The sequence below is a fragment of the Bombina bombina genome, chromosome 5 (genome assembly GCF_027579735.1).
Source record: "Bombina bombina isolate aBomBom1 chromosome 5, aBomBom1.pri, whole genome shotgun sequence".
NCBI classification, from domain to species: Eukaryota; Metazoa; Chordata; class Amphibia; order Anura; family Bombinatoridae; genus Bombina; species Bombina bombina.
This window is the reverse complement of record NC_069503.1, coordinates 771,886,540-771,958,628: the sequence shown is the minus strand read 5'-3', so window position 1 is coordinate 771,958,628 and position 72,089 is coordinate 771,886,540.

The window sequence follows — 72,089 nt, the reverse complement described above, 5'->3', positions numbered from 1 at the left end:
CACAGCTCAATCGCTGATCATGTTCCTCCAATGTAGACCCATACACTAAGATGTCATCCATGACGACTGCCATGCCCACGTGGTCTCTTAGGAGAGAACTCATTTCTCTTTGGAAGATTTCAGGAGCAAAGGATATCCCGAAGGGGAGTCTGCAAAAGCAAAACTGACCTACTGGTGTAATGAAGGTAGTCAGTTTGCGGCACTTTGGATCTAGAGGTATCTGCCAGAAGCCGTTAGAAGCATCCAATGTAGAGAAGAACTTCGCCCCAGCCAATTTCGGAGCTATGTCTTCAAGTGTCGGCAGCACATATCTCTCTCTCTTCACCGCCTCATTCAGCCGTTTCAAGTCTACGCAGATGCGTAATTTCCGTTTTTTCTTTGCAACGGGCACAATGGGGGCACACCAGTCAGTTGCTTCAACAACCTCTTCAATAACCCCCATATTCTTCATACACAGAAGCTCCTTCTCCACTTGAGGCATGAGCAGGAACGGAATTCTACAGGGAGTGGTAATGCTGCATGGGACTGCGTCACCTTTAAATGATATACGGACTGGGTTGCAATTCAGTAGGTCCAATTCACCAAACATATCTTCTGAGATTTCATTCACTATGGCTACTAGGCCCAAACCACAGGCTGCTTTTCTGCTCAATAAATTGTTAACACACTGACCTCTAATCACATGCACCCACATGGTGAATTTCCTTTGCTTGTACTCGCAGCTGGCAAGAAATTTCCCCGCACAATCAATGCGGCCACCAGGACTATGGACTTTTGTAACTTTCGCCAGCTGGGGCTGTCGAGGCAGTTTTATGAATGCTGCAAGAGACATTACAGTGATGTCTGCTCCTGTGTCAATCTTAAAGGCAACTTTGGCTCCCATTACAGTAAGAGTAACCCTCCAATCATCTTCTGAACCCGGCCGTTCAACAACAGACCCCACAAAGGACACTTCTTGAGCCTCCTGGTCGCTATCCACCTGCATCTCCTTAATATATTCAGTCTTACACACCACTTCAAAATGGCCCATCCTGTTACATTTTCTACATCTTTTAGCAGGTTGCACCGTGTGCATCGGGCATGCTGCGCCCATCTACTTCTAGGCCTATCTGTTATCTTAGGTCTACCGCTCGCACTGTGCCTTTCACTAGCAGCTCTCCTGAACTGTTGCACTTCATCCACAATACTCTCAGACCTCAGATCAGCACTTTGCTTTTTCACCAGTTCACTCTGGCGGGCCATCCTAATAGCTCCATCTAATGTTAAATCAGACTCTAACTGTAGCTTCAGTGAGACTTCAGCATCTGCAATTCCAATAACTATTCTGCCTCTGATTTGCTCTTCTTTAGCAACACCAAACTCACAGAATTCAGCTAGTTCATACAGGCTCCGCACAAATGACTCCACAGATTCTCCCACACGCTGAGCACGTTTGTGAAAACAAGCCCTCTCATGAATCACATTTCTTCTGGGCACAAAGTGGGCACTGAGTTTATTCATAACTATTTCAAAGTCAAATTCTTCCCCTTTTTGGAAAGTAAAAGTATTGAACACTGCCTCCACATCTTTCCCCATAGAGTATAAAAGAGAATTAACTTGTACTTTACCACTCTCCTTGTCCAGCTTGGAAGCAATCCGGAAGCGCTGAAACTGCTGACGCCATGTGGGCCAAGCTGCAGGCTGAGAGAAATCAAAAGGCTCAGGTGGGGTAAACTTTGACATCGTCATCAATCAGGAAACAGAAGCGCAGGCAAGAACCTCTGACACCATGTCATGAGATGCAGGACACAGCAAAGATGGTACAACTCTATTTTATTGTAGAGCAAGGAAATATACATCTGGTAGCATTGATCTCACTAACTAACTGCAACACAGACAAACTGACCTAAGCCCTGCCCCCAATCTGGTGACGTCACTTCCTACTCTAATCATAGGTCATTTTTGAGCAGCATCTGCAGACTCCAGCTTTTATAGCACGAGCCACGCACATGCATATGGCCCATAGTAAGTATAGCATGGCTCTGATCAGACTTTATGACCTGACACCAAACAAATGGTCGCTGTTTCTTAATTTGCAGCAAGCAGGCTCTCATCAGCAAATCTGCCCTGCTAGAGTTCCAAAGCACCTTCCGCTGCTTGATAACTGGAGCTCATTGAATGTTTGCCTAAAGGGACATTTCAACCAAAACTGGAATCCACATTTATACATTTCAGTTTTGAATAGAAGCATTTTTGTAATTTTGTAAACTTAAACGGTAGATGAGTATATAACGTTTATGATGACATTACAGAACAATTACAGTGCTGAATGTGCCAACTGGACATCTCAGAAAAAGTTAGTAAACCCTGAAATTAACTAAACTAAATATGTTCAATAGTTTTTATTTTAATTCATTTTTTTTGGGCTAGATTACAAGTGGAGTGCAAAATATAACTTTTGCAAAAGTGATATTTGCGCTCCACTTAGTAATACCAGCACACGCAAATGAGCGCTTGTATTACAAGTTAGGTGAAATACGAATGCGACCTCGCGTTTGCATTGTATGGAAGCTTTGCGCTCATGAGAGTGCACTTCCATAGGCTCCAATGTGAGCCTTATTCTCATGCCGTGAGACACCGCATGAGAACCTAGCGCAGCGAAGGGGGTAAGTCATGCAGCGATGGGCAGAAATTTTAAATATATATGTATGTGAATATATACATATATATTTATGTGTTAGTATATACACATATAAGCACATAAATATATATGTATATGAGCATATACATATATATTTATAGCGAACACACAGTTGCTTATAGACACAATGTAAAGGCACCCCACATCTGCTACATTTAACCGTTAAAAACTGCTTATTACAGTTATTTTCTTAAAAAATAAAAATGCTATTTATTCTATTTTTAAAAGACACAGTAGACTAAACTTTGGGGGCAATTGGGGCACTTTTGGAAAATTAAACAGAGATCTCATATCTGGTTAACTTTCAGAGAATTTACCCGTTTATGGGCTTGCGATAAATTAGCACTTCACTTGTAATCTAGCCCTAAATGTGAGAAAATATATTTTTTAACTGTTATTAGAAGATATCACATTTTTTGTCATGCTGCTAAAAAGATACTGAACAGATTTACTGTTGGATATGCCCCATTGAAATGATCATCTTTTATTTTGCATGGGAAAAATTATTATTTTATTTATTTATTGTATACAAAATGCTTTTATCATCAATGTAAACATTTCTAAATGTTTAATATCAATTTTATTTTTTTATTGTTGATATATAAACTTAGAAAAAAGGGGAAAAAAGAGAGTTTTTGATAAGGAATATTAATCTACTAAAGAGGGGCATTGTGGTTTGGTTGAACAACTTTATATTGCATACACTGAGATTTTTATTTAGATGAGTATATTTGTATATCAAAATTAGGGTTATGTTTATGTTAGTGTGCATGTACAGTTATTTTCTACTTTTTTATTGGATATAAAATACATATAGGTTTACTTTCCCTTTAATACTGAATCTTTGCTTATATGAAGATCTGCAAAAATAAAAATAAAAATCTAGATTCTAGATTCTCCTGTGATATCATGCATGTAATTTAAATAGTTTTATTATAAGAAAGAAATTAAAATTGCCCAAGCTCCCATACAATGTTTTCACATGAGAATTTTGTTGACTAGGATTGTTGGCCAAGAAAAAATAATGTCCTAGATTTGTAGACATCTGTGAGGTTGCTCAGATTCCTTCTTGTAATGATAAAATCATGTTAAAAAAACATTAAACCTCGATTCACCTATATTTTCCAGAGTTTGGTTAGTGGTCATTCATGGCATTAACTATATATAGTTGTGTGAGGTTCCCAATATCTTACACATCAATCATAAACCGGTAGCAACGTGAAAAAGCAATAATTACAACTGCAACACGTAGGAAAAACGCCTGCAAAACAAATCTTTGGGATTGTAAAATATTTGCATGTCTATTTTATTATGGTAAAGTAGTATCACTGGATAGAACAGAAGAAGTCTTCAAAGTTGACCGTATCAGATTGTTCTTGAACTGTGGTCAGAATTTTTCATGTGCACTTAGGCCAAGCGTGTGGAATTCATATAGGTAGACTGTATTACCCCTGTTTCTTGTCTCACGGTCGTATCTTGTTATTTCAAAGCTGACGAGGTTGCCCAATCTTTTTTTATTTCTAACTAGTGCAAAAGCCCGGGTACATGGGCCATTTTCTGTAGTGCAATGGTCCCACACGCCCACGCTCCCAACTATGCTCCCGCCCAGTCACGCCCCCGCCACGTCCATTCATGCCTAGTTATGCACCGACCACTGCCGCTCCTGCCCTGCGCCACCTGTTCACGAGCTAACACACCGCCGCCAAGCCCGCTCCTGTCCACCCCATCCACTACCACTGGTCACGCCCCCCGCCACACACGCTCCCGTCCACCCTCTCTGCTGTCTGATCTACAGCCCCAAATGGCTTAGGGACAGTGTGCGAGTGAGAGGTGTGGCTTGCGGCAAGTGAGGAGAGGCATGGCTTGGTGACACGGGCCTTTGGCTGTATTCTTTTGGCTGTGCACGCAACAGACAACAGCGACGGACGCATTACAAATGCATTTATAGTATAGATGAACTGTTTTCAAGTTTTCTTTTTTTGTATATGTTAGAGTGAACTGTTTTATAGAGGGTTTTTTTAACTAGTTTGTTCTGTAAAAATGTTAAAGGTGTTTCTGTGATTCTTGTGTTATTCAAAGTGAAAGTTCTATGGGCCAAAATGGGAGTGATTCTAAAAAGAAATGCTCCTCTACTGATTTTATGGCATGAATGGGTTTTATTTAATCTAGGCCAATGTCTCAGTGAAAGAAACAAGTTTTCAGAGGTCACCTTACACTACTACTACTTTTATGGTAAAGTAGTATCACTGGATAGAACAGAAAAACTCCTCGAAGCTGACCGTATCAGATTGTTCTTGAACTCTGGTTAGAATTTTTCATGTGCACTTAGGCCAAGCATGTGGAATTTATATATGTAGAATGTATTACCCCTGTTTCTTGTCTCACGGTAATATCTTGTTATTTCAAAGCTGACGAGGTTGCCCAATTTTTTTTTATTTCTAACTAGTGCAAAAGCCCGGGTACACGGGCCATTTTCTGTAGTGCAATGGTCCCACACGCCCACGCTCCCAACCATGCTCCCGCCCAGTCACGCCCCCAGCCACGTCCGTTCATGCTTGGTTACGCCCCAGCCACGCCCGCTCCTGCCTGGCTACACCTGCTCACAAGCTAACGCACCCCCGCCACCTTACACGCAACCTAGGAATATGTCTCAGTACAAATTAATAGCTGTATCTGGTAAATTATTAAATTAAAAGCTTTAAAATTCACCATAAATAGTTAAAGGGGCATTTTTTTTATTTTTTTATTTGTTTAATCTAAAAGAAGGTATTTCAAAATGTATTATAGCGTTTTGTTCCTATCCTGAATAAAACACGTTTTTAGGAAGAACTAAACCAATACCACAGTATTCATTTCAAATTAAATTTGAACAACTTTTACTTTTTTTCAGGCAAGAAACTAAAATATTTTATACATGTGTAAATGCTTCTTATTCATATAACTAGGCGATAAGCCTACCCAGAGGGCAGTCTATGTTTAAAAACTACAACCCTTACAGAAAAAAAACGAAACAAAGCTATCCAAAATAAAAAAATGAAACCAAAACTAATACCCCTATTAAAATAAAAAATCCTCCCCAAAATAAAAACACCCCCTAATCTAATACTAAACTACCAATAGCCCTTAATAGGGTCTTTTGTAGGGCATTGCCCTAAGTTAAACAGCTCTTTTACCTCTGAAAAATACTAAATCCCCCTAACAGCAAAACCCCCCACCCACCAAACCCCCCAAAATAAAAAAAACTAACAATAAAAAAATACTAAACTACCCATTGCCCCTTAAGGGGCATTTGTATGGACATTGCACTTAAAAGGGCATTTAGCTCTTTTACTGCCCTTAAAAGGGCAATCAGCCCTTTTTAAATTGTCTAAATCCCTAATCTTAAAAATAAAAAAACCTCAAAAAATAAATAAATAAATAACACTAAGCTCCAAATAAGTACTAATGGTTCCTGAAGTCCGGCGGAGAAGGTCTTCTTCCAGACGGATCCATCATCTTCTATCTTCATCCGGAGTAAAGGCGGCGCATAGCGGAGGTGCAGAGCTGTGTTCCTGATGCCTGGATCCTCAGCTGCGGTCCTCAACGGCGGCAGTCCTTGGCGGCGATCATCTGCGGAGGCATTCCTCAGCGGCATGGAGGCTCCACTTCATCCGATGTCTGTCGTAGACTGAAGAATGAATGCAAGGTACCGCAATCAATTTGGGGTACCTTGCATTCCTATTGGCTGAAATTTTGAAATCAGCCAATAGGATTAGAGCAACTGAAATCCTATTGGCTGTTCAAATCAGCCAATAAGATTTCATTAGCTCTCATCCTATTGGCTGATTTTAAAATATCAGCCAATAGGAATGCAAGATACACCAATAAATGTGGGGTACCTTGCATTCAATCTTCAGTGTGAGGTAGACGATCACTTGAAGAGGAGCCTCCACGCCGCCATAGAGCGCCGCCGCTGAGGACCGTCTGCCGAGGATCGCCACTTCTGGGAAGACCACATCACACCTCCGCTCCGTGCCACCTTCACTGTGGATGAAGATAGAAGATGATAGACCCACCTGGAAGAAGACCTCTGCCGGACTTCAGGAACCATGAGTACATATTTGGGGCTTAGTGTTAAGGTTATTTTTTGGGGTTATTTTTTATTTTTAAGATTGAAAAAGAGCTGAATGCCCTTTTAAGGGCAGTAAAATAGCTGAAGTCCCTTTTAAGGGCAATGCCCATACAAATGCCCCTTTAGGGGCAATGGGTAGTTTAGTTTTTTTAGTGTTAGGTTTTTTTATTTTGTAGGTTTGGTGGTTGGGGGGTTTTACTGTTAGGGGGGATTTGGTTTATTTGTAATGTAAAAGACCCGATTTATTTTAAGGGCTATTGTAGTTTAGTCTTAGATTAGGGAGTGTTTTTATTTTGGGGGAGCATTTTTTATTTTCATAGGGATTAGGTTTAATTTTTTTTATTTTGGATAATGTGGTTTATTATTTTGTGTAATGTTAGCTTTTTTTAATTTCTGTAATGTTAGACTTTTTTTATTTTCTGTTATTTTAGATTAGTTTAAATTTAGTTTTCTTTATTTTTAAAGTAATGTTAGTTTTTTTTATTTTAATTGTAATGTAGGATTATTTTAATTTATGTAATGGGGTTAATTTAGGGGGTGTTAGGTTAGAGGGCTTAGTGATTAGTTATTTGCGTTGTGGGATTTGGCGGTTTAGGGGTTAATAGATTTATTAGGTTAATTTAGCGATGTGGGTTAATGGCGGTTTAGGGGTTAATAGATGTATTAGGTAGTTTGCGATGCTGGGGTTGGAGGATTTAGGGGTTAATAATTTTATAAGGTAGTTGTTTTGTTTTTTTACTACTTATTGCGGGCGGTTAGTTTTTTTTAAAATACTTATTACGGGCGGTTAGGTTTTATTTTTAACACTTATTGTGGGCAGTTAGTTTTTTTTTTTTTGTAATGCTCTGTTTGCCTTCGCTGCATTCCGGTGGATTCCGAAAATGGCAGGGTTGTGAATGCTTCGCTGCATCCAGGGGAATTCTTTTGGCTGTGCACGCAGCCAACATTCTTTTGGCTGCCTCGCAATGCCAACATTCCTTTGAGGATGCGCGAACAACTGGCGACACCGACGGACGCGTTACAAACGCAATTATAGTATAGATGAGTAATTAATTTAAACATTAATCCTTTGGAAAATTTTTTTACCTTGAGTTAAAAATTAATGAAATTTTTTATTTGTCCATTATTATTCAGAAACATAATTTATAAAAAACAAAAACAAAACTTAAAAACAACAATGGGGGAGGGGGTATATTTACATATGAATTTTGAGATATTACCGAAAAAAAACAACTTTTCCTTTAATGGTCTTTTAATTTTTAGGTTTATTTGTCTTTAAACTTATAACTTGCAACAGACTTTGTCACAATAAAAAAAGAACACAATAAAATATACGTATTTACAAACTGTATGTAATGAGGCTTTTACAAATCACTAAAGTATTACATAAACATATGCACAGGGCAAAGGTTCAATAGCTTTATACAGAGTTGTACAAAAACACATTAACCTTAGGAGCCTTTTTTTATTTGGTTGTAACTTAAGGGATTAGAATATTTTAAAACAGTAAATGAAAGGCATGTAAAAGAAGGTGTACACATTTGAAAGTATCACAGTATACTTATGACCTGGCAGTATTAATCATAGCACAGTTGTAAGGACTGTCCTGTAATGAGATTGCTGCCACAAGCGTTCTCTAATAAGGATATAGTACTGTAGTTTATAGGTGTAGTAAATTAAAAACTGAGCTGTAGATCTATTAATGATAAGGTTGCCATACTTCCCCTTGAAAAGACATTTATGAGAAATGTTGAAGCCAGGAATTGTCTGTTGTTCATAAGTGCCATGTTGTAAAACCAAAACTGTGAATCCATTAGTATGTAATAAAAGTTAAATAAAGACAACAGAATAGGACCTTTTTCTGCATTGGAATGTTTTTGGGTGTCATAGTATCTCCCAAGCTTTTTGTGAAGGCTCATTATTGACTGGCCAGCTAGCATACAGTAGAATATTGAGTGCATGCAATTGTACTCTTGTTTTTTTTTTTTAAGGGATCATGGGGGAATGTGTGCTGCCCTCAAAGAAGAAGATCCCACTATGTATGCAGAGATTTAGACTCAGGACTGTCCCAATTTGAGTCCATTGTCTCTTTGAACTGTCCAAACTCTAAAGCCTTACAAATTAAATACAAATTAGATAAAAAATTATCTGGTGCGTTCCACTCACTCTTGATTTTTTAAGTATGCTTTTGGGCACATATATATTTTATACTCTTACTTTAGATTGTTTTTAGCTTTATGAGGGTGAATCTTATTAAAATGTCAAATTTAGGTTCGTGAGAAATGTCAGACTGCTGTGTCTATGGGTAATGCATACTAAAATATCCAAAAATAATACAGTGAATTATGCATAATTCAATATATATGGTGCATTTCAGTATTTCAATCCTTCGAAAGAGATACTGGACTTACTCTATTCTAATGATTTGTTTTGCAGACAATTCAACAGTGTTATTCCAAAACTTTTTTGTAAGTAATAATAAATAAACGCCTAAAATGGTGCAAAAAAGAAGGAATTGTGAACCAATTTTTAATACAAAGCTAAAACTATATTGCATATTTAGGTTGCTTTCTAATATTTATTTTTAAAAGGAATAATTATACAAGGAAGAAAAACACTCTTTAGACGGACCAATAAATGATTTACAAAGTCCAGTCACTTGTTGCCTCTCCATCAATAACCTGGGGCCATAATTTTTAAGGGACGTTGATAAAATCCCACTGACACATAGTGTACTTCGCTATTTTTTGCAGGATTTTTTAACTCTTGGAAACGAGTTTCTTTTATCTTGGTTTCTCAAGTTTTTCTTATATGGTGTTTTGCACATGCTCAGTTCACCTATTCACATATCTCCTTCCTTTTATTATTTTTCATACCTACACACCAAAAAATAAAAAATACATTTTGAAATGGTTGACTTTAGGAATGAGTGATGTGGAAATATGAACAGGTTTCTGATAAGCTGACAACGTCTCCCTGATGAATGACTTTGAACCAATAGTTCAGGCTATCAGAGCTCAGATTGGTCATAATATTAAACCTGTACGGGAGTATATGGAGATTGGAGAGTACTTGAATCTTGACTTGACTTATTCTTGACATTAACTCAGTAGAGAAACATTGATTATTATTATAATTTTTCAAATTATTTTCTTTCTTTGTCACATCTGTCTGTCATTCCCTCTTTTCCCTTATACTGTATAAATTCATATGTATGTGAAGTGTGTGTAAAATAAATAAACTAAAATTTAAAAAATAAACTGTAAACTCAAATGCTAACAATTTTCCATATCACTACTACCTGTCCCTTTTAATGGATTTTGGAGCTATGCAGCTAAAAGTAATATCATTAACATGGGCATATTTGGTATAACAATGTATCTATTTTTTGATAATGTAGTTGTCTCCTATTGGCTATTTCTTGAAGATCTGCATCTGCAATAACGAGAAGAAGCAGTAAAGGTAATTGTGAAGCATATGTTAAAGGGACAGTCTAGTTAAAAAAAAAAAGTTTCATGATTCAGGTAGAGCATACAATTGTAAACAACTTTCTAATTTACTTTTATCATCAAATTTGCTTTGTTCTGCTGGTATTCTTTGTTGAAAGCCTGACCTAGGTAGACTCATATGCTAATTTCTAAGCCTTTGAAGGCCGCCTCATATTTTCAGTTTTTCATAGCTACACAGCTCTATTTCATATGTGCCATATAGATAACAATGTGCTCACTCCTGTAGAGTTATTTATGAGTCAGCACTGATTGACTAAAATGCAAGTCTGTCAAAAGAACTGAAATAAAAGGGCAGTCTGCAGAGGCATAGATACAAGGTAATCACAGAGGTAAAAAGTGTATTAATAAAACGATTATCTATCTTTTTAAACCTTATAATTTATGGACTAGACTGTTCCATTGATGGAATTAATGCATGCATAATGTGTTTAATCAATCACAAGCAAAAACCAGTTAACGACCTGACAATATTGTATACATAAGTAAGGTGGTTTTACTTATTGAAATGGTGACTATTAAAATAGACTGTCCTGGCATAGAAAACAAAGCCAATATTCACTCAAGCTGTATATGTTTTGCATGGCAAACACAAATGGATTGGAACAGAGGCTTATATGTACATTTAACTGCCAATGTGTCATGAAAATGTTTTATTTAATTGAACACTGAAAGATGTAATTTGCATGATATTCTTTTAAATATGTCTGAATGAGTATAAAAGGTTATATAAGGCTGTAATTACATATAACACCAGATAGTAATTAGTGACATTGTAACAAGAATTAATTTTAGAATTTACTGATCTTTATTTCTTGGAAATCAAGACTGCAAGACAAATTTCTTACAGGATAGGACTTATAAAAATGTAACTAAAACAAAACAAAAATTACACATTTACTCATCAGATAGCATGAGCCATACAGAACACAAAGGAAATTTTGTACAAAGGAAAATGTTTTAATGTACTAAACATTGGAAAAAAAAACATATGTGCATTATTTAATGTTTAAGTATATTTTATTTATATTACTTAGATGTAGAAAATATTTCAGAGCAGATGTTTCTAAACAGAATTGACCTTCATGTCCTTGGTTTCTTTGGGAAGAAACATCACCTCTGACAGCTAGCAAATTTCATTATTCAGTATCACAGATACAAAACGTTCCTTAACTTAGATGTCTGTGAGCAGACTAGAAGATAAGTATGCCACCTACACAGAATTCTGGTCCATAGTGGTAGTAGTTGCTTCAAGGGTTAATTTTGCTGGCTGAATCCTTGTTTGCTGCAACTGTAAGGGGAAGATGAAGCAGCCACAATAGGTACAGGTCAATGTGGAGCGCCCAGAGCTGTTTTGTAGTTAAAGATCATAAACCAACTACCACCAAACAAAGGGCAAAAAACTTCTGCACACACATAGGTCTAGATTACAAGTACTGTGTTAAAAAAAGAAACGTTGAACTTAACACAAAAGAAATACATTCAAAATTACAGTTAAACTCATATAAACACTATCTGATAAAAATGAATCATTTAAATATTAAAAAAGTTATAGTGGTTAAAAAGGTATATGACAAGGTGTTTGACTGCAAAGGGCTATATTGTATATATACATACAAATGCATTGTAACAGTATAACCCTGATATCGAGGGTTAATACCAGATGAAAGATGCCCTTGAATAGCAACACACGAACCCAGTTAATACACTGAACAGGGAAAATACACAAAATCCTTCTCTCCTGGAACAGGCAAAAGAACAATCCAAAGTAGCAATTCCCCCCTAACATGAGACCAAGCTCCATCTTGAGGGTAAAACAGGAATCAGCCAGAGCTGTGTGTTTATTGTTCTTAAATACACATTTTTACACATTAGTACCACCCACAGGGTTTTGTAAAACAACCAATAAACACATACAATACTCTCAGACACTCCCACACAAAATCCTCCCCTCTGCCTGTGATACAATTACCTTACACAATGGGTGATGCAATTACCTTACACAATGGTTGATCCAGTTACCTTACACAATGGTTGATGCAGTTACCTTAAACAATGGTTGATACAATTACCTTACACAATGGTTGATGCAGTTACCTTACACAATGGTTGATGCAGTTACCTTACACAATGGTTGATACAATTACCTTACACAATGGTTGATGTAATTATCACAGACAGAGAAATACAGTTCAATTGCCATGGAGCCAAAGTCTTTCATTATACAAATGGGCTACATGGCATAGCTATCTGGGGTATCACTGTCCAAATAGGGCAAGTACTGAATGACCCGGCTTTCGTGTCTTTGCAGGGGAAAAGCAAGCATTTCAACATGTGGTCATAGTCTAAAGGCAGCAGGCGGACAACCAGGCTGCACAGTGGCGAGATTGGTCTCGTCACATCTCTCCCCTTTTCCAAACAGACTAACAGGGTATCTGACCTCCTGCCGGTCAGTGCCCTGGTTAGTCCAGAAACCCACCCACAAAACACAATAAGCAGTACAGCCCACCCACAATAAATGGTCACTACACCTGAGTAGAGGAGAAACTTGTCCATGTCCAGGTGCCTCACCATGGCTGTGTGGGGGACTGGTATGGTGAACTGGTTGGTTGTGAGGTGGGCAGAGACCAGCTGTACTCTGCCCTGGTGCCAGAACTACCACAGAAGTAGCCTGGTGGGAGCCTGGTTGCTGGAGGGGGAGACCGACTGTCTCCCCTTTGGATACATAGCTGTGCTGCTGGAGGGGAAGACCGATCATCTCCCCTTTGGACAAAGCACCAGGCTACTGTGGGGGGAGAACGACTGTCTCCCCTTTGGCTAAACAGCCCTGTTGCTGGGGGACAGGACCGACTATCCCTACCCCCTGTTCTGTAAGTGCAGAGACCACGGTCCCATCTGCACAGTTGTGGGGCTTACTGTCTCCCCCTGGTGCGTTAAGCTGCCGCTGGGGAGAGGGGGTAACAAGCTCCTCTCCCATACATACTTACAGCCGCTGGGGAATGGAGACTGGGCTCCCAATCCCCTGCATCTCACTCTGCTGATGGGGGGCAGAACCAACTGTCTCTGCCCCCTGTAACTCAGCCTGCCACTGGGGAATGGAGACTGGGCTCCCGATTCCCTGCATATTCCTCTGCTGCTGGGGGACAGGACCAACTGTCTCTGCCCCCTGTAACTCAGCCTGCCGCTGGGGAATGGAGTCTGGGCTCCCAATTCCCTGCAGGACCGGTGGAGAGACCTCAGTCCCGTCCCTACCGGCCACCTGGGGTCCTTCCCAGTAAAACTCCACAATATCTTCCCAGCTGAATGGGTCTGGATCTGGGTCTTTCACCTTGCTGTCTTGCTGAGCCTTCCCAATGGAGTGGAAGAGATCTTGGTAGTCCTGCTCCAGTTCCCACTCCAGGGCTGCTAAGTCAGCCAGGTCTGGCTCTATCTCATGGGGGTCAGCCCAGTCATGCCTAGCCTCCCTCTCGTAGAAAATGTCCTGAAGTCTGGTCTGCGCAGGGCTCCCAAAGTCAGGCTCTGCAAAGGAATCCCATAACAAGCCAGGACCATCAAACTCCTCTCCCTCTGGTTTGTCATGCTCGGCTGTCCAGGGTATATACTGTGCCATATACCACCAGAGCGCCTGGTAGGCATCCTCTAGCCATAGCTCCTGCCATACCCGGTGCTCTAGTTCCTTCACCCATTACTCCAGGGGCTGCTCTCCCAGGAAGGGCATCCGCAGGGTCACTTGCTTCTGCAACCACTGCTCTTCACTGGGGAGACTCTCACCCCGCTGGTATTGTACATTATCCAGGGCCTGGTACCAGATGCCTTTCCTTAATGCATCCCGGACATCCAGGTCCTCCTCCTCGTATAACACTGCTGGTTCCATTCTGTTGCTTTTAGGGTCGCTGTACTGGGTAATGTGTTGCCCCCAACTTTTAAATCCCTGGATGTGTAGTTTCTCTTCTGGGCAATGAGGACAATCCCGTAACAGTATAACCCTGATATTGAGGGTTAATACCAGATGAAAGATGCTCTTAATACGGGAATATCAACACACAAACCCAGTTAATACACTGAACAGGGAAAATACACAAAATCCTTCTCTCCTGGAACAGGCAAAAGAACAATCCAAAGTAGCAATTCCCTCCAAACATGAGACCAAGCTCCATCTTCAGGGTGAAACAGGAATCAACCAGAGCTGTGTGTTTATTGTTCTTAAATACACATTTTTACACATTAGTACCACCCACAGGGTTTTTTAAAACAACCAATAAACACATACAATACTCTCAGACACTCCCACACAAAATCCTCCCATCTGCCTGTGATACAATTACCTTACACAATGGGTGATGCAATTACCTTACACAATGGTTGATGCAGTTACCTTACACAATGGTTGATACAATTACCTTACACAATGGTTGATGCAATTACCTTACACAATGGTTGATGCAATTACCTTACACAATGGTTGATACAATTACCTTACACAATGGTTGATGTAATTATCACAGACAGAGAAATACAGTTCAATTGCCATGGAGCCAAAGTCTTTCGTTATACAAATGGGCTACATGGCATAGCTATCTGGGGTATCACTGTCCAAATAGGGCAAGTACTGAATGACCCGGCTTTCGTGTCTTTGCAGGGGAAAAGCAAGCATTTCAACATGGGGCCATAGTCTAAAGGCAGCAGGCGGGCAACCAGGCTCCTCCAATGCACAGTGGCTAGATTGGTCTCGTCACATGCGTGTTTAAATATGTGTATGTATGTATATTCATATGTATATATGTTTGTACATATGTATTTAAGTATTTATAGGCTAGATTACAAGTCTTGCGTTAGCCTTAAAAAGCAGCGTTGAGGGGTCCCAACGCTGCTTTTTAACGGCCGCTGGTATTAGGAGTCTGGCAGTAGAGGGTCTACCGCTCACCTTTTTTTCCGCGATTTTAGCTTACCGCTAATCCCCTTACGTCTATTGCGTATCTTAGCTTTTTAATGGGATTTTATCAGCCAATAGGAATTGAAGGGACGCCATCTTGGATGACGTCACTTAAAGGAACCTTCATTCTTCAGTCGCCGTCGGATGGAAGAGGATGCTCCGCGTCAGATGTCTTCAAAAAGGCCCTTTTAAGGGCTATTTGTAATTTAGTATAGGGTAGGGAATTTTTTTATTTTATTAGGGGGATTAGATTAGGTGTAATTAGTTTTAAAAAATTGTAATTCTTTTTTTTATTTTCTGTAATTTAGTGTTTGTTTTTTTGTACTTTAGTTTATGTTATTTAATTGTAGTTAATTGTAGGTAATTTATGTAATTAATTTAATTATAGTGTAGTGTTAGGTGTAATTGTAATTTAGGTTAGGATTTATTTTACAGGTAAATTTGTACTTATTTTAACTAGGAAGTTATTAAATAGTTAACTATTAAAAACTATTCTACCTAGTTAAAATAAATACAAAGTTGTCTGTAAAATAAATATAAATCCTTTAGCTAGATACAATGTAACTATTAGTTATAGAGTAGCTAGCTTAGGGTTTATTTTATCAGTAAGTATTTAGTTTTAAATAGGATTAATTTAGTTAATTATATAAATTTTATTAGGTTTATTTAAATTATATTTAAATTTAGGGGTTAATAAATTTCTTATAGTGGCAGCGACGTTGGCGGCGGAAGATTAGGAGTTAATAAATTTACAATAGTTGCGGTGACGTTGGGGGGAAGATTAGGGGTTAATAAATATAATGTAGGGTTTGGCGATGTTGGGGGCAGTAGATTAGGGGTTCATAGGGATAATGTAGGTGGCGGTGGTGTCCGGAGCGGCAGATTAGGGGTTATTAATATAATGTAGGTGGCGACGATGTTGGGGGCGGCAGATTAGGTTTCAATAAGTGTAATGTTAGGGGTGTTTAGACTCGGGGTTCATGTTAGGGTGTTGGGTGCCGTCATAAAATTAATTTCCCCATAGGAAACAATGGGGCTGAGTTAGGAGCTGAACGCTGCTTTTTTGCAGGTGTTAGTTTTTTTTTAAGCCAGCTCAGCCCCATTGTTTCTTATGGGGAAATCGTGCACGAGCACGTTTTTCCAGCTTACCGCTACCGTAAGCAGCGCTGGTATTACAGTGAGATATGGAGCTAAATTTTGCTCAACGCTCACTTTTCTGAGGCTAACGCCGGCTTGAAGAAAACTTGTAATACCAGCGTTGGCTTAAGTGAGCGGTAAGAAAAAAGGCTCGTTAGCACCGCACAGCCTTACCGACAAAAACTCATAATCTAGCAGTATGTGTTTTATTGTATATTTACTGTACATATTTAACATTCCAATGTTCACTTACAGGATAATTTATTTATTTTTTCTATATATATCTGAAATTAGGGGGAGGTAAAAAGTGGGTTTAAAATCCTCCACTACGCATAAAATATAGAGAAAATAATTCATTGTGTTGTTCATTACCAATCTAGACATGCCAGAAGGCTTGTTTTTCCCTCAGAAAACCTCTTTTCTAATGCAGCAAAGGATTCTGGGTTAATATATGCAAATGAGGCTAACAACAAACACACTTTTTTACTTCAAGCCTGCTTTTGAGCAGACCTGAAGTAAAAAAGTGTGTCATTCTGAACCTCTGAATTTAAGGAAATCAAATCTAAGGAAAAAGAAATATGTTTAATCGCCCCTACAAATCTAACCCGCCTAAAAAAAAATGAACCTGACACATCAAAACCCCTATATCCACCATCCCCCACATCGCAACTACTAATAAAATGTATTTACATCTAAACCACCATCCCCCACAACACAATCTACATATTTAAACTATTAACCCCTAACTCGCCAATCCCTGCATCGAAGTACCTATTAAATGTATTAAACCCTAATCCGCCATCCCCCCACATCGCAAACTACCTAATAAATGTATTAACCCCTAATCCGTCAACCCCCCCACAACGCAAAGTACCTATCAACACTATTAACCCCTAAACCGACATCCCTCACAATACAAACTACCTATTAAAACTATTAACATCAATCCGCCAACCCCCCACAATGCAATCTACCTCATTAACCTATTAAGCCCTAAACCGCCATCCCCCCACACTGCAAAGTATTAATCTAATCACTAAGCCCCCTAACCTAACACCCCCTAAGTTAACCCCAATTACATAAAATAAAAAAAGACTAACAGCATAAAAATAATGTGGAAGCATGTTGAGGTGATGGCATTGATTAGTCGGTCCATGGAGAGTGAAGAGTCCAGGATGAAGCCTAGATTTGGTGCATGGTCGGTTGGGGTTGGAGGGTGACCGAGGGCTGTGGGCCACCAGGAATCGTCCCATGCAGATTTATTGGGTCAGAGGAGGAGGACTTCGATTTTGTCTGTGTTCAGTTTGGGCCGGTTGTCATTCATCCAGGCAGCGACTGCTGTCAGGCCTTCGTGGATGTTCTTTTTGGCTGTGCTGGGATCTCGGGTAAATGAGATGATTAACTGGGTATCGTTGGCATAGGAGACAATGTTGAGATTGTGGCATCAGACGATGGTGGCGAGAGGGGCCATGTAGATGTTGAAGAGGGTGGGGCTCAGCGAAGAGCCTTGCGGTATATCGCAGTTGACTAGTGTGGGTTTGGAGGAGAAGGGCGGCAGTCTGACTTTCTGGGTCCTGCCCATGTGGAAGGAGGTGATCCATTCCAGGGCTTTGCTGCAGATGCCCAGCGTCGTGTAGGCGGGTGCGGAAGGTGTTGTGGTCGACAGTGTGAAATGCTGCTGAGAGGTCTAGGAGGATGAGGGTGGCAGTTTTTCCTCGGTTGAGCATGGCGCGGATGTCATCTGTGGCGGCAAGGAGGGTGGTTTTGGTGCTGTGGTTGCTTCTGAAACCAGAATGTGAGTGGGCCAGGGTGTGGTTAGCCTCAATGTGGTCAATAAGTTGCAAGTTGATGGACTTCTCTATGACTTTGACCAGGAAGGGAAGTAGAGAGATGGGGAGGTAGTTAATCGGGTCCGTGGGTTCTGCCGATGGTTTCTTCAGCAGTGGTTTAAGTTCTGCATGCTTCTAGACATCCAGGAAGGTGCCAGTTTTCATGGAGCAGTTGATGGTGCCGCAGAGTTCAGGGGCGATGGTGTAGCTTTGCTTTGTTGAATATGTGATTAGATAAAACTTACAAAATACATTATGAATTAAATTGATAATGTTCAGTGTATAACAACCCGTATTACAGTCAATTAACCCTAGTCAATAGGTTATACACATTCCAATTAAAAAAAATTTTGAGCCGTATAATTTTTTAAGCTGTATATCTACTATAATATAATGGAATGGGTTATAAGTTTTCCCCAACCCAATCCCTTTTAATACTCCCTATCCTTATGTCTCTAAATAAAAATCTTCACGTTCTCCACCGTATTCAATAACTTTATCTCATACATATCTCTAAAAAATTTTTTATCATGGTAATACATAATCTTAAACTATACATATTCTATACACTTGATATTTAATGTTAGTATACTTCAGGTTTTTATTTTTATTTTTATCTTTATATTTATTTTTGTTCATTCTCCATTCATTTATCTAACTTGAAATAAAGATAGAATATAGATGAACATCTCACACACATAACAGTATAAATGTATACTCCTCCAAAATACCTTTAAGACAATATACATCTTTAAGGAAATATACATCTGTATAATTCCACCTTTAGACTAAAGAACCATATATCTCTGCATTCCACCTTTAATTAATCAAACTGGGTAACCAATCAGAAGGGTTGTTAGCTTTTGAATATCTTTTCAGGTGACACAGATAAACATGTCTTGATAAAGCCTAAGGGCGAAGTGCGTTGACCTTGACACTGTTGTCACCTTGTAATTTTAAAATTTGTACTACTTATTTGTACTGATTGTACTCAAAAGAAATAAGAAGCCAAGAAAGTTACAACAGGACTTTGTTGTTGTATTGCCACCTTTAACACCCTTGCTGGGTTTTTAAACATCCTGTTTCTGCTGCTATTCAACCTTATTTCATCTAGTCGCATTGGCGACCGCCAAGTTTATTTTCACTGTGAGCCAAAGTTCATATCACTGTGAATTCAGTCACTGCTAGTGACCGCAAAGACTACACCTTTAAATTTGGAGCTGATGTTGTGTTCTTTACCTAATCAGTATATTCCCTTAGTTGCTACTAGCAACCACCAAGTCTACAGCATACAAGAGTCCAAGTCGCAATCTGTGACCGCAAAGATTTCAAGTCACTATCCGTGACCGCAAAGAGTCCAAGTACCCATCTGTGACCGCAAAGATTTCAAGTCACTATCCGTGACCGCAAAGACCACATCTCTAACTTCCCCCAGGACTCGACACGGAACAGGGGATTAAAGAATACAAAGATATAACTTCTTCAAAGATACCATCTACATCAAGTTGCAAATTTGTAACACATCAGGCTCATGATAAAATATATTCAAGATCATTTGCTACATTATAGCATAACTCCGGTTGCTAGGATCGCAACCGTGACGTAGGAGGGGATACCTGAAAAATCCGCCTCCCACTAACGGACCGGTAACGCTGATTCGCGACATGAGCGGTGAGGTCGGTCCTCTTGTTACCGGACATACAATACAAATTTGTAAGGTACCATTGCTATATTGTTGGCTAAATTGATAACCTTTTAGTACTTCTTGAATGCATCAGTACTAGTGTTTATTCTATGTTACAAGGGAGACGTCCCTTTTTTATGTATTATTTTAGAGCTTTTTATTAAATTTTGCTTAAACTAAGAAGTGTCTTTTGGTATACATATATATACACATAAAAATTGCTTTTATTATCATCAAATGTTTTTTGGCACGTATTAAAAACATGGGAATTTTAACCCTTACTTCATAACCAGATACTGTGTACTAACTATATTATTAACATTATAGTTCCCAGGTAATTAACATTTTTATGGTGAAAATATTTTTATTCATAAATTTTTTCAAATACAAAAAACAGTAAACAGTGGTCATAAGTTCCAGCATTCTCAAGTCGCTCGGTACAAATCACATACTTTACAAAGAAAAGCACTTTGACATATGAATACAAATGTGTCTTCACTCTCCTAGGATGTTTTGTGGTTCTATTTTATATATGTTTTGCTTGGCCTAGTCCATTCCTGCCCCCCCCCTCCTCCTCGAGGCTTCATAGTAATGTATGAAGGGTTCCCATTGCTGAAGAAATGTTTTTTTATCGTCTAGATATTCTGCTGTGGCGCTCGCCATATCAAAGTGATATGTCATCTTTTGTTTGATCATATCAAAACTAGGGGGGGTTCCCTTCCAAAATTGGGCTATGCTCAGTCTGACAATAGTACAGATCCATCTTGCTAACTTATTATTATGTTTGGAAATTCCTGGGATCGGGAAGTGGAGGAGAGCCTGCTCCATTGTCAGCGTTATTGGTTTTTGGAGAATCTCACTCACCAGGGAGGAGGTCTGATTCCAAACTTCCTTGACTAGTCTACAGTCCCACCACATGTGGGCGTATGTCCCAGTTCCGCCGCACCCTCTATAGCAAAGTTTGGTGAGAGGGTCTCCCCCTCCCCCCGACCTAGTTGGGAATAAATACCATCTGAAGGCTACCTTAACGAAGTTTTCCTTAAGAGCCGCATTTTGTGAGAAAGATAACCCACTGGCTAAATTCTCCTTCCATGTCTCTATAGACCAGGTTTTCCCTGTGTCATTTTCCCATTTTAGTATTATTGGTGGCTTGCTATCTTGTGGAGTGCTGTTGAGTAGTGTATATAGGGTAGAGATCCCACCTTTAACGTTCTGATCAGAAAGGCAAAGCCTCTCTAGTGTGGTACTTATAGGAACCTTCTCCCCCCCCATAATTTGTTGTGCTCTTGATTTTAATTGGAGGTAATGATACCAAATATTTCTATCTTCGCTATCTAAGGCTTGATACTGTTCGTATGATATTAACTTGGCGTCTTTGTATATGTCTGCTATTCTGTAAAGCCCTTTATTATGCCATTTCTGTTGTGTAATCTTATCAAGTGGGGTGTTTTTGGGTGTCAAGGGAGTGATCATTGATCTCCTATTGAGGAGGGGGAATTTGGAATTCACAGTTTTCCAAATGTGTAGGGTATGTTGAATTGCAATAAATTCACATTTTTTATGAGTGATATCATTATTGGGGGTCCATAAGAGATTGGATAATGGCGAGGTGTTCATAATGTTAGATTTGATTTTTATCCATTGCGAGTTATCATGAGGTTTAAACCAATGCAAGGTCTGGGCCATACGGGCTGAGTAATAGTATGGGACAAGGTTTGGAAGACCCACCCCCCCTTCTCTTTTTGGAGTACACATGATATTTTTATTGATTCTTGCTCTTTTACCCTGCCATACAAACTTCGAGATATCTTTTTGGAGTTTATGTAGGTCTGACAGGGGGAGGGATATTGGCAGGGAGCGGAATAAATATAGCAATTTGGGTAGCAGGGACATCTTGGTAGAGATAATTCGTCCATATAGAGAGATTTTGAGTTTCGTCCATTTTAGTAATAAGGCTCTAATTTTTTTAAACATGGGGAGGTAATTTAATTGATATAGGGAGTGTATATTATTAGATAGGTTTATTCCTAGGTATTTAATGGACTTTTTGGGCCATTTGAATGCAAAATTAAGTTCCATAAGTTTTTTAGTGTGGTTTGGTAACTCGATTCCTAGGGCTTCGCATTTCTCCTCATTTATTTTATAACCCGAAAGGAACCCAAACTGCTGTATTAATTTGTATACCGGTGAGAGGGATAATAAGGGTTTAGTTAACGTCAAGATTACATCATCGGCGAACAGGGATATCTTATGATCTGTTTGGCCTACCTGAATTCCGGAGATGTCTCTATTTTCTCTAATTTTAATAGCCAACGGTTCTATGCTCAAAGCAAATAGCAGTGGGGATAGTGGGCATCCTTGTCTAGTTCCGTTGTTGATATGTATGGTTTTAGACTGATATCCTGCCAATTTTACAAAAGCTGTTGGGAATGAATATAGTGATTTGATAGCATCAATAAATGACCCAGAAATACCCACCCTCTCCAGAACCGCAAACATAAAGTCCCAGTTAATTCTATCGAATGCCTTCTCTGCGTCCAAAGAAAGGAACAGAGAAGGCATTCTTCCCACCGTTGCTATATTGATCAGATCAATAATCTTCCTAGTGTTGTCTGGGGCCTCTCTTTGTGAAATAAATCCAACTTGATCTGGGTGAATTAGTTTAATAAGGAGTGGGTTTAGGCGGTTCGCTAGAATTTTAGTAAATAATTTAATATCCTGATTGATTAAGGAAATGGGTCGGTAGTTGTGGCAATGTTGTTTATTTTTCCCCGGTTTTGGGATTACTGTAATTCTGGCCGACAGCATTTCTCTAGGTATATCTTTACCCTGCATCATGGCATTAAATACTTTGACTAGCTGAGGTATCAGAATGGGATGTAGTATTTTATAAAAGATGGCAGGGTAGCCATCAGGTCCTGGGGCTTTGGATCGCTTAAGATTTTTAATATTCAATTTGATTTCCTCTTGGGTTATGGGTCTATTTAGGGATTCTAACTCCTCTTCTGTTATAGTTGGCATCGTACTCTCTCCAAGAAAGGCGGATAGGTCTGGGGCTTTGTCTCTACCTTTATTTGTTAATGATATATTATACAGTTTATCATAGTAGTCTGCAAAAATGTTGGCAATGTCCTGGGGGTCATTGGTCATTTTATTATTTGGAGATTGTACCTGGGGGACTGTCGTGATTTTCGTTATTTCTTTTAGTTTGTTAGCTAGCATTCGGTCAGGCTTATTGCCGTAGATATAGTACTGAGTGTCTACTATTTTTATAGATCTTGCTGCTTCCTTATTTAGAAGTGAGTCTAATTCTGCATTTTTGGTCTTGAGTAGGTTAATTAAATTACGTGACGGGTTAAGCCCTATTTGTGATCGAAGCCTGTTTGTCTCCGCTTTTAGGTTTATTAATTTAGTTTCCCTAAGTTTATTTTGTCTGCCAGATTCAGCCATAAGTAAACCTCGCGTATATGCCTTTAGTGCTCCCCATTCTAAGATAGGGTTCTGTGTGGAGTTATTGTTGATATTGATAAATTCAGTGATTTGTTGCTTAAGTTGCGTAAGTTCCGGACCTTCCCTAAGCAGGGATGCATTTAAAGTCCAGGATTTAGTCCTGTATGGGTTAATCAGTCCTGACAGGGTGATTTCCACTATGGAATGGTCTGACCAGGAGCAATTTGTGATAGATGCTTTGGAGAGTAAGGGTACTAGAATTTGACTCACAAAGATATAATCTATTCTAGATTGAGATGAATGCATAGGGGAATAATATGTGTAATCTCTAGTGCCGTGATTTAGGGCTCGCCACCCATCTATCAAATTATGATCTAGTGAGAAGTCAAGCAGGATCCTGCTTGATTTGGTGAGTTTGTTAAAAGGCGACTTCGTTTGTGAAGATCTGTCAACTCTGTCATTCATAGTGAGATTGAAGTCCCCACCAACTATAATTTTATACCTTTTCCACATCGTGAGGTGCTTGCTTAGTTTAGAAATAAAATTGGCTTGTAGCTCATTAGGGGCATACACGTTAACTAACAGAACTGGGGTGTTTTGTATTGAACCTTGTATTATTAAGTATCTGCCATCTCTGTCTTTTGTAACAGATTCCTCATGGAAATTTAGGGAAGAGTGTATTAGTATTGAGACTCCGCATTTCTTTTTCGGGCCTATAGCATGATATTGTGTGGGAAACGTCTTATCCCAATATGTGGGTGTGTATGCTGACGTGAAGTGTGTTTCTTGTAGCATTATTATCTTGGCCTTTAGCGCCTTGTATTCTGAGATTGCCTTTTTCCGTTTGATGTCAGAGTTTAAACCCCTAACATTATGTGATATTAATTTTATTGACATGATATATCTTTAAACAGAACAGCTATAGTAAGGTACCTTAGGGTTTTTGATGAATGGATCGCAGTCTCTCCTTTTTGGAGGGGGAGCTCCATGGACCAGGCCAAGCTTGGCTTCTGTGGGAAAGTTGTGATCAAGCCTACATAGTGAATGGAGGAAAAAATTAGCAAAACAGATAATATTGCGATAGGCAGTATGTAATAATAGGTATCCGAATGAACTGTCACAGTGAATGTGTGGAATGACCTGGAAATTAGTGACCGAGAGTGAAGTAAAAATGAAATACAAATAAATTCTAGAAATAATAACAATAAATATGTGGTGTGGAACATAGTGTTTACATCACATTTACCTGATCAGAAAATGTAGCATGAACATGGGTTTGGGGAAGGGGGTAAGGGATAGGGGGGATGGGAAGGTGGGGAGGGGAGGGGGTGGGGGAGATCCTGAGAATATTTATTACTCTTTTAAATTCTACTAGTAAACATTTTGAATGAAAATCTAACTAAAAATTGTAGGCAATGTGTTATCAAAAACTTAAATAGGATAATTAAGTTCAGAGAGGCAGTAGGGGCTACCAATATTTCTTATGCTATCTATTAGTTGAAGAGCTAGCTTATACAAATATGAATTTGAAGGTGGTGTGCTATCTAAGCGGGGAGCTATACCTTTCTGAATTGAGCATTGCCTACGGACTGTAACATATAAACATTGCAACTGAAAAGTAACCCTAAAACAATAACATATCAAAATTGAACCTCGAACAAAAGAATGTCATTATACAAGCCTTGTCCCTTCAAATTGGGTCAATCCTCTCAACTCTTGAAAAGGTCCTGGAATAGATAAAGATTCCAGAATAGTCTTGTTCTCAAGGTGGGGGATCTACTGTATCATCCGTTTCTTCTCCGTCAGTATCCTTGCTGGGGTTTACCCTTTGTTGCGTTGCTTTTACTTTTCTCCCGATCGGGATCCATTCTTTCTGAAAAGTTTTCCTAGAGGATGATGGGCTTGCAGGAGTAACAGGAGTGTCCATTTGTATTTGTAGACGATCTAGTATGGCCTTTCCTTCCTCCAAAGTAGTACAGGTGTAATTTCCGTTCTGATATGTAAAGGCCAGTTTGAAGGGAAAGTTCCATCTATATTTTATATGCTCCTTTGTTAGAGCTGTGGTAATGGGTCTCAAGTCCCTTCTTTTCCGAAGTGTTATTGGAGCGAGATCTGAGTATATTTGCAGATTATGACCTTCATATTCTATGCATTTTTGGTCCCTGGCTGCTTTCAATATTTTTTCTTTAACATGGTAGTAGTGCAGTTTTAGAATAATGTCTCTAGCAGAATTTGGTTGCGGTCTTGTGAGAGCCCTATGGACCCTGTCCATCAATAACATATTTGGTTCAATATCTGGGATTAGTTGTGTGAATAGATCAGTAACAGTTTCTTCAAGATTTTTAAAAGTCTCTGGGAGATTTCGAATTCTCAGGTTAGATCTGCGAGATCTGTTTTCCAGATCTTCAATCTGTTCTTCAAGTCTGCAGATGTATGAGGAGTTGTCTTGTATGGAGTTTCTGAGTATAGGGATTTCTTCTGTTACATTGTCTAGTTTTTCTTCTAGTTCCGCTGTTCTCCCACCTATTTCTCTAATATCTTGCCTTATCTCAGACAGGGCCATTTTGAATTCTTCCTGGAATATTGATTTAATTTGGGCTAGAAGCTCTTTATTGGTCTCCTCTGTTCTTGAACCTCCAGGAGACTCAGGGGTTTGTGTCATTGAGTTAGTTGCCATAGGAGAGTTACTTTTATCTGGTCCCTTTTGTTTTGATTGGGACCTTGAAAGGCATTCTTTCACTGTTTGTGACTTGTTCTTCATGGTAAGAGTGATGATGTGTAGGCTGCCCTATATTATATCTTAAATTTGAAGTAGGCCCAGACTTGTGTTATTCCTTGTGCTTCGCTATTCTCAGGATCTTTAGGTAGTATTTAGTGGTATTTGTTCATGTTTGTGTTAGTCCATCACTAAGTTAGTGCATATCGGTTAATTGTCAGGAAATGTGATTAATGGGGTTCTTTTTCAATTTCACATAATGCGTTTAGGGTAGTGAGAAGGTATATTGGAAAGGTCTCTCTTGTCTGGTGACTTGTAGGCTCCTGCTGATTCTCAATTGGTATTCCCAGGTTGTTGCTATAGAGCTCCACAGCCTAGGCCGAGAATTTGGAATAATGGAGTCTTGTAAGGAGACTGTTCTTAAATAAATATGCCGGTACTCACATTAGAGCATCTAGAGGGGTGTTAACAGATGCTTTATGTGTCCCTGTTGCAGTATCTTGTAAATGGCGTCTTTTCCCGCCAGCTAATTCTCAGCCCCTATTAGCCTCTTTTGTTTATTGCGGTATGTACGTTTATTTTGAGGGGCTAAAGATGTAGGGTATAGGTGTTAGTAGTGAGTTATCACTGCTGTTGCAGTTGCAGGTCAATGGTATTCAATGATGAGGTGCCTGATGATAAAGGGTTTTAGTCTTGTGATACTGCCGGTGAGGCCCACCGGGTGTGAGATGTGCAGGCCTCAGGGCTCCCCAGGAAGGGAATCGCTAGGGGTAGATGTTAATCTAGGGTATTCCTCCGGTGGTGTGTGTTTAAGTTGGGATTGACTCACCTCCCCCTACGGTTTGCTGGTTCGAGTCAGGCCTGCAGTCCTCCACCTCAGCCGGGTCCACCCCTCCAAGAAACTCCGTTCTCCGGCGGCCAGGGGTTGTAACAGGAGCCTTTCCCCTGGGACCGGAGGCTGTTGATTGGCAAAATAACTTCGTTCGCGGACCCCTCTGAGCACACCAGCAGAGGTCGCGCCGTGTCAGGAGGGAAAGGCCCCAAGCAAGATGGCGGCTCCCCGCGCCTAAAGTTGTTCAGGCGCGCGGAGGACTCAATACCACAGGATCACAGGTAACAGTTCGTGAGGCTTGGGTCGTGCAATGATTGCTCCCGGTATGGTGATCGGTGGGGCTGTATGCGCAGTCCCGGGGGGAGGTAAGGCCCAGCCTGGGCAACGTGAGTGGTGTTGCTGCTAGATCTCCGGACGCAAGTGCAGCGGTCAGACTGACCTCCTAGCCGGCGATGAAGCAGTAATCTTCTGCTCCGGAGCGGATCCCCGACCCTCCGGAGCTAGTAAGGGGCACCTCAGTGGGGATAAGCAGTTACTGGGCCAGTGAATGCGCCCGCGATTCAAAAGTTTTGATAGAGGTCCCTTATTTTATGTAGGGATAAGGAGGCTATAGTTGTGGTCTGATATATATCGAAATTGCCCCCAAATGCAAGTAATATTGAGGCTTTTATTTGACTTTTATGGGTCTAGAGTCAGGAGCTCTCCTCTGGCACGTCTGCTCCCGCTGGCTGTCGACTCCGCCTCCCCGTAATTAACATTTTTAGACATATGAACTACCTATTTATATCCAGGACATAAATACTTATCTGTCCAAATATATACATTAAATTAACCACTGGAGTATACTGTCTAATTTAGAATATACAATTAAATACATACAAATAGTATATAGCCCCATTTTTATACCTGATATCTATATATTTCAACTTCACTACTACTAATTTAAATAAGAATATTCTTTGCAAATATCTTCACCCGTGCTTTTAGCGCTTGACTTCATTCACACAAGAATATGTGATGGGGGCATGGGTCCAAGGGTGTGCTGGAGTGTATGGATTTCATGATTCTGAGGGTGTCCTCTGTGGTGAGGGGGCTCCAGATAGTCTGTGTGGGGTGTGGAGGGTGAATTTGGGTAGGTGGTGGGGGTTGAGTCATGAGGCGTGAAACTGTCAGATGTCGAGGATCTTGCGGTGGAAGTGTGAAGCAAGGGTATTGCAGAGGTCCTGAGAGGGTGGGATGTCTGTTTGGTGGTGTCGCTGTTGGGTTTAGAGAATTCCTTGATGACTGAGAACAACTCCTTGCTGTTGTGTGCGTTTGAGTTGATTCTGTCTTGGATGGCTGTTTTTTTGCGGTTTTTATGTGGTGGTGGTGGGTGGTGATTGCTTCCTTAAAGGCAGCTTTTTCCAGAAGGGTCTTGCTGGATCTCCAGGTTCTTTCCAATCATCTGCAGTGGCGTTTGGAGTCCTGGAGGGCCGGGGTGAACCAGCTGGCCTTGTTGATGGTTTGGCGGCTGGACGGTTTCTTGAGGGGGGCGAGTAAAACTCCCCACCCATCCAACCCCCCAAAATAAAAAAGACCTTACTCTAAAAAAAATCTAATCTACCCATTGTCCAAAAAGGGCATTTGTATGGGCATTGCCCTTAAAAGTGCAAACAGCTTTTTTGCTGTCCATTAAAAAATAAATAAAGCCCTAATCTAAAACCCCCCCACTAACACCAAAAAATTTACTCACCGTTCCTGAAGTCCGGACATCCATCTTCTTCCAGGTGGAGCAAAGTCTTCATCCAGGCGGCAAAGATCTTCTTCCAGGGTGGCACCATCTTCTATCTTCATCCCGGTGGTGCAGAGGTGGAGCGGAGCTGAAACAGCGGCCACGCAGATATCGGACATGGAGGGTCCTCTTCATGCGATAGTCCGCCGCACACTGAAGATTGAATGCAAGGTGCTGGTTTTATATTGGGGTACTTTGCATTTCTTTTGGCTGGAATTTTCAAATCGGCCAATAGGATATCAGTAGCTCTCATCCTATTGGTTGATTTGAAACTTTCAGCCAATGGGAATGCAAGGTACCCCAATATAAAAGGGGTACCTTGCATTCAATCTTCAGTGTGCGGCGGACAATCGCATGAAGAGGACCCTCCACGCTGGATGTCGCCACCACCACCGTTCCAGCTCTGTGTCACCGGAAGATGGTGCAGCCCTGGAAGAAGAGCTTCGCCACCTGGATGAATACTTTGCTCCACCTGTAAGAAGATGGATGTCGGTACTTCAGGAATGGTGAGTACATTTTTTGAGGTTAGTGTTAGGTTGTTTTTTTATTTTTTTGGGATGTTTTTTTTTTTAAGATTAGATCTTTTTTTTCTTTTTATGGGCACTAAAGAGCTGATTGCCCTGGGTAGCTTAGTTTTTTTTTAGAGTTGTGTCTTTTTTGTTTTGGGGGGTTGGGTGAGTGTGGGGTTGTAATATTAGAGGTTAATTAGTATTTTGTTATGTAAAAGAGCTGTAAAAATTTAGGGCAATGCCCTACAAGAGGTCCTTTTAAGTGCTATTGGTAGTTTAGTCTTTGATTATGGGGTGTTTTTATTTTGGGTGGCTTTTTTGTTTTTATAGGGGTTTTAGATTAGGTTTAATTTTTTTTATATTGGATAATTTAGTTTATTTTTTTCTGCAATCTTAGATTTTTTTTATTTTTTGTAAATCTTAGATTTTTTAGTTTATTTTTATTTTAGGTTTTTTTTTTAATGTAATATTAGTATTTTTTATTTTAATGTTAAATTAGGATGTTAAAATTTTGGTATTTTTAATTAATTTTGTAGTAAGATAGTCTTATTTTATTTTACATAATTGGGGTTAATTTAGGGGATGTTAGGTTAGGCTTAGTGATTAGATTAATACTTTGTATTGTGGGGGGATGGCGGATTATGGGTTAATAAATTAATTAGGTAGATTGCGTTGTGGGGGGTGGCGGTTTAGGGGTTAATAGGTTAATTAGGTAGATTGCGTTGTGGGGGGTTAGCGATTTAGGGGTTAATAGTTTTAATAGTTAGTTTGCAATTTGTGGGGGTTGGTGGATTAGGGTTAATAGTGTAATTAGATAATTTGCATTTTGGGTGGGTGGCGGATTTGGGGTTAATAACTTTATTAGGTACTTTGCGATGTGGGGTTGGCGGATTAGAAGTTAATACATTTTATTTAGTTATTGCGGTGGGGGGGAGGGCACTTGACAGGTACATATTGCACATGTGTTAGGTGTTTGTTAAAACTTCCAGTGTGCTCATATACTCAGTGCAAGGCTTGCTGCGCCTGCCTTTGTGTGGGGAGGTGAAAATGGAGTAAAATGTCTCAATTTTCGCCGCGTAAGTCCTTGCGCTGAATTTGTGATACCGACTTGCGATGCCGGTTCTATGTTAGTTTATGGGAGTGAAAATAACGAGTGACGGGTGAAATATAAGTGTCGCATTTGCATGCGACACCGTATATGTGATCGCAACATCCGACAAAAAATAGTTGACGCCAGCTTTTGCGGGCAACGCCACATATGTGATCGAGCCCCTATTGTTTTTTTTTAGAATGGGTTTGTTTTCTATAAATAAACCATGCAAATCTATTGATGTATTGAAACACAATAAAAATAAATAGTGTGCAGTATCATGTATTTTATTTATTTTTAAAATAATCTATCTTTTGGATTGTCTAAATAAATCACATTTATATTTTCATACATAAATCAAAATGTTTTCAATATACAAAGAAACTAATGTAAAGAAACTTCAATACATATATGTTACTGAACAAATGGTCAACAAAAAGAAATTAGTTTGTGTTAATCAAAAAAACATTACCTGAAAACCAAAAAATATTAAAATAATTTGCGTAGAAATAAATAAATATGCTACTGTACTATTAGGTCAGACAGAACATTATGCTTGAATTTTTTTTGGCACAGACAATTCAGATGAACATCAAAATTCTGTTCCTCTAAAACTTGTTTCAACTCTATAATACCAATATAAAAATGTACAACAGAACTACATGAGATCTGCTTCATAGTGCAAGGGAACCAAATAAAAAAACTAATTATGCTGAATTTCCTCTTGTGTGCATTGTAAAGTGTACCAAGACACCTTTGGGAAAAAAAGGCACTGGCTTTGGTAAATTGAAAACAAAACAAACACATCTGCAACACAACAATACATAACTTTATATGACACACCTAGAAAGACTGCATTGCTTAAACAATAAATAAAAAAAAAAGAAAAGCTAGTTTGCTCGCCCCCAAAAAACATAAAAATAATTTTAAATTTCAAGACAATAAAGGCCAATGTTAACTTCAAACAGATGAGAGAAAACCCAAAGCATAAACCAATAGCACAATCTATATGTATACCTGTGTTGCAAGGGCTAAAAATACTAAAGTGCAATTATTGAAATAATTTGAATGTGAAACACACATGCAGCGATATACAACTGCTCCCTTCAGTGGACTCCAAATTAAGAAAAATGATTAATAATTAAAGTAGTTTCCAAACTAATTATTATTAGGGAGGGCATATAAAGTATGTCAATTGTATAAGCCATTCTAATACATGATATTATCAGTAACATAATGCCTTTATGATGTCAAATATGCTAACAATTATTTAAAAGATACTTGGATTTGCAAGTAACTGAAGCTTTTAATTAATTAATTAATTTAATATAATTGTATAGCTTATATAGACTTTGACTTTTTGGTTATTCAGAGTTTACTTGTATAAACATTTTGCCTTAAAAAATGATGTTGTTTTGGATACCCAGGTTTCTCAGCTGTGCTAGTTTAGGGTCACTCAGTTCTAACTTCATCTAAATAGTCTAATTTTCCTGCTCTGTAACAATGACCATTTTAAATCAGTATTGCAACCCGCAGCTACCCATTAGCCCCCAATATCTATGTCATCGGTAGATAGCACAATACTTGTCTTTCCTATTTTTGACAATCATCATGGGAGGTAACCAATCTGGCAGAATATTATCATACCATTATTAAAATGATTAAGCCCATATAAGATCAATTACAAAGTCTCATATTCAGCTGTGTTGATTTTGTCAGGGAGGGAGACAGAGGAATAGATCTATTGAGTGCAGGAATTAATTACAGCCACGTTATGCACATTACTAATGCACACAACCATCAAGACCCTATCAAATTAAGAAAAAGCAATACTTCACAAAGCTCGTGGTTAACATTTAAGGGAACATATCATTGCAGTAACTTTACATGTAAAGCATGCAAATTCCTCCAAGAAGGAAACTTCTTTAGAAGCTCAGTAACAGGGGAAAGTTTTTCTCACAAAACATGCTTAAATTGTAGGGAAACCTATGCTATTTATGTATTAACATGTACCCTGTGTGACCTACAATATGTAGGGCTCACGACAAGGGAAATACGGGAAAGGATCAGGGAACATATTAACAACATAAAACAAGGATCCCTGTCCACCCCCCTAGTGCAGCATTTTAAATGTCATCATGATAGCAAAATAGGCTTGTTAAAATGGACCATATTTGAAAAGGTATATAAGGCTAACAGAGGACAAAGTAGGGACAAAAAACTTGCATTAAGAGAAGCTTTTTGGATTCACAAAATGAAAACTAGGTGGCCCCTGGGCATGAACTCAGAATACAACATAATTAATTTCTGTCAATAAAGGGTTAATTCTAGCCAGTCTATCTATCTATCTATGTTTAAATTGAATCCAATTTGATTTAATTCAATTCTGGATTAATTGAATAGAATAAACTAGGAACAAAAAGAACAGAATTAGAAAACTTTAAATTACATAGTCTTGACAGGAACTATGTAAAAACATGAAACACAAAGGAGTTTTAAAGTCACCCACGAAAAAACAAATATTTTGATTGGATATCTTAAATATAATTGATATAGCAATTATAAACCCTAATAATAAAGTTAAAAGTGTTTATATAACTACAGACTGAGACAATACCATAGGTAGTACTATTATAATATCTAAACTAATATCAGATTTTAGGAAACAGAAAAAAGAAAAAGGGCATAGAAGAAAGGAAATGCCAAAGAAATAAACCAAATTATGGGAATAAGAGAAATAAGCTAAATAAACACAATAGCATATCATAGAATATCGGATTACATAAAGATAAGATAGGGGACAAGATACTCATTAAGAGGAGAAACTAAAAGTGTTATTAAGCATATATTTAAAAACAGTGGATACCGATACTATGTAATGATTAGGTTAGATTATCCAAACATATGTAAATATTTGTCTTTTTTAAAAAAAACAATTGTGTATAGCTCAAAGTAGTTGGGAAAAAGGGTGTGAGCAAAATAAGCATTTAGCAAGGTATTGATAGGGTAGTTTAAGAGGTGTGTGATTTTGTAATTAACCAATTGGAAATGTGTACACATTTTAAATATTGATCACAGGTATTGTTCCTACAGGCTATGATTACTGATATCGCCGAAACGCGTAAGCTGGGACGCTACCTTTGATACACAATGCTATGCTAACTTTGAAACTATTTGTTTTATTGCAAATTTGTTGCAAACTGCTTGAAGCGGAATAAAAGCTAAGTTTTATTTTTCACAACTTTTGTCTGGTGCTCCTTCATTCGTTTTCCTGCTGTACATTTGATTGGGGACAGTGAGCACAGACTTTGTGTGTGGAGCCAGACCAAAGAAAAACAATTTCGTCACTGCCTTTACCTGAAAGACACAGAAAAGCACTGCGAGAGAAAAAGGGAGACTGAACGCACAAATTTCGTGTGACGTCATCAGCTGCAGCCCGTGGACGAAGTGAGGGAGCGGTATCCGGAATACACAGAAGTGTGAAAGTGGATCGCCTTCTAGACGGCTCCTGAGGACCGACCATAAGGGGCAGAGGTATCGTACCATATTCACAGTCAGCTGACCGGTAAGACCGGATTATTTGTCTAATAGTTCCAACGGTCTCCATATAAAGACTTTGCTTATTTGTCTAAAAGGTATTAAGGTGAAGGAGGTTAACAATTAGCAACTCCTTTGAAATGAAGGTGCTCTATTATTGTTTTTCGAAATAAGAAGTCATACAAATATTTGAATACAAAGCTGGTTCATTTGGTGCTGGGACTTTCTGTATGCTATTGACTTGTGACAATGTATCAATGTCTGGTGGACATGATTCGCTGTAGCAGATCATGTCCGCCAGACATCGCTGAATGCTGTCGGCATTTAACATTGCACAATTCAAGTAATATCTATTGATTTACTTTTATCTATATTTTTGCTTACCTACTCATAGAATCTAATTGTTTAACACAATCTATTACTCATAAAACCATGCTGATGTGAACTCATGATCTTGTTTTCCCAAATATACTCTTGAATATAATGCCTTTCCGATATCTTCCCCACTACTGACGTCAGGCTTACTAGTCTGTAGCTTCCTGGATCAGCCCTGCTTCCCCGCTTTACACCAGTCCTGGGGTACTATGCATGAGGATTAAGAGCAGAGGTTTGGCTATGACAGTGCTAAGTTCTCTTAAAACCCTTGGGTTATACAAGATCACATAACTTCCAAAACTGATATATACTCCAACTCAATATAACGTGCAAACATGATATAAAAAGTTATATTTTGTCTATTAAAGGGATATTAAACCCCAAAATTTTCTTTTGGGACTCAGGCAGAGCATACAATTTTAAAAAAAGTTTCCAATTTACTTTGATAAACAAATTTGCTTTGCTCTCATGTTATTCTTTTTGAAGAGATATCTAGGTAGGTGTCTGGGGCACTATATGGCAGTAAATAGTGCTGCCATCTAGTGCTCTGGCAAATGGATAACATTCTTGCAAAACTGTTGCCATATAGTACTCCAGTAACATGCACGCTCCTGATTTTACATCCCTGCCTTTAGCAAAGATAGCAAAAGAACAAAGAAAATTTGATAAACAGAGTAAATTAGAAAGTTGTTTAAAATTGCATGCTCTAGCTCCATCAAGAAAAAAATGTCAGTTTCATGTCCCTTTAATAAAACCAAATTCAATATAAAAAAAATCTTATTGGCTGTTCCATTCAGCCAATAGTATTGAGCTCTCATCCTATTGACTGTTCCAATCAGTCAATAGGATTGAGCTCTCATTCTATTGGCTGATTGGAACAGCCAATAGGATGAGAGCTCAATCCTATTGACTGATTGGAACAGCCAATAGGATCTTAGCAGCTCTAATTCCTATTGGCTGATTGAAATCTTTCAGCCAATAGGAATGTAAGTGACACCATCTTGGATAGTTAGGGTAGGTTAATTAATAGTTTAAAATTAGTTTATTTTAATTCTACAGGTAAATTTTAATTTATTTGAAGATAGGGATGTTGTAATTTTAATTTAAAGTTAAGGGGTTGTTAGATTTAAGGGTTAATAGCTTAATTAATTAATTGATGTGGGGGGATGACGGTTTAAGGGTTAATATTTAGTGGCGGCGGTGTCTGGGAGCGGTGGAATAGGGGTTAATAACATTATGTAGGTGGCGGCGATGTCGGGGGTGGCAGATTAGGGGTGTTTAGACTCAGGGTTTATGTTAGGGTGTTAGGTGTAAACGTAACCTTTTTCTACCATGGGGTATGCTTCATTCTCTTGCAGCATCGAACATAGGCTTTCGGTGCTTTCATACTCCCATTGATTTCTATGGCATCCGCAGCCACAAGGGTGACGGATTGAAAACCAGGTACGATGCGTTAGAAGTTTGATAAATTGGAAAAAGTGTCAAATAGAGCGTAATGTGTATTCAGAACATCTGTAATAACGTAAACATCGATCTGCGTCGGATTGAGATCACGGGATCGTATGTTAGGTCACAAATTTCAACATTTACCGATCTTGAGGCTTTGATAACTAGGTCGGATCAATCTCGCAACAATTACGATGCAGAATTCCGGCATATTTTTGGTTGACACTTTGATAAATAGGCCCCATAGGCTCTAAACAAGGAACGAACATATATCTATTTTCCTGGAATTTAGATAAAAATAGCAACACGCTAAGTTCATGTGTGTGCTATAGAAAAGAAGTGTCAAATTGCTGACCAGATGACATTTTGAATACTAGATTAAAATCTTTTTTTTTATATTGAATTTGGTTTTATTAAAGGGACATGAAACTGACATTTTTTTCTTGATGGAGCTAGAGCATGCAATTTTAAACAACTTTCTAATTTACTCTGTTTATCAAATTTTCTTTGTTCTTTTGCTATTTTTGCTAAAGGCAGGGATGTAAAATCAGGAGCGTGCATGTTACTGGAGTACTATATGGCAACAGTTTTGCAAGAATGTTATCCATTTGCCAGAGCACTAGATAATATTTTAGCAGCTCTAATTCCTATTGGCTGATTGAAATCTTTCAGCCAATAGGAATGCAAGGGACACCATCTTGGATTGCGTCACTTGCATTGAAGAATCAGTGTATGGCGGAGACTGTATGAAGAGGATGCTCCGCGCCGGATGTCTTTAGGATGGACCAGCTTTGCGCTGGCTGGATGAATATAGAAGAGGCCACCTGGATGAAGACTTCTTGCCGCCTGGATGAGGACTTCGCCGGCTGGATGGATTTTTCAAGCGGGACTTCAAGAACTGTAAGTGGATCGTCGGGGGTTAGTGTTAGGTTTTTGTAAAGGGTTTTTTGGGTTGTTTTTATTTTTAGATTAGAGTCCGGGTAGTAAAAGAGCTAAATGCCCTTTTAAGGGCAATGCCCATACAAATGCCCTTTTCAGGGCAATGAGTAGCTTAGGTTATTTTAGATAGTTTTTTTTATTTGGAGGGGTTGGTTGGGTGGTGGGTTTTACTGTTGGTGTGGGGGTGTTTGTATTTTTTTTGTCAGGTAAAAGAGCTGTTATCTTTGGGGCAATGCCCCACAAAAGCTCTTTTAAGGGCTATTGGTAGTTTATTGTAGGCTAGGTTTTTATTTTATTTTGGGGGGCTATTAGATTAGGTGTAAAAAAAATATTTTTGATAATTTGGTTTGCTATTTTTCATAATTTAGTGTTTTTTTTTGGTAACTTAGTTTTTTTATATTTGTAAATTAGGACTTTGTAATAATGTTTAATTGTATATTTAAATGTTTTTAGTAGGGTTAGGTTTTTTTAATATGTAATTTATTTAATTTAATTTATTTGGTAGTTTAATTTAATTGTAATATAATAGTTAGGGTAGGTTAATTAATAGTTTAAAATTAGTTTATTTTAATTCTACAGGTGTTTTAATTTATTTGAAGATAGGGATGTTGTAATTTTAATTTAAAGTTAAGGCGCTGTTAGGTTTAGGGGTTAATAGCTTCATTTAGTTTTTTGCGATGTGGGGGGCTGACAGTTTAGGGGTTAATAGGTTTAGCTAGTGGTGGTGATGTGGGAGGCCAGAGGTTAATAAGTTTATTTAGTGGTGGCGGTGTCGGGGAGCGGCAGGATAGGGGTTAATAACTTTTTTTAGGTTGCAGCAGTGTCTGGGAGCGGCGGGATAGGGGTTAAAAACTTTATTTAGGTTGCGGCAGTGTTGAGGAGTGGCAGGATAGGGGTTAAACATTTTAGTATAGTGGTGGCGTTTAGTAAAATGGTATAAATAAAGTTGGGAAAAAGCCGAATAGACGCGAGATCGATGACTGCTAATTAACAACAGTCCAATGCTCATCGTCCCATAGTTGGTGCGCGTGTTTTTGATGGCTTTTTTTATAAATAAGGAGAGCATATTGAGATCCGCGGCCACGATGGTAGGCGAGTGTATTGATGCCGGCAAATGCAACATAGTTGACACTTTGATAAATATACCGCTATTAATTTACAGGTAAGTATTGAAAAAAGTGGGATAATTACATTTTTCTATTAAGACATAAAAATAAAAAATGTACCACCATTATCAAACTAAATAAAATACAACAGAATGTTGATATGGGGAAATAAATTACAAATAATAATGAAGGATATCCTGTAGAAATGGTGAGTTTTGAATGTCCTCACAAGAATATAATCTCTGTCATTCAAAATAGCCCATAGATAATGCTATTAGTAAGTATTAAGGGTCAGGAATAGTTTGTCTGAATCATCTGGAATGCAGTCAAGTGGTAAACTAAAGTTTGCTAGGTCCATGAAAATTTTAACGTGCAACATTTCCATTTTTAAGGACATTTATGAGGAGCGGTTACGTCTCCTGACATTTCAATAGTAAATAAAAAAGAATGGCATTGCAGTGGCATTATTATTTATAAACATTGATGCCATTTATATAAAAAATAACAGATCTTTAATGATACATTGATAAGTGACGGTGCTAAGCCTATACACACTAGGTCTAAAGCATATTTGGAATGAACAACAGAATACACCATAAAATCTATTGCTCAGTCTGCTCAATACGTCAAGAAAATGGAGGAGCTCAAACTGTGCTGTGATACAGACACACACAGCAGGCCGACTATTATTAAATCCAGCTGACTTTTGTTTAATTTATTCTCTCTCTCTCTCTGTAATATTCATGAGATAGTTTTAAAATATACATTTGTTGGTATCCTTAGCACTTAGAGAGAAGTTGTCAGTATATTAATCAGCTCTGTTAGTGTTCATGATACAACATCTTTAATACCTCCCAACATTTATATTATGATATGTTGGACTTGGAAAGCTATAGGGTGGCATTTGGTTGGCAGTCTGTGGGTAGTTCCAGTGCAGTTAATAGGTTTGAATGATGAGTGACATGGCTGGGGTCAAATCAAATATATGGTTATTTGCTAATAGGCCAGCAGATGTATATACATTGTGAAAACATTGGCCCATATTAATTATAACGTATTTGTGAAACTTATATCTTGCAACTCACCTCAACATTGCAAAATGTGGCAATATAAGAGATTTTAACCTTCCTCTCACGCAAGCTGAGGGGGACTTTCTATTATAATAAATGGAGCAACAACTATCTTGTAACTGTTCTCTCTTGGTGCATAGAACAAGTTCCACAGAGAAGGATGATGCATCACAAGAGTTGCCTTCAAAACATTACAGAACAAACTAATTCAAATTTAAAAAAAGCCTCTCTCGATAAGACATTCCACTCTAAAACATGAAAAAAAGATAATTTTAAAAAGTATAAGATAAATAAATGGAGAGGAATGAACACAACATTGTCTTCCGCATGTTTGGTGTTAGTGTAGATGAGAAATCCTGACCATGCCCTTGGTACATCCAGTAACGTCTACAGTCAGCTCCTTGTCTCTATGATGCCTTCCATGCTGTTCAACATTTGCGTACGCCGGTATTACTGAGAGGAGCGCAAATATTGAGCTTGCAAAAGCGCAATTTTGCTCTCCACTCAATAATGTAGCCCATAGTTTTTTTTCAGCTTTTAGCGCACAACAGAAATAGCGAGCATATTACAAGTTGCTTAATTGCAATCTAATTTAACGCTTGTTTGGTTAGCATGACTTCAGAGCTCATGTAAAGGGTAAGGGAAGGAAAACAAAGTTGCAGGATTTACCCTCCCACCTGTCTCCTGTAACGCTCTGATCCCTCCCAAATAGCCCTCCTCCCACACACTGTTCACCTTGATTTTAGGTTTCAGAGGTATCAGAGTATTTAATGAATGTCCTCACTTCTGCTGACTGTGTTATTTCTTCAAATCCATTTTATTCTTGTTACAGATAATAGGTTAAAGAGACATGAAACCCCACATTTTTCTTTCATGATTTATATAGAGAATACAATTTTAAACAATTTTCCAATTTACTTCTATTATTTAATTTGCTTCCTTCTCTTGTTATCTTTTGCTTAATGGTTTATCTAGGAAAGCTCAGAAGCAGCAAAGAACCTAGGTTCCAACTGCTGATTGGTGGCTGCATATATATATATACCGATTATTATTGGCTCACCCATGTGTTCAGTCAGCAACCAATGCTGCTCATTCAACAAAGCATACCAAGAGAACGAAGACAATTTGATAATAGGAGAAAATTTAAAAAGTTGCTTAAAATGGCATGTTCTATCTGAATCATGAAAGAAAAAAATGTGGGTTTCATATCCCTTTAAGCAAGTTGTTTGATACTATACATAAAATGACATGACAAAAACTTACAATGATTCCAGAGGTTAAGTTCACAGACAAACACATAAAAGGAAGAACATTTCCCACCAAAAAAGTTTGAGTCAAAATATTAGACTCTCTTAAAAGGACAGTAAACACCAGAATTTTTGTTGTTTAAAAAGGTAGATAATCCCTTTATTACCCATTCCCCAATTTTGCATAACCAACACAGTTATATTAATATACTTTTTACCTCTGTGATTACCTTGTATCTAAGCCTTTGCAAACTGCCTCCTTATTTCAGTTCTTTTGACAGACATGCATTTGTAGCCAATCAGTGCTTGCTCTTAGGAGCTTCACGTGCCAGAGCTCAATGTTATCTGAAACACATGAACTAACGCCCTCTAGTGGTGAAAAACTGTCAAAATGCTTTCCAATTAGAGGCAGTCTTTAAGGTCTAAGAAATTAGCACATGAACCTCCTAGATTTAGCTTTCAACTAAGAATACCAAGAGAACAAAACAAAATTGGTAATAAAAGTAAATTGGAAAGTTGTTTAAAATTACATGCTCTATTTAAATCATGAAAGTTTTTTTGTGACTTTACTTTCCCTTTAAGCCAAACATCTAATTACCAAGTGTTTCTTAGTAAGTAGATGTATTTAGTCTAGTGGAGGTGAATATGCAGCGTTCACGTTTCATATTTCTATTATCCAAACAGTTTTTGACCAGAAATGGTTTGGATTTCGGAATAGTCAGGATTTCAAATTGTTTGTATATTCATTTGTAAAATGGGACAGCTTGGAGAGAAGATGGGAACATGTGTGAACAAAATCTTATGCAATATTTACATGCGATAACACAGCGTATACAGTACATGACACCTAAAGGTAGTTTTATATAATTTTTCATACTATTTTTGTATACATAGTACCAGCAGATAGTACAGTACTGTAATCAGAAATGTAATAGTTGTTTTAAATAAAATATAGACTTGCTTTTGCAATAAGAGCAATACAATAAGCTTATAACAATTTATTCATTAGAATGACAGATAACTAACACATTGTAAATATTGATCTTCTATTAGTATTTCTCCAAATAGGGTTGTAGTCCTTATTTATATCATGTCCATATACATTAAAGGAGAAGACCTCAGTCCAAGGGGAATAATGAAAGAAAGAAACTAAATGTTGCTTATCATAGAATTAAAAAATAAACCAATTTCATTTTATGTCTGGCCGACATCAGTAGTTAAACATAAAAAAACAAATCAACAATTGTAACCAAATATTGAAATAAGAGAAAAACAAAAAAATAGATAATCTAAAGAAGATAGATGACCAAATCTAGGGAGTGAGATTGTTGATACTCGAACTAAACAGGGTTAACACTGCTTAATAGAAAAATAGAAGCTTCCTAAGGAGAGTATTCCTACAGCGTTTTGAAGCTCAGATATCATAGAACACATCTTAAATCAGGGCTGAGCTACTAAAACTGTTGCTAGTGTCTAACTGTGAAGATACGATTCCCAATAAAAAAGTCACATCATAATATAGGTTTAATTGGTCTGTCTTGAGATATAGTATTGTTCTAATGTTAAAAGGTGGCTTATATATTTCTTCCAATCAGGGGGTCGATTTATTAAGCAGCGGATGCTACATCAACGCCCAATCGTTTCTGGTCCGCCAGAAACGGAAGTTATGAATGCTTGTGGAATGCCGCCCCCTGCTTACTCGTGGCCTTAACTTCTCCGCCACCTTTTAGGGTCAAGATGATTGACGGCCCCTGCTAGCGGCTGATTGGCTACGAGTGAGCAGGGGGCGGCATTGCACAAGCATTTCACCAGAAATGCTTGTGCAATGTTAAATGCTGACAGCGTATGCTGTCGGCATTTAGTGAGGTTGAGCGAACATGATTCGCTACAGCGAATCATGTCCGCTCGACCTTTGGTAAATCTGCCCCCAGGTGTTGTTAGTATAATATCTAAATTTCCAATTCTAAGAAATTAAATACCTAGAGGAATTTAACCAGATTTTGTATAAGTTAATTTACACTTGTGACTGGGTATACAATTAAAAAGAAAGGTGAGTGGATTTACTTCAAATCTAAACCCCAATATTTTTAATATTATCCATCACTAATTCCCTATTCTCCTGTATTTTGGGACAATTCCAACATATGTGTCGACACCCCCTCCAACATTTATCATTCGCACCAGGGAATTTGTTTTATTGTTTGAGGGGTGAGGTACCATCTAGTGAAAACTTTAAAGTTTCTTTCCAAAGTTTATGCTGAGTGTGCTGATGTTGTTGCTCACCATATAATAAAGAGGGAACGTGTTTATGTGGAGTGTTAGAGAGACACAGCTGGTTGGGGCCGGTAAAAAATTATTAATATCCTTATGAGTGAATAGGAAATGTCTGACTTGCTGGTATCTGATACAATTTTTAAATAAGCCACATTATTTTTGTTCAAGAAGTGTTTTAGAGGCCCATTTATCAAGCTCCGAATGGAGCTTGAGGGCCTGTGTTTCTGGCGAGTCTTCAGACTCGCCAAAAACAGCAGTTATGAAGCAGCGGTCTAAAGACAGCTGCTCCATAACCCTGTCTGCCTGCTCTGATGAGGCGGACAGAGATCGCCACAATTCAACCCGATTGAGTACGATCGGGTTAATTGACACCCCCCTGCTGGCCGCGAGTCTGCAGGGGGCGACGTTGCACCAGCAGTTCTTGTGAGCTGCTGGTGCAATGCTGAATATGGAGAGCGTATTGCTCTCCGCATTCAGCAATGTCTATCGGACCTGATCCGCACTGTCGGATCAGGTCCGACAGACATTTGATAAATAGGCCTCTTAGACTTAAATTTCCCAGCTTCCAGCAATAAAGAAATAGGGAAAAGGCATCTGATATTAGTACCCAGTGAAAGGGAACTTTTAGTCCAATCAGGATTATTCAGTATTTGCATAAGGGGAGAGTTTCTATTAGAAATACTTATTCAATTATGTGTGACCTGCAACCAATCTGAAAAGGTTTCTGATATTTTACTAAAAATTCTCTTCTTTTAATGAAACTCGTTCGCTTGAGCGCAATCGAATTTAACGCACGTTGGGTTAGCGTGACTTCATAGCTCTGGTAAACTGTTACGGGAGACAAAAAACTTGCACAAAAAACATCAAAAACACATTTAAAAGTATAGTTACACTTAAATTAACACTGTCTGATAAAAATTATATTAAGGGCTCAAAGATATGAGGGGTAGATTTAACAAATGTCAAGCAGACATGATTTGATATACCGAATCATGTCCGCTCGACATCGATAAATGCCGACAGCATACGCTGTCGGCATTTATCATTGCACACGCATTTCTAGTGAAATGCTTGTGCAAAGCCGTCCCCTGCTCACCGGCGACCAAGCGGCCGCTTGCAGGGGTTTTCAATTATCCCGATCGTATTGGATCGGGATGATTTCAGTCCGCCACTTGAAAGGTGGTGGAGAAGTTAAGGAACAGCTCTCTTATAACCGCTGCTTCTTAACTTCTGTTTCAGGAAAATCTGAAACGATGGGCGTAGAAAGCAGCATCTGCTGCTTAATAAATCTACCCCATGGACTCAGGTGTTAGAAAGTATATGCTGCAAAGGGCTTTAACACAGAGATACATACATATACATGTCTAAATATGTATATATATATATATATATATATATATAGTATCCCACAGTAGTTAGTACACCCCTCACATTTTTGTAAATATTTTATTATATCTTTTCATGTGACAACACTGAAGAAATAACACTTTGCTACAATGTAAAGTAGTGAGTGTACAGCCTGTATAACAGTGTAAATTTGCTGTCCCTTCAAAATAACTAAACACACAGCCATTATTGTCTAAACCGTTGGCAACAAAAGTGAGTACACCCCTAAGTGGAAATGTCCAAATTGGACCCAATTAGCCCTTTTCCCTCCCGGTGTCATTTGACTCGTTAGTGTTACAAGGTGTCAGGTATGAATGGGGAGCAGGTGTGTTAAGTTTGTGTTATCAGTCTCACACTCTCTCATACTAATCACTGGACGTTCAACATGGCACCTCGTGGCAAAGAACTCTGAGGATCTGAAAAAAGAATTGTTGCTCTACATAAAGATGGCCTAGGCTATAAGAAGATTGCCAAGACCCTGAAACTGAGCTGCAGCATGGTGGGCAAGACCATACAGCGGTTTCACAGGACAGGTTCCACTCAGAACAGGCCCCGCCATGGTCGACCAAAGAAGTTGAGTACACATGCTCAGCTTCATATCCAGAGGTTGTCTTTGGGAAATAGACATATGAGTGCTGCCAGCATTGCTGCAGAGGTTGAAGGGGTGGGGGGTCAACCTGTCAGTGTTCAGACCATACGCCACACACTGCATCAAATTGGTCTGCATGGCTGTCGTCCCAGAAGGAAGCCTCTTCTGAAGATGATGCACAAGAAAGCCCGCAAACAGTTTGCTGAAGACAAGCAGACTAAGGACATGGATTACTAGAACCATGTCCTGTGGTCCGATGAGACCAAGATAAACTTGTTTGGTTCAGATGGTGTCAAGCCTATGTGGCAGCAACCAGGTGAGGCGTTCAAAGACAAGTGTATCTTGCCTACAGTCAAGCATGGTGGTGGGAGTGTCATGGTCTGGGCCTGCATGAGTGCTGCCGGCACTGGGGAGCTACAGTTCATTGAGGGAACCATGAATGCCAACATGTACTGTGACATACTGAAGCAGAGCATGATCCCCTCCCTTCGGAGATTGGGCTGCAGGGCAGTATTCCAACATGACAACGACCCCAAACACACCCCTAAGACAACCACTGCCTTGCTAAAGAAGCTGAGGGTAAAGGTGATGGACTGGCCAAGCATTTCTCCAGACCTAAACCCTATTGAGTATCTGTGGGGCATCCTCAAACCGAAGGTGGGGGAGCGCAAGGTCTCTAACATCCACCAGCTCTGTTATGTCGTCACTTGTTAAGGTCCCCCTTCATACGCCAACATCTTTGTTAGCCAATTTGAGCAGAGAAATGTTTACACCAATCAAGACTTTAAAACCAAATGTAGGCTATGGCTTCGCTATATAGATGATGTATTTGGCGTATGGAGGGGCCCTATTGCATCCTTAATAGATTTTGTGGATGACCTTAACAAGTGCACTGACAGTTTGAGATTTACTTTAAATTTTTCTGACACCTCTATAAATTACCTTGACACGATCATATACAAAAAAGATTCAGTTCTTAAAACAGATCTTTATGTTAAGGCAACTGATCGCAATATATTACTACAATATAACAGTTACCACCCTAAGAGAGTTTTTTCTTCCATCCCAAAAAGTCAATTCATAAGAACTATTAGAAATGTACAGGACAAGGATATGCAAGAAACTAGACTTGAGGAAATGGCCAACAAATTTAAAGAGAGAGGATATCCCCCATCTATGATCACTAGATGTAAAAATGAAATTTTACACGAGAAAAATGTAAAATAAAAAAAGAACACCAAACGTATAATTTTTTCTTCAGAATTCAATACACATAGTGATCATATTGCTAATATTATTAAAAAGCACTGGTATCTTTTGGGTAAGTTTAACCCTCATATATCTGAATTTCAAGTCCCCCCTATGCACTCATACAAACGAGTGAAAAACATTAGGGATACCTTAGTTAAGGCTGACATTGGTAGTACCAACACTAATAGGATTACCTATCTTACCACTCCCAAAAAGGGCTCATACCCCTGTCTTCATTGGGCGCAATGCAATGCTATGATAAAAGGTAAACACATAGCACAAATCAATGACCAAAAAATTCGGGAAATTAATGGGTACTATACCTGTGATACAGACTTTGTAGTCTACCTATTAAAATGCCCTTGTGGGAGGGGCTATATAGGGGAAACTACACGCCCCATTAGAGATAGGATTAGTGGGCATAAATCTTCAATCAGATGCCAATATAAAACTCTTCCAGTTTCTTCCCATTTTCTTGAAATGGGACACACTGTTAGCCCACTCAGGTACCAAATAATAGATCACATCCCTAAACTTAGGAGAGGAGGTAATAGGGAACTTGAACTTAAAAAGAGAGAGGTATGGTGGATTCAACAACTAAAAACTCTACATCCTGTAGGTCTGAATAGAGATTATGATCTCCATTTGTTTTTATAAATTTTATCTTTCTATATATATATATATATGTATTTTAAAATTTTGGATATCATGATTAAACTTTGCATCACTGCTCACGTGTTTAACTTTACCTATGTGTTTAACATTTTGTTAAGACTTTAAAAAAAAATTGTTAAAATTTTCTACATGTGTAATTCATGAATTGGCCTAGTAGATGGCAGTAGCAATTTCAATCAATGGTCAATAAAAGTCTAGCCAACATGGAGTTAATAGGTTTGTAATTAAGCCATCTGGCCTATTTAAAGCTGTGCTGCAGAGCAATCCATAGCATGATTAAGGGTCTGCGTTACCCAAAACGTTGCTGTCTGTTCATTATGTCACCTTAATAAAGGTTATTTCACTTTTAAAAAACAGTGCTGGAGCCATCTACTTTTTTCCTTTTGGATTTATATAGTGAGGTGAGCAGGACCCTCTGGCTACCGTGCACTCTGCTAACTATTCATGAACTGTTGATTTGTGCTGGACCTATTGCTTTCTTTCTTTCTTTATATATATATATATATATATATATATATATATATAAATATATGTGTGCACATATGTATTTAAGTATTTATGTTTTTTACTCATATATCAACTGTACATATTTCACATTCCATTGTTCTTCACTTACAGCATAATGTACTTTTTATTGAAAATACATATTTCTATTTATATATCTGTATATACCTATACCGGTATATCTATTCCTGTAGATATATAGGTATAGATATGTATTTTACATGAACAGTATCAGATATATGTAGAAATATCTATTTAATAATAAAAAGTACATTATTTTCTATGTGAAAAACATAAGAATGTAAAATGTGCGTTTTGATCATCGTGTTTCACAATTTAGATTTTAACGTGGTCGGAATAGCGCACACGAAAATTTAGTAATCTTGAGGTGCATTATTAAAATATTTTAAAAACTAATAAAAATGATTAAACATACTGTAAAAATATAGATACATTCTATGGATTATTTATAATATTTTACAGTATGTTTAATAATCTTAATTTTTAAAAAAAATATTTTATATATCATATTTCAATAACGCGCCTAAGAATACATGTGCGTTAACCCAACAGTGTTACGATCTAAATTGAGAAGCACAGTGCGCACAACGCATGTTTTAAATTCCTATGTTCACATAGAAAATAATGTACTTTTTATTATTAAATATATTTTTCTATCTTATAGGTATATACACACATACTGTATATAGAAATATGTATTTAAGAATAAAAAGAACATTATTCTGTAAGTGAAGAACTTTAGAATGTTAAATATGTACAGCAAATATACAGTAACACAAATACATGACTATCTCTGTACACACATCTCTCTCTCCCTCTCTCATCTGAGACCTTATATCTTTGATCCCTTATAACTTTTTAATGCAATATTTTTGTATACATATATATAATTTTTATCAGATGGTGTTATTATGAGTGTAACTTTTAATTTTTCTTTAATTTTTTTTGGACACTTTTTATTTGAGTGCAGCAGTGAACCAGAGCTCTGAGGTCGCGATAACCGAATGTTAAATTCAATTGTGCTCAAGCGAAAAAGAGTTTACTTTCAACTTGTAATATGTGCGCTACTTCAAATGCGCGCAAACACCCGTGATAAACCCGATATCGCTTGTGCAAACAGTTTGCACGCTACTTGTAATCTGGCTCATAATAAATAAACAAACCTTTGGCTAAACCATATCATACTGTAAATTTGCCCCTCTTCCTTTTCTTTTACTTGCAATAGCACAAACTTATATAATTCATTTTCTAAAATGGTTTGGCATTACTAAGGAGAATAAAAGAAACATTAAATATTCTTCACTACAAATTCCTATTAATAGTCATCACAATCAAAGAAACCATCTTTAATAAATCCATTACAGCCTTTGGTGATAGTCAGCATTTTCAAATCTTTATTTTATGTTTTTCCTATTAATAATAAAAGGCACTTGGAGCCTCATTTTGGAATTTTAAAAGTTAAGAGTGCAAAAATATTTAGTATCTTCTGTGCTTGGTCTTTCACTGACTACTTGGTCAAATTCTCTGACTTCAGATATATTTTTTATAATTGACAGATTACATCTCTCCTTGGGTTGCTGAAAGGACTGACCCCTGAAATGGTAAAGGCCCTTAATATCCTTTTTGCCTATATTTTACGCTACTGACAAGCTACTAACGCCTTTATTGCACCATAAACTGTCCTGCAATTTTACTAGTGTAGCAGAGGAAACAAATTTACTGTTATATGATCTGCCGTTTGCAATACATTTTTTGAGGACTTTGTGGCCAAAGAGGTGAAAAGATCTCACAAAAATAATGATAATTAAATAGGTCTGGAATCTTTATTATTTGCATAGGTATAAGCTCTCCATCATCCTGAACACTGTTTCATCCAACTTCAGCGTTCTCCTATTAATCATTGTTCCTGTGTTAAATGAACCTGACCTTACAAACCACTGTGAACCAACTTGTTTTATGTAAGCTTTCATTTTAGATCATCTTTTTTGCTTTATTTTTTTTTATCTCTGGGAGGTTTAAAAGTATGTTCTTCCGTATAAAGGTAGCTACAATGACTGTCAGTAGAATCGCTCTGTAAAAATAATTTGAAAGCCTAGTTCTGCAAGACTGTGTCTTGTATGTTTATAATATCAGAGCATTATATGGTTTTTGCCATCTGTTTTTTCCTTTCTCTTCTGTAGTTGTAGAAAGAACTGCATTGTAATAGCTCCCAAGAGGTTAAGGTGAAGCAAGGCACCTTGGAGGCCAGTTAATTTTACAAGACAAGTCTTATATATAAAGATCCTTGTGGCAGTTCTACTTATGAGCAATACCTTGCAAAAATTATTTCACCGTTGTTATTTTTTTTTTTTTCCAGAGAATGGTTAGCAGAGAAATCAGGACCTTATTAGAGTAGGGTGACCCAAATGATTGTGCAAAGTGCTCTGAAGCTTTCCTAACAAGTCCTCAGAGTCCATATTAACAACCAGAACCAAATGTACAAGAGAAGCAAAACATAAACTGTGCAGCAAGTCTATTGGGAAGCGATGAGAGAGTATAAGCAGGCACTGAGGGACCTGATAGGTCGTATTGTTCATATTTAGATAGATGAACAATGCCTGGAGTGTAGTTCTGGTACTGACCAAGTGTCATTTTGATACATGGGCTTTAGTCCAATCTCCGCATATTATCTCAAGTAATACCAGGGAGCATACACAGATAAATTATTGTCCATAAATTGCTATATCATTAAAAATGTTTGAGGAATACAATATTAATATCGAAAGAATTACAGCTTTTGGTTAAATTGTTTTTCTCCCCTTTTTATTATGTTAAACATGATTTTGGCTACACAAATGGATCTATGATTATACAGGAATGGGATTTTTTTTTTGTTTCAATAGCTGCTTTCTTCTTAAACGTGAATGTGTTACATTAACTGCTATGCTTGGTGAGTTTTTTCACACCCAGTTAATCTGCTTCGGAAAAAAAAAACCTTTCCACATTAAATCAGTGACTTTTAAATCAAATTGGAACACACTGCATATTATGAGATTTCCTTGTCTATCTTCGTCATTAAGAGCACAGTAATTCAGTGTAAGAATGATTTCCATTCCCTTTTTGCTTCCTAATTTTTCTCATAAGTAGATAAAAATAAGCGACAAATGTACTCTATTTTGAGAATTTTGTTAACTGTTTCCCTGCCAAAAGAATAAGCTCTTTTCTAAAGCTTACACCTTGGCTGCTAAACATTGCTTTGACACATTGCTGTGCAATGCATTGCAGCCCACTTTGGCTGTAAAGGGGTTAAAAAGGAAGCTGCATTTATATCTAATTTACCACAGTTCCCCCTCCCTATTCTTTGCCCTAAAGGGGTTAAGCAAGATAATAAGCAGGAGTGTGAAAAAGATGACTTTGTCTTTTCACATTAGCGCAAACCCTGTTCAAGTGGCTGTATCTATGAAAATGCTGTTCACCCTTTAATGAGACTACAGTGTGTTAGTGTACTGGTCTAATTAATCCCATATTTTCACAAAGCATAATTACTGAGCTGGAGCTGAGTTATTTGGCTACTGGAGGTAGAATAGAGCCTGTTCTGTCCTCTTTCTTTACCTCCTAGCGATTTATTATGCCATACAAGAAAGAACCATCGCAACCTCTTGGTATAAGACTATCTGTCATCTCTACATTATCAGTAAAATACACCACCTTCCATACTGTGCTACAAGGGCTTTAGCAAATTGCTATTTTTATGGGATATGATAAAGGAAATTCTACCTTATGTTCACATTTTTAACTGTCTGCTGCATAGAGTACACAGTAAAAAAAAAAAAAAAGATTGCACACAGCATTGAGCACTTTCAGATATATAGCTAAACTCTGCACTTATCCCTCGTACAGGCTTTGCATGGGGGTATATAATGTCTAAATTCAACTGACATAGAAAATGTTTCTAACAAAAAGTGAAAATCATAAACTAGTTACCTTATACTATATGAAAAAATATGCAATCCAAAATATTATTTTTTACTTAACGAATATATGTATATGGTTAGGAATGCAACTCAGTTAGTATTTTACTGGTATGGTTTATAATTTTAAGATTACGGCAGATAATAAATAAAATAGATACTTTAAATTTGAGGAAGTCCATTTCGAAAAACAGAAATTTAAATCAAATAATTTTTAGTATCAGTAGGGTGTGGTATAGGATTAAATAAGATACTAGCGTTCAAGCCCCATTTATGTTAGGTTTATTTTCCTCCACTAATCACAAATGGCAGAAAAGGTCATTTTATAGAAGTGTTTAATATAACTTGCCCAGTATGACTATGCAACAAGTTGGGAGATTACATATTGTTTAATTTTCTTGATAGTATAAGTAAGTGGCACAATATTTGTCTTTTAGCATTTGTAAAGGTAGTTTACAATAGATGGTAACTTATGGTCAGGGTACTCTACCACCTTTATTATTTGCATAGATAACCATGTATAAGGGTAGTATGCAACAGATGGTAACTCACAGGCAGGGCCATCTTTGCCTTTATAGTTTGTATAGATCACCATGCATAATAGTGGTTTGCAGTAAATGGCAACAAATGAGCAGGGTCCTCTTCTTTTTTAGTTAGTATAGGATGCCATGCACAAATGGGTAAGCACTTGACAACTCAAGAGCAGGGTCATATATCCCTTTTATAGTTTGTGTAGATTACAATGCATAAAGGTGGTATACAACAGATTGCAACTCAACAACAGGGTTTTCTACCCTTTTATAGTTTGTGCAGGTCTTCATGAATAAAGGTGGTATACAACAGATTGCAACTCAAGGACTGAGCCCTCTATCCTTTTACAGTTTGTGTAGATCATCATGCATAAAGGTGGTATGTAACAAACTGTAACTCAAGGACAGGGACTCTATACCTTTATTGTTTGTGTAGCTCATCATGCATAGAGGTGGTATGTCACAGACTGTAACTCAATGACAGGGTCTCTATACCTTTATTGTTTGTGTAGATCATCATGCATAAAGGTGGTATGTAACAGACTGTAAGACTCTATACCTTTATAGTTTGTGTAGATCATCATGCCTAAAGGTGGTATGTAACAGACTGTAACTCAATGACAGGGTCTCTGTACGTTTATGGTTTGTGTAGATCATCATGCATAAAGGTGGTATGTAACAGACTGTAACTCAATGACAGGGTCTCTGTACCTTTATAGTTTGTGTAGATCATCATGCATAAAGGTGGTATGTAACAGACTGTAACTCAATGACAGGGTCTCTATACCTTTATAGTTTGTGTAGATCATCATGCATAGAGGTGGTATGTAACAGACTGTAACTCAATGACAGGGTCTCTGTACCTTTATAGTTTGTGTAGATCATCATGCATAAAGGTGGTATGTAACAGACTGTAAGACTCTATACCTTTATAGTTTGTGTAGATCATCATGCATAAAGGTGGTATGTAACAGACTGTAACTCAAGGACATGGTCTTTATACCTTTATAGTTTGTGTAGATCATCATGCATAAAGGTGGTATGTAACAGACTGTAACTCAAGGACAGTGACTCTATACCTTTATAGTTTGTGTAGATCATCATGCATAAAGGTGGTATGTAACAGACTGTAACTCAAGGACAGTGACTCTATACCTTTATAGTTTGTGTAGATCATCATGCATAAAGGTGGTATGTAACAGACTGTAAGACTCTATACCTTTATAGTTTGTGTAGATCATCATGCCTAAAGGTGGTATGTAACAGACTGTAACTCAATGACAGGGTCTCTGTACCTTTATAGTTTGTGTAGATCATCATGCATAAAGGTGGTATGTAACAGACTGTAACTAAAGGACAGAGACTCTATACCTTTATAGTTTGTGTAGATCATCATGCATAAAGGTGGTATGTAACAGACTGTAACTCAATGACAGGGTCTCTATACCTTTATTGTTTGTGTAGATCATCATGCATAAAGGTGGTATGTAACATACTGTAACTCAATGACAGGGTCTCTGTACCTTTATGGTTTGTGTAGATCATCATGCATAAAGGTGGTATGTAACAGACTGTAACTCAATGACAGGGTCTCTATACCTTTATTATTTGTGTAGATCATCATGCATAAAGGTGGTATGTAACAGACTGTAACTCAATGACAGGGTCTCTGTACCTTTATAGTTTGTGTAGATCATCATGCATAAAGGTGGTATGTAACAGACTGTAACTCAAGGACAGGGTCTCTGTACCTTTATAGTTTGTGTAAATCATCATGCATAAAGGTCGTATGTAAAAGACTGTAACTAAAGGACAGAGACTCTATACCTTTATAGTTTGTGTAGATCATCATGCATAAAGGTGGTATGTAACAGACTGTAACTCAAGGACATGGTCTTTATACCTTTATAGTTTGTGTAGATCATCATGCATAAAGGTGGTATGTAACAGACTGTAACTCAATGACAGTGTCTCTATTCCTTTATGGTTTGTGTAGATCATCATTCATAAAGGTGGTATGTAACAGACTGTAACTCAATGACAGGGACTCTATACCTTTATGGTTTGTGTAGATCATCATGCATAAAGGTGGTATGTAACAGACTGTAACTCAAGGACAGGGACTCTATACCTTTATAGTTTGAGTAGATCATCATGCCTAAAGGTGGTATGTAACAGACTGTAACTCAATGACAGGGTCTCTATACCTTTATGGGTTGTGTAGATCATCATGCATAAAGGGGGTATGTAACAGACTGTAACTCAAGGACAGGGACTCTATACCTTTATTGTTTGTGTAGATCATCATGCATAAAGGTGGTATGTAACAGACTGTAACTCAAGGACAGGGACTCTATACCTTTATAGTTTGAGTAGATCATCATGCCTAAAGGTGGTATGTAACAGACTGTAACTCAATGACAGGGTCTCTATACCTTTATGGGTTGTGTAGATCATCATGCATAAAGGGGGTATGTAACAGACTGTAACTCAAGGACAGGGACTCTATACCTTTATTGTTTGTGTAGATCATCATGCATAAAGGTGGTATGTAACAGACTGTAACTCAAGGACATGGTCTTTATACCTTTATAGTTTGTGTAGATCATCATGCATAAAGGTGGTATGTAACAGACTGTAACTCAATGACAGGGTCTCTATACCTTTATAGTTTGTGTAGATCATCATCCATAAAGGGGGTATGTAACAGACTGTAACTCAAGGACAGGGTCTCTGTACCTTTATAGTTTGTGTAGATCATCATGCATAAAGGTGGTATGTAACGGACTGTAACTCAATGACAGGGTCTCTATACCTTTATTGTTTGTGTAGATCATCATGCCTAAAGGTGGTATGTAACAGACTGTAACTCAATGACATGGTCTCTATACCTTTATAGTTTGTGTAGATCATCATGCATAAAGGTGGTATGTAACAGACTGTAACTCAATGACAGGGTCTCTATACCTTTATAGTTTGTGTAGATCATCATGCATAAAGGTGGTATGTAACAGACTGTAACTCAAGGACAGGGTCTCTGTACCTTTATAGTTTGTGTAGATCATCATGCATAAAGGTGGTATGTAACAGACTGTAACTCATTGACAGGGTCTCTGTACCTTTATGGTTTGTGTAGATCATCATGCATAAAGGTGGTATGTAACAGACTGTAACTAAAGGACAGAGACTCTATACCTTTATAGTTTGTGTAGATCATCATGCATAAAGGTGGTATGTAACAGACTGTAACTCAATGACAGGGTCTTTATACCTTTATTGTTTGTGTAGATCATCATGCCTAAAGGTGGTATGTAACAGACTGTAACTCAATGACAGGGTCTCTATACCTTTATAGTTTGTGTAGATCATCATGCATAAAGGTGGTATGTAACAGACTGTAAGACTCTATACCTTTATAGTTTGTGTAGATCATCATGCATAAAGGTGGTATGTAACAGACTGTAACTCAATGACAGGGTTTTCTACCCTTTTATAGTTTGTGCAGGTCTTCATGAATAAAGGTGGTATACAACAGATTGCAACTCAAGGACTGAGCCCTCTATTTAAAAAACCCAAGAAACTCATTCGAAGGGGTCAAATTATCAAGCTCTGAATGGAGCTTGATGTCACTGTTTTCGCCGGAAATAGCAGTTATGAAGCCGCTGCTCCATAACTTGTCCGCTGCCTTCTGGTAAACTGCAATGTCAGCATTCAGCGATGTCTGTTGGACATGATACGCTACAGCATATCATGTCGGACAGACATTGATAAATTGGCCCAATAGAGTTCTTCTAAAAGATTGCAATAAAATTCAATATATCAGATATTCCATATTAAATTGATATGAAAATCAAACATTTTCTATTGTGATACAGATGGAGCATACCATTTTTTAAAAAGTTTCCATTTGACCTCTTTTATCAATTTTGCTTTGTTCCTATGGTATTCTTTGTTGAAGAGATAGCTAGGTAGGTGTCTGGAACACTACATTGCAGGAAATAGTTCTGCCATCTAGTGCTCTAGCAAATACATAACATTCTTGCAAACCTGTTGCCACACATGCACATACATCCTTGTTTTTCAAAAAAGATACCAAATGAACGAAGAAAAAGTTAGTCAATAAAACTCACCTGTGAAATGGATATCTGGCATGAAAACTGCCACATAATAACAACTTGAAAACTACACATTTCAAAGAGATTTGTACCCAGCCATCATAATCCATAATAACCAATGGAGCCGCATCTATCTCGCTTCATAGTTCTACTGATAAGGTTACAACATTATAAAAATGCTTTCAATGCGCCCTCTATACAGGAAAAAACACTCTCTGTACAGAAAAAACACTCTCTGTATAGGAAAAACACTCTCTGTATAGGAAAAAACACCCTCTGTACAGGAAAAAAACACCCTCTGTATAGGAAAAAACACTCTCTGTATAGGAAAAAACACCCTTTGTACAGGAAAAAAACACCCTCTGTATAGTAAAAAACACTCTCTGTACAGGAAAAAAACACTCTCTGTATAGGAAAAAACACCCTCTGTACAGGAAAAAAACACCCTCTGTATAGTAAAAAACACTCTCTGTATAGGAAAAAACACCCTTTGTACAGGAAAAAAAACACCCTCTGTATAGTAAAAAACTCTCTCTGTACAGGGTAAACACTCTCTGTATAGGAAAAAACACTCTCTGTATAGGAAAAAACACCCTCTGTACAGGAAAAAAACACCCTCTGTATAGTAAAAAACCCTCTCTGTATAGGAGAAAACACCCTCTGTACAGGAAAAAAACACCCTCTGTATAGTAAAAAACCCTCTCTGTACAGGGAAACACTCTCTGTATAGGAAAAAAACACCCTCTGTATAGGAAAAAACACTCTCTGTACAGGGAAAAACACTCTCTGTATAGGAAAAAACACCCTCTGAAAAAGGAAAAAACCCTCTCTGTACAGGGAAAAACACTCTCTGTATAGGAAAAAACACTCTCTGTACAGGGAAAAACACTCTCTGTATAGGAAAAAACACCCTCTGGATAGGAAAAAAAACACTTTGTGTAGGAAAAAACACCCTTTGTACAGGAAAAAACACCCTCTGTATAGTAAAAGAACCTCTCTGTACAGGGAAAACACTCTCTGTATAGGAAAAAACACCCTCTGTACAGGAAAAAACACCCTCTGTATAGTAAAAAACCCTCTCTGTACAGGGAAAACACTCTCTGTATAGGAAAAAACACCCTCTGGATAGGAAAAAAACACTTTGTGTAGGAAAAAACACTCTCTGTATAGGAAAAAACACCCTCTGTATAGGAAAAAGCACCCTCTGTATAGGTGTATAGGAAAAAACACTCTGTATAGGAAAAAAACACCCTCTGTATAGGAAAAAGCACTCTCTGTATAGGAAAAAACACCCTCTGTATAGGGAAAAAACACCCTCTGTATAGGGAAAAAACACCCTCTATAAAACAGACCAATTTAAATTATGTACAAGAGAAAACTCTGGAAAAGTAAAGGAAATATATAAAGGTGGCAACCTAAGCAGGTTTGAAATAGCGAGATATGACCGCAAGAAAACATATCCGACAGAAGCAATATAGGGCCAGATTACAAGTGGCTTGTTTAACGCTCCCGCTCGAACGTTAACTGTGCTAGAAGTAAACTTTTTGCGTGCGTTGGGTTGGGCTCATATTACAATTTGAAAGTAAACTGCTTTCGCTTACGTGATAACCCGACGAGCACGCAATATTTTATTCCCTGATAGAGACAGTCAATAGAGAAGTCAATAGAGCACAAAATGTGGGGAAAAAACCCTATTCGCAAGCAAACCCAATCATATATTCTCAAGTGCGCTAACTCAACATGAATATATTTTACATTCTATAGCAGAATATGGTATATTTATTCATAAATACATAAATCTGATGTTTTTTGTTAAAATATATATCTATACCTACATATATAGATGATTATTTAGAGGTATAGCTATATACAGATATATATATATATATATAGGAATATCTATTTATAAATACATTGAACATATTCTGCTATGTGCAAAACATTGGAATGTGAAATATTTACAGTACATACACAGTTAAATACTTTATTAAGAATTAATATTTTATAAATAAGTTTTTTCATGTACTTTGCTTTAAAGGGCTCCATGGACTTTTATATATGTTTATATATGTATATATGTCTGTAAATACATAAATACATATGTATACACACACATATATATATATATATATATATATATATATATATATATATATATATATATATATATATATATATATATATATATACTGTATATATAAATATATATATTCATCTTTAGACATGTATGTATTTCTGTGTTAAAGCCCTTTGCCTGTCTTGTTTTCCCTAACACCTGAGACCTCATATCTTTGAGTCCTTATAACTTTTTGTATAATAGTTGTATTAGACAGTGTTATTATGAGGGTTTTGTAAAAGAAAGAGAGCAAATCAAATACACTTCCGCGCAACTAAATACAATGAGAAAATAAATAATAAGATCTTTCAATAGTTTGTATCGGTATATTCAAGTCCTTAGTGTAGACAGAGAAGAATAGATGTCTCCTTACCGGAAGTTACCTCAATCATATGAGGTAATGTATGGTCACATATGCAATGTTGTCCGTTCCCTCTTTGTCAGTCTGTGGTTAGTTTGGGGAATTAGGAATTTTTCTGTCTTTGCACACTTGTGTATGGCACTTGTCTTTATGAAACTTCCAGGGTCTTTATACTGGAGCCTTCATGTCTCTCAAACGTATAATACTTCTGCTTTGTATCCTCTGGTCTCCGATATCTCAGCAAGGTGTATTAGAGGAGAAAAGAGAGTACATAGCGTAATATTGTTTAAAACATTATTTTATTAAAAATAACAATAGGAAATGCACTCACATAAAGTACCCTCAATCAATCATGAGGTAAGTATTAGCACATAAGTATATGTGTACACCTGGATGGTGTGTGACACTGATGGATTGCGTCAGGTTGGAGAATCAGTAAATGATAATCACTTCACTTGAGTATACAGATGAAGGTTTTCCACGTATATCAATGCATCAGTAATGATTAGTTGCAAAAATGTATATTTTTCGTTTTTTTAAAAAACAAAAACAATTTATAACAATGTTTCAGACCTTAAATTCAGATACTGGGTGCGTATAAGGGAAACGCACCTGAGCGGCAAAAATAGAATTTGGTGGGGGAGGTAAATTGATACTCTATTCCCCCATACGATGATGTCAAGGTCCTGAATAAAATAAATGACAACAATAGGTACTGTCCTATGATAAGGTGTGACCCGTTTGAGTGCTACTGAACCACTAGAGTGGTATGGATAAAAACTATAGGTGAACAGTATTACCGTAAAAACACCTCTGACCTGGGCTGTAAAGGGACCGACTATCTGCAGCTAGTCGGCGTGAGAGAGATAAAAAGCGCAAGTCTATAGAACATATGCATACATACAGTTCCCCACGGCGGCCGATCACACTTGTAGTAAGTGAAAAAAGCTGCACTGCCACACTTGTAAAACCTTACGCGTTTCGAAGTTTCGTAGTACTTCTTCATCAGAGGCTGTGACTGTACTTTGCAATGTATTTTCAACGTGTTTTGTGACACTTTTTTGTTTCACGAAACAGTTAACGAGCGCTCTAAGGTCATGCTAACCCAACGCGCATTAACTTCAATTTGCGCTCTAGTGATCATATTTACTTTCAACTTGTAATACGAGCGAAAAACCCCATTTCACTTGCATGCAACTGTTAGCGCTCCACTCAAAATCTAGCCTATAATCTTTGAGTTCTACATGCTCCGCTGAGGTTAAGGCTAAAAAACAAAACAAAAAAAAACAAACCACACACCCTGAATGTCTACAGTCAGCCCCACAGTTTATGTAAAGCTTCTTCTTCTATCCATTGAGACTGCAAACATGCAAATATTTTGTAGTTGCAGTCATTTACATAACCCATTTAGCTAGTGTGTTTTTCACTGCTACTGCTACTAGCGGTTCTCATTTGAAGTGTGAGATGTTATGTATTGAACGCCACACACAACTAGATGATAATGGCAGTAACACATATGAGGCAAAGGGGTTTAACATAGAGAGACATACCGTACATATGCATGTCTAAAGATGTATATATATATGTGTATGTGTGTGTGTGTTTATATGTGTGTACATATGTTTTATGTATTTACATGTGTATATATGTATGTGTGTTTGTGTTTATATGTGTGTACATATGTTTTATGTATTTATATGTGTATATATGTATGTGTGTTTGTGTTTATATGTGTGTACATATGTTTTATGTATTTATATGTGTATATATGTATGTGTGTTTGTGTTTATATGTGTGTACATATGTTTTATGTATTTATATGTGTATATATGTATGTGTGTTTGTGTTTATATGTGTGTACATATGTTTTATGTATTTATATGTGTATATATGTATGTGTGTTTGTGTTTATATGTGTGTACATATGTTTTATGTATTTATATGTGTATATATGTATGTGTGTTTGTGTTTATATGTGTGTACATATGTTTTATGTATTTATATGTGTATATATGTATGTGTGTTTGTGTTTATATGTGTGTACATATTTTTTATGTATTTACAGACATATAAACACCTAAATACATATGTAGACATATATAGAAGTGCACTGGAGCCCTATGCAATTAAGTCGATGAAAACAAGAAAAAAACATATTTATGCAATATTCATTTTAAAAAAATGATTATTTTGTATTTACTGTAAATATTTCACATTTTAATGTTCTTCATAAGGGAATATGTTCTATGTATTTGTAAATAGATATTACTAAATATATCTGTATACAGTGATACCTATATATAATCACCTTTATATATAGGTATAAATATATATATATTGTACCAAAATACCATCAGATATACTCTATATAGAAATATGTATTGAATAAATAGAACATATTCTTCTATGTGAAGAACATTGGAATGTGAAATATTCATATTTTCATGTCGGGTTAGCGCACTTGAGAATATGGGATCTTATTTGCACCCGAGTAGGGTGTTAGGGGTTTTCCACATTTTTTGCTCCACTGACTTCTATGGAATAATAGGTTATCGAGTGCACAATATCCTAAGTTCGGCTTTTTACACACGTCAGGTTAACGTGCAAGCAAAACCAGTTTACTTTCAACTCATAACATGAGCGCAACCCGATGCGCACAAAAATCATCTAGCACAGTTAACACTTGAGCATAATCTGGCCCAGTATATTTCAGTATTACATGTTCATTAATTAAATCAATTCATTCATGTGGGATTGTAATTGAAGTTGAATGACTCTTTAAGAGATCAGATGATTATTCACTTGCATTTAGTGTAGGGGGATAGCAAGTATAATTTGAAATATGTGTACAGCAGGTTTAATAAAGTCTTAGGAATTATCTCACAGTCTTTAAATGTATTTTCGTCTGTTAGAATTTTTTAAATACCAGTATTCCTTTGAAGGGACAGTCTACTTGAAAATGTTCATTGTTTAAAAAGATAGATAATCCCTGTTAAACACTGTTATATTAATATAATTTTTACCTCTGTGATTACCTTGTATCTAAGCCTCTGCAGACTGCCCTCTTATCTCAGTACTTTTTACAAACTTGCACTTTAGACAATTAGTGCGGGTTCTTGCATAACTCCATGGAAGTGAGCACAATGTTATTTATATGGCTCACATGAGCTAGCACTGTTTGGCTGTTAAAAGATAAATAAAATAAACTGACATAAGATGTGGCCTGCAGGGGTTTAGAAACAGTCAGAGATTTAGACGTTATAAAGTATATTAATATGTTGTAAGTGCATTATCTATCTTTTTAAATAATAAAAGAAAATCAAGTAGACTGTCCCTTTAAGCATTCCAAATTGAAAGGACACCTTTTACAATGTGTAGCTGAGAAGAAAGAAACAGAATACTGCATGTTTATTAATAATTGCTTATTATATGATGAATTATAAGAAATTGATGAGTTTGCCACATATGTTATGCAGTACACAAAGCAAAGTCTGCAACCATTGACTTAAGCTTTTTGTTTCTATGTTATTTATATGATTCACACCTTTTTGTATAGTTTCAATGGTAAGGTCTGGGAATTGTTTAAAACTTTGTGACATTAACTAGTGCTGCATAAGAGGTTTTCTCTATTTAAATGTATGTAGGCAAGTTCTCACTGCATAGTAAAGGTCTTAGCCTTTTCCCTCCTGTTTCTTTGCAGTTGGTTTTATTCATCCGCACATATTTTTACACATTATTATTCACTACTGATATATGAGCTTGCCATTTTGAAACTGGTAGAGCCCCTTTCCCACAGGAGCACAGAAAGATTTGTGGCTTAGACGTGTATGTACTCAGTGGCGTTTTTGTGACTGTTTTCAATGTTATCGTTTTAATGGAATGCTAAATACTGCATTAGCTATATGGAAGTGCTTAAAATTTATTCTTTCCAGTTAAAAAAGAGAAGGAGAAAGTGTGATACCTTGTAAATTTAAACCCTAGTGTCAAAAATGTTACTGTACATGATTGTGTATGAAGTAGAAGCCGCGTTTTCTTCTTTTTTTCCATTGGTAAAGTACATTCTGCAGTAATGCAGATTCCCGTATATCTTCGTTTATATACCTAGCTGGGATTCTAAAGCTTTTTCTCTGCACTGATAGTTACGAAGGCTGTGTTCGTCAGTTAGGTAACAATAAGTCTTTGCAATATTTAACGTGCAAGGTGAAATAATTTTGCTGATCTATCATTTTGTGAACATCATATATTTTAAAAGGCTGTATTTTCTATCACAGTACTACTACAAACAATATAAATACACAGATAGATAGTGTTATTTTTTTTTTTGTATCACAGAATGAGAAAAATAGCCAATGTGTTATTTCAGAAAAAGGTACAGAGTGACTGAAAGTCTGTGATTCCAAATGCTTTCAAAAAGAGTGTTTGCTGCTAAACAGATATAAATAAGCAAATACTTTAGTGCATATTTTTCCTTTCATGTTTTATACCTCATGTAAACTTACATTTTTAAAAATATATTTTTTTTTTGTAATATGGTTACACTAGGTTTAAAGTGTGCCTAAACTTATAAGGATATCACATTCAATTCAATCTGGGAATCAATTTGGGACCTCATATGTTAAAAAGCAAAACCATTTTCATAAGGTATTTAAAACATAGAAAAGTCTATATTTTTGCAATATTTAATGTATATATTTTATATTATAAACAGTAATTGAAGCATAATTTAGCCGGCACAGTCTTTAAGGAGAAAAAAAGAGAGAATAATACAAAGATATAAACAATAACTGAAATTCATAATAAATGCCCAAGAATTACAGAAAACTGGTTTCTAAATCAAACATAATAGAAGACGCATTAAAGGTGTTTGATGTAGATGGATTTAAGTTGCAGTAACTGCTTTGAATCTCCCCTCCTTCCCTTCAATCCACTAAGCCAGTTTCCTCAGCCCAGCCTGACATCCAGTGGAAGCCCAAACTGACAGCTCTTCAAACTCTGGGTAAGAAATCCAGCATTAATTAAGTCATTGCTGGACTGTAATTTCCTTGAGAAGTAAAAAATTCTCACACAAGAAAAGGTTACAGAGACCTTTTCTGTGTCAAAATTACCATGCGGCATGAATATTAATGCTCTTAATGAAGACAACCTTTGCTTCATCAAGAAGCTTTTAGAGCAGGTGCCAAACTGTAGTCTTAGTATGTAGAAATTCTGTTCTCGGAAGAAAGGCAAGCGGCAATCTTTCCATAAAAGCCATGTTGCCACTATGATAAAGATTTCTTTCATCATTGTTGTTGTTTACTGTGGAAAGGGAAAATAAAGATTTTAATGGACTTATTGAAGGGAATTCACAAGACAACAATGAGGTTGTGTCAGGTAGGCTCTTCAGTAACCCCTTACTGTCAGCACGGCAAATCATACTGAGTAGCAAATGCGGTTAAATATAATCAATGGAAGATTTTGAAGGCAAAAAAAAAAAAAGAAATGATCACACTCATAAATATTCAGCATATGTTTCTTTTATAAGTCTCTACAAAATCATTTTGAGCAGCCATATTTGTTGAACGGCTAGACATAAAACACTGATATTCTAAAAGAAAATATACGAACAATATAAAAGTAAATACAATTTTACTTTTATTTTATATTCTAGTAGCCTAGAGCAGAGATACAGTTTTTTTTTTTTTTTTTACTGCAGTGAAGTATTGATAAATAAAAATGTTTGCTTGGCCTTTAAAGTGCAATTATAGTAAATACCCTGGCCTGAAATTCACTCCAGTTCAGCTCAAGAGGCACATCATTCTGTTTTCACTAAACTATACTACTTTTACTTTTACATAAAAGAGGTCAAAGAGTAAGATTTTCCTTTTATACACATTTTTTAATTAAAAAAAAAATTCTAATAAATTGTGTGTGATATAAATACAAAACAGAAAATGTATTGCTGTTTAAGGTAACAATTAAATTACCTAAGTTCAGAGTTGGAACCAGTTGCACAAGAAAGGAGCAGCTTTCTGTAATCAGCAACTCATAAGCCTAATCCATAGGCAAGGCAAAATATGGATACATAAGTCAGGGCATAGTTCCAGAGTTTAGTGGCCAAAGAGTTAGTACAATAAATCTGTATCACTATGAAGGGGTTAAAAGAGTACTGTAGTCCTGGAACTTTGCCAAGGTCAGGGTCCAGGAAATGGGTCAGGAACACTAACATGAAACAATAACCAAGTACTGAATGATAGTCTGCAAGAGCCTTTTATCACCTCCCATTCAGTCTTGGAGCTAAATACAAGGCCAGAGTTTAAAGGGACATTGCAGCCAAAATTGGATTCCATGTGGATTTCAGTTTTGAGTAGAAGCATTTTTGTAATATACATGTTTTAGGAAAAATGCTTCTAATGAAAGCTATAGCTGCTTGAAGAATGTATATACGTATGCACCGTGCACCAACATTTTAAACACAGCACTTGATCAGAAAGCCTAAGGTGCTTGTACCATCTAGTAATGACTCAATTTGTTAATTGCTGAAATGACACAAGCCCCACTGGTGCTCTGAGTAGCTGCAGTATTAAAAATGCTGGTGCACTGAGAATATCTAGCTATACTTCACATGCACATGCAGAGAAAAATTCTAACACTAAAACAGTGATAACATTTACTAAAAGCATTTTTGCCAATACATGCATATTTCAAATATGTTTCTATTCAAAAGAGGTAAGTCATCTATGTGCAGTTCAGTTTTGACTGGACTGTTCCTTTAAGTTCACAAAAAGCATATAAAGGAGCATTAATTAATTAACACACAGTACCTTAATCAGAGACAAGGAGGCATCACAGACGCATCCATGGAGCTGGCTGCGCTAACCCGAAACCACTTAGTGCGGCCCCTGGCTCTTGCAGCAGAGGATTCCTCTTCAGCAGTGCTTCTAGTCTTCCGGCAGCTTCTCCTCACAGTGAGGCTCTGACCGTGCTGAGAAGACAAGGCATGTGCATGATTGCCTCTTTTAAGGATGTTACTGGAATCACAAACCAGTTATCTTAGATGATTACCAACCTCCTATATTCACAATAATGACATTTAATGAGATATAATATGGCTATGGCTTACCAGCTAATCTGACCAACACCAACATCTTCATCCAAAAATAACCTCAGCAACTGATTTAACCTTGTGATGTTTAACCTCTAACAGCTCAAACCCGAAGGTGGATCAAAGTTTTAGATATTGTCTAGAGACAATGGGGGGTAGTTATCAACGTGTCAACTTTCCTGCCTTCGCCGGCCCAATACGCCCGCCTAAGCTCGCCTACCATCGCTGCCGCGGACCTGAAAAAATTAGCCTAAGTTATCAATAAATCTGTCAAAAAGCTGCGCACCAAGTACGGGGCGATGAGCAGCGGACTGTGATAGTTATCACTCATCCAATCTCGCTGCTCTTCGGCTTTTTTACAGCTTTATTGCTAGCCTGTCACTAAGCACCCACACTAACTACACTGTTCTACCCCCTATACCGGCGCCCCCGGAGCCCCCCGCAACTCAATAAAGTTACTAACCCCTAAACCGCCGCTCCTAGACCCCGCCACAACTCTTATAAATGTATTAACCCCTAAACCGCCGCTCCTAGACCCCGCCACAACTCTAATAAATGTATTAACCCCTAAACCGCCGCTCCTGGACACCGCCGCAACCTTCATTATACCTAGTAACCCCTATCCTGCCCCCCCTATACCGCCGCCCTATATAATAAAGTTATTAACGGAGGATAGAAAAACAAGGGGCGCCAACATAGTGTGAATCAGTTTGGAAAACTGGAAAACAGTAGTTATAATAAAATCTACTCACAAGTGGAGTGGCACCTAGAACCAACTGGGTGCATACAGGCAGGTATGCCTGAGGAAACGGTCCTTTACGGACTGAGAAACGCGTAGCAATTAAATACTTGTTTTTAGACAGACCCGGTTTTCTGTGCCTTTTTAATATTACCACAGTTTGCAGTGGTTATACCCAGTTTGGTTTTTATCCCTTTGTTCCATACACTGATATTGGAAACTCGTTTGGAAACAAGGCTGATCGTGTGAGCAGCTACCCTTTTGGGATATACAACACAGCCCTTTGGACTTCCACAGTGGCGATCCGGCTCACCAGACGACACACAGCCGACTCCATCTACCTCATCTGACCCACCCACAGGTCTCCCGGGTGAGACCCCCAGCGTACTGACCGCTGGTCCTGAATGTCAGCCTGCCTGTATGCACCCAGTTGGTTCTAGGTGCCACTCCACTTGTGAGTAGATTTTATTATAACTACTGTTTTCCAGTTTTCCAAACTGATTCACACTATGTTGGCGCCCCTTGTTTTTCTATCCTCCTAGATTTCCTGATTCATCACACCTTGGATTCAAGCGGAGCAAGCCATTTGTTTTGATCCTTTGAACTTTTGTTCTTTATATATCCTTTACATTGAATTTGGACTTTTTATCTCTGAACACTTATCACATATTGGACTTTTCAGTTTTTTGAGTTTAATCAAATTCAACTGTTCACATATTTTGTTGCAAGTCTTTAGTTCTTTGCAATATTCCAACTGATTTTTTGTTTAGGTATCACAATTGTTTCATGATTTTTTTGCTTATGTATCACAATTGTTTCAAGTCTTACGGTTTGTAACAAGTCACACATTCTCCTTTGATTAACAAGATTTCACTCAATCATATACACATATACACCTCTACTCTCACATACTTATTTGTCACGGTTCAACTCACACGATACCAGAGGAATTTCATTCACATCAACACAATTTCTATCAATACTACAGCGCGTCCCCTTAGTTTTTTCTTATAGAAAATACTTCTATACAATAAAGTTATTAACCCCTATCCTGCTGATCCCGCACCTCGCCGCAACTAAATAAATAGTTTAACCCCTAAACTGCCGCTCCCGGACCCTGCCGCAACCTATATTTAATTTATTAACCCCTAATCTGCCCCCCCTACACCGTTGCCACCTATAATACATTTATTAACCCCTATCCTGCCCCCCACTACACCGTCGCCACTGTAATAAATTTATTAACCCCTAAAGCTAAGTCTAACCCTAATACTAACACCCCCCTAAGTTAAATATAATTTAAATCTAACAAAATAAATTAACTCTTATTAAATAAATTATTCCTATTTAAAGCTAAATACTTACCTGTAAAATAAACCCTAATATAGCTACAATATAAATAATAATTATATTGTAGCTATCTTAGGATTTATTTTTATTTTATAGGTAACTTTCAATTTATTTTAACTAGGTACAATAGCTATTAAATAGTTATTAACTATTTAATAGCTACCTAGCTAAAATAAAGAGAAATTTACCTGTAAAATAAAAACTAACCTAAGTTACAATTACACCCTAACACTACACTATACTTAAATAAATTATTCCTATTTAAAACGAAATACTTACCTGTAAAATAAACCCTAAGATAGCTACAATGTAATTAATAATTACATTGTAGCTATTTTAGGATTTATTTTTATTTTACAGGTAACTTTGTATTTATTTTAGCTAGTTAGAATAGTTACCAAATAGTTATTAACTATTTAATAACTACCTAGCTGAAAGAAATACAAAATTACCTGTAAAATAAATCCTAACCTAAATTATAATTACACCTAACACTACACTATCATTAAATAAATTAAATAAATTAACTACAAATAACTACAATTAAATACAATTACATAAACTAACTAAAGTACAAAAAATAAAAAAAGCTAAGTTACAAAAAATAAAAAAATAGGTTACAAACATTTAAAAAATATTACAACAATTTTAAGCTAATTACACCTAATCTAAGCCCCCCTAATAAAATAACAAAGCCCCCCAAAATAAAAAAATTCCCTACCCTATTCTACATTAAAAAAGTTCAAAGATCTTTTACCTTACCAGCCCTTAAAAGGGCCTTTTGTGGGGCATGCCCCAAAGAAAACTGCTCTTTTGCCTGTAAAAGAAAAATACAACCCCCACCCAACATTAAAACCCACCACTCACATACCCCTAATCTAACCCAAACCCCCCTTAAAAAAACCTAACACTACCCCCCTGAAGATCATCCTACCTTTAGTCGTCTTAACTCAGCCGAGCAGCGATGGAACCGAAGAGGAGTTCCGGAGCGGCAGAAGTGATCCTCCAAGGGGAGCTGAAGAAATCTTCCATCCGATGAAGTGATCCTCCAGGCGGCGCTGAAGAAGTCTTCCATCCGGGCGATGTCATCTTCCAAGCGGCGCTGAAGAAGTCTTCTATCCGGGCGATGTCATCTTCCAAGCGGGGTCTTCAATCTTCAATCTTCATCCCACCGACGCGGAACATCCTTCTTTCCCGACGGACTACCGACGAATGAAGGCTCCTTTAAGGGACGTCATCCAAGATGGCGTCCCTTCAATTCCGATTGGCTGATAGGATTCTATCAGTCAATCGGAATTAAGGTAGGAAAAATCTGATTGGCTGATTGAATCAGCCAATCAGATTGAAGTTCAATCCGATTGGCTGATCCAATCAGCCAATCAGATTGAGCTCGCATTCTATTGGCTGATCCGATCAGCCAATAGAATGCAAGCTCAATCTGATTGGCTGATTCAATCAGCCAATCAGATTTTTCCTACCTTAATTCCGATTGGCTGATAGAATCCTATCAGCCAATCGGAATTGAAGGGACGCCATCTTGGATGACGTCCCTTAAAGGAGCCTTCATTCGTCGGTAGTCCGTCGGGAAAGAAGGATGTTCCGCGTCGGCGGGATGAAGATTGAAGACCCCGCTTGGAAGATGACATCGCCCGGATAGAAGACTTCTTCAGCGACGCTTGGAAGATGACATCGCCTGGATGGAAGACTTCTTCAGCGCCGCCTGGAGGATCACTTCATCGGATGGAAGATTTCTTCAGCGCCCCTTGGAGGATCACTTCTGCCGCTCCGGATCTCCCCTTCAGTTCCATTCATGGCTCGGCTGAGTGAAGACGACTAAAGGTAGGATGATCTTCAGGGGATTAGTGTTAGGTTATTTTAAGGGGGGTTTGGGTTAGATTAGGGGTATGTGGGTGGTGGGTTTTAATGTTGGGGGGGTTGTATTTTTCTTTTACAGGCAAAAGAGCAGTTTTCTTTGGGGCATGCCCCACAAAAGGCCCTTTTCAGGGCTGGTAAGGTAAAAGAGCTTTGAACTTTTTTAATGTAGAATAATGTAGAATGTTTTTATTTTGGGGGGCTTTGTTATTTTATTAGGGGGCTTAGATTAGGTGCAATTAGCTTAAAATTGTTGTAATATTTTTTAAATGTTTGTAACCTATTTTTTGTAACTTAGATTTTTTTATTTTTTGTACTTTAGTTAGTTTATGTAATTGTATTTAATTGTAGTTATTTGTAGTTAATTTATTTAATTAATTTAATGATAGTGTAGTGTTAGGTTTAATTGTAACTTAGGTTAGGATTTATTTTACTGGTAATTTTGTATTTCTTTTAGCTAGGTAGTTATTAAATAGTTAATAACTATTTAATAACTATTCTAACTAGCTAAAATAAATACAAAGTTACCTGTAAAATAAAAATAAATCCTAAAATAGCTACAATGTAATTATTAATTACATTGTAGCTATCTTAGGGTTTATTTTACAGGTAAGTATTTAGTTTTAAATAGGAATAATTTGTTTAAGTATAGTGTAGTGTTAGGTGTAATTGTAACTTAGGTTAGTTTTTATTTTACAGGTAAATTTCTCTTTATTTTAGCTAGGTAGCTATTAAATAGTTAATAACTATTTAATAGCTATTGTACCTAGTTAAAATAAATTGAAAGTTACCTATAAAATAAAAATAAATCCTAAGATAGCTACAATAAAATTATTATTTATATTGTAGCTATATTAGGGTTTATTTTAAAGGTAAGTATTTCGTTTTAAATAGGATTAATTTAGTTAATAATAGAAATATTGTTTAGATTTATTTAATTAATATTTAAGTTAGGGGGGTGTTAGTGTTAGTGTTAGACTTAGGTTTAGGGGTTAATAAATTTATTACAGTGGCGGCAGTGTAGTGGGGGGCAGGATAGGGGTTAATAAATGTATTAAAGGTGGCGACGGTGTAGGGGGGGCAGATTAGGGGTTAATAAATTTAATATAGGTTGCGGCAGGGTCCGGGAGTGGCGGTTTGGGGGTTAAACTATTTATTTAGTTGCGGCGAGGTGCGGGATCAGCAGGATAGGGGTTAATAACTTTATTATAGAGGGCGGCGGTATAGGGGGGGCAGGATAGGGGTTACTAGGTATAATGTAGGTTGCGGCGTTGTCCGGGAGCGGCGGTTTTGGGGTTAATACATTTATTATAGTTGCGGCGGGGTCAGGGAGCGGCGGTTTAGGGGTTAATACATTTATTATAGTTGCGGTGGGCTCCGGGAGCGGCGGTTTAGGGGGTAATAACTTTATTTAGTTGTGGCGGTGTAGGGGGGGACAGATTAGGGGTGTTTAGACTCTGGGTACATGTTAGGGTGTTAGGTGTAGACAGCTCCCATAGGAATCAATGGGATGTCTGGCAGCAGCGAACTTGTACTTTCGCTATGGTCAGACTCCCATTGATTCCTATGGGATCCGCCGCCTCCAGGGCGGCGGATTGAAAACCAGGTACGCTGGGCCGGAAAAGTGCCGAGCGTACCTGCTAGTTTTTTGATAACTAGCAAAAGTAGTCAGATTGTGCCGCACTTGTGTGCGGAACATCTGTAGTGACGTAAGAATCGATCTGTGTCGGACTGAGTCCGGCGGATCGAAGCTTACGTCACAAAATTCTACTTTTGCCGGTCTCTAGCCTTTGATAACTAAGGCGATTCAGCCTTTCCACAAATACGCTGCGGAATTCCAGCGTATTTGAGGTTGACGGCTTGATAACTAGGCCCCTATGTTTTTTTATTGTAGGGTATGAAGTCCAAAGGCAAAGTAACATAGGACAAAATAAAGATCACTGTTGCAAGTTTGTAGTAACTAAATTAGGGGACCAGAATAAGGTAAAACACTCCAAAATATTAACATGCACATCCTATGATATTAACTCTAGTCCTGTGGGCAGTCATTTCAAAAGTTAATTTACTCCATAAAGACTAAAAAGTTAAATGTAGCAAAACCACTATTACTTAAAACCATATGACTCAAGGGAGTAAACGTGGACTGAGTTCAACCAAACGAGTTTGAGACAGCAAACACTGGCACTCTTAGGTGATGAGGTATGACATCTAAAGCATGGTGAGTTGCTGGTTATAATATTGTTTTCATATGTATTTATTCAGGTGCTTTCTTTTTGTCATATACTGTATGTTTTTAGTCTTTTGTCATCTGTCACATTGGGGGTTGAGCATCCACAATACTCTTTAGTGCCCCTATCCACCAGTTCTGTAAGCTCCCTAGGCACATAACTACCTAAAACTAATAGGACTTAATTTTAAAGTTTCCAGCATGGAATTAAATGATCATGCTGACCCTTGTATGGTTGGACTTCAGATGATTCTCTTAACCTGGAAGTCCCAGTATATGGTAGTTCACCTCCCTTAGCAAATAATGAAGCTTTCTAGAATGCTGAATATCACAGGGGAGAGTACAATGTAAACCAAGCACTGATAGCAACATCTGTTTTGAAATACATACAAATCAAGCTACACTTTTCAGAATGATTTAGCTTATATAAATATCTAGTTTTGCATTCATGTATTGTTCAACCAGTGTAATAAGTGCATTGTGTATTTGAAACAAACTTGACAGCTTACATTATATCAAACAGTGAGACCTACATGGGTAAAGTCCTTAGAGAATACAATAAAATATGTGGCAGTCATGCCCAAGGAAAGCCCCTGTCCAGCCCACTCACTAAAGCTGCAAGACTCATTTTACAAAAGAAAAATAAAGTACCCTTTTATTTTTTTGGTACAAGTTTAACTATGCATTTCATGTTAAATGTAATGTGTAGGATACAATTTTTGACTGTGTACAATAAATAATATAGATTTTTCAATCTTGCTTTAAATAAGGTTTAATGCAAAATTTAAATTTGAATGCGTATTACTACTACAATTTATATTGCATATTTTGTTTATTTTCACTTTGTACTTTGTTTATTTTTTTGTTTATTTAGGTAAATGATACATACATCACAAGCAAATTGAATTGACAGTGATAAATATAATAAAGTTTACATTTCAAGATATAGGCAATAAATCACCAGTTTTGAAAAATTCCTACATAATATACAGCTTACAGGTCCATTACGGGGTGATATTGGTATCTACATTTTTTTTTAATTACCAAATATGTTCACTTTAATATTTATTGGTACTTATT